General features: G+C 37.4%; 2 protein-coding genes across 2 annotated transcripts in view; one reads left to right on the top strand and one right to left on the bottom strand.

The window, feature by feature from the left end:
* Nucleotides 1–9,506, top strand: part of LOC108571050 (probable G-protein coupled receptor CG31760) — a 136,555-nt gene extending 127,049 nt beyond the window's left edge. The window contains exons 18-19 of the mRNA XM_017933401.1: nt 1–288; nt 9,383–9,506. The exon at nt 1–288 is cut by the window's left edge and continues 1 nt beyond it. Coding sequence (XP_017788890.1) covers nt 1–267 — 267 coding nt within the window. The 3' untranslated portion in view covers nt 268–288; nt 9,383–9,506. The remainder of the gene's footprint in view (nt 289–9,382) is intronic.
* Nucleotides 9,507–26,839: 17,333 nt separating this feature from the next.
* On the bottom strand, nt 26,840–45,095 carry LOC108579424 (putative zinc finger and SCAN domain-containing protein 5D). Its single transcript, XM_017943344.1, has 5 exons — nt 44,972–45,095; nt 42,713–43,104; nt 28,435–28,704; nt 27,776–28,165; nt 26,840–27,430 (listed from the first exon to the last, which is right to left on the bottom strand). The coding sequence occupies exons 1-5, from the start codon at nt 45,093–45,095 to the stop codon at nt 27,182–27,184; spliced, it is 1,425 nt and encodes a 474-aa protein (XP_017798833.1). The 3' UTR covers nt 26,840–27,181.
* Between the last annotated feature and the right edge of the window lie 11,471 nt (nt 45,096–56,566).

Here is a 56,566-nt window from a genome sequence, read left to right on the forward strand (position 1 = left end):
CGGGAAAAGGAACGGGAGAAAGAGAGACAGAAGGAAAAGGAGAAGGAGAGTGATAAAGAAAAGGAGAGAGACAAGGAGAGGGAAAAGACGAAGGAGAAAGAAAAGGGAAGCGAAGGAGAAAAGGATAAAGAGGTAGAAAAAGAAAAGGAGAAAGAGAAGGAAAGACAGAGAGAAAAAGAAAAGGAGAAAGGAAAGGAAAAGGAAAAGGGAAAGGAAAAGCAAGAGATAAAGCAGCAAGAAAAGGTTCAAACGAGTGGAGAAGTTTGACTAGTGCTAAACAGCGAAGAGGTAAGAGTTATTCGGTTATTTATTAGCACTTCGTCGGTGTTCGGCAATACACACTGAAATTCTTACTACATACAGTAAATTCTCTACAAGTGTCAGTCAGTTTGGATTCTACAAGTGTCAGTATAGATGGTCCTACGCCTATGTTATCCTCGCTCGCTGTCAGTCAAGCGTGTGTCTACACCACTCGGTTTCTTTTACGAGATTTCACGGCTCGACAATTCATAATAGTAAAATGTAATTTCTTTAATTTTACATTTTTCATCTGAAATTTTTTTTAACATGTTGGTGAGATTTGTCTGATGAAAATGATATCAAACACGACATAATTTAAACAACATTTACTTATTCACTGTCACACCAGATAGTGAACGTGTTAATAAGTAAATTTTGTTCAAATAATGTCGTGTTTGGTGTCATTTTCATCAGAAAAATCTCATCAATATGTTAAGAAAAATTTCGGGATAAAAAAACCTAAAATTAAAAAAGTTGGTATTTAAATCGCTTGGTTGCCTCGACTCACGTTTCATGCTTATCTTTTATTCGCTGGCCTTGCCTACGTTCGGCAAACTACAAAGGCGGGCGCGAGGCTCGAAAACGTAGACCCTGACTCTACAAGTGTCAGGTTTAGGTTCCTTGCGGACTGACACTTGTGGAGAATTTACTGTATTTCGATATTCGAATATTCGAAGTAGTCACCATAACTTGGTTTCACAGTCATAATCCAAATATCCTAATACAAATAATACTAGTCTACAAAATTTTACTTTTTTTGTCACATAAGGTTTAATATGCAATTTTAATAGTATTTTTTATGCTGAATTCATATATGCAATCCGTTTGTTTCCATCACGCAGGATTTTGTGGTGACCAACTTTAATATTTAATAACTTGTATAACCCTATGTACAGTAGTGCACACATAAGCGTCCGCAGTCGAGACCGAATGCGGACGCTTAAGTGGGGAGGTGACTTCTGCGAATTTAACTAAACAAAAGAGAGGAGATGCGTCTGAGTGGGATACCGATATATCAAGTGTCAGTTGTTCACATTCAGGAGTCGATATCGAATTACTTTGTTTCACTCGAACTCCACTCCTATGTCCCATTTCCAAGAATTGCTTGGGATAGCGACGGACGCTTATATGTGCACTGCCGTATTTAGAAGTTGTAGAACACTATCTAAAGCAGAGCTGCTTAACTTCTTGCTCACGAGCAAATTTCCCCTCCCAAGGTTCCCCCACTATGCGACTGAGATGATCTCGCTCGAGTTGCGGCGCGGTGGGAGGGCGCGAGAAGGAGTCCTCCCACCACAACTCCAGCGACTGCCTTTTGTTTATGTTACACATTTTTCGTGTTCGTACCAGTCATTTCGTACCAAAAAACTATCGCTGGAGTTGTGGGTGCCCGCGCCTCAACTCAAGCGAGATCATCTCAGTCGCACAGTAGGGGAACCTTGGGAGGGGAAATTTGCTCGCGAGCAAGAAGTTAAACAGCTCTGATCTAAAATATGGTACTGGTTGATTTCCTGGAATATTTTGCTTGAGGAAAGTGTCAAAATTCAGGAAAATTACAATGTAGTACACATAATAACAGTTTATTTGCAGATATGTGGAGTTATGAAGTGGCGTATACAAAATTTACCTATAGTTTTGAAGGATAGTTATGAAATTCTTAAAAAATTAGCTACTCGTGATTTCCATGAAGTCATACTATATACCAAATCTGTGTTCTCTTTACCACTTTATAAGATATATTTAAAATTAGTACCTCGGTATCATTTAGGTTCCATACATTAAAATTTTCATAAAATGTACCATTTAGTAGTTATTCGAGGTGATCAAGTGAGTTGAAAGACTCTGTATTTGCTACTTGCTATTGATGAAATTATTTACTCTTTATTTATGGATGGAGGGTACTTTGTCCGCGCAGACACGTGTCCAGGTTTAGGAGGGATATTCCGAGGCGCGGTTTCGGTGTATAGATCGGCAAAGAAAAGTTGAGACTTCAGGCGGGACTTACGGTCACGAAGTGGGAGATGGAGGAGACACTGTGACGTTGCTGTTAATCAGCCAATAGCGGTAGCGTAAGGCTATCGCATTTACGCTCCCATAAACAACAGTAGACGACGATCGAGCCTCACTTGAGCAGTTGGAAACAGATGAGACACGTGTCAATTTTTGAGATGCTTTTAGAAGCGATTTTAGAAAATCTACACCTGTCCCCCGATTTACACGGATCCTCAGAATACCGTGTAAATCGAAATCATGGCTTTTTGTATGAAAAACCGTGTAAATCGGGGAAAAAACAAAATGCGTATAATTTAGTCAGTGATTTAATTAAATTCATTATTTTAAATGTAAAATAAAAATAAAATAAAAATGAAAAACAAAAAATATTCAGGGTCAGCGAAAATAGCTAGTCGCCAATGAAAGATTACAATATGAATGCTTTTTGTGTGCAAAAAAGGGGGAAATTCCGTTCTTTTTTTGGCTTAATGCCAGTGTTAACAAACGAACGGTACTAAAAAATGACTGTATAAATATGTGCGCAGTATAAATTTTTATTTTTAACAGTTTATATTTGTGAAAAGCCGTTATTTTGAAAACCGTGTAAAAGTGAAATCGTGTAAATAAAGTATCGTGTAAATCGAGGAATAGGTGTATTAATTAACTTCAAATTGGTTTTATAAGCAATTTTTTAGAACGCAGAAAATTATTTTTCATATTCAGAGATTACAAAATAATTTTCTGTTTTCACCTTTTTAAATCTTAAAAAATATTAATACATTTCCTGAGGTTTCCTTTACAATAAATGTATGTGGGTTACTTGGAAATTGATGTCGTTGGTGCCATTAAATGTTTGTCTTGCGCGCCGACATAGGTAAGAAAGTAAAGCGACCAGACAGTTTCTAAACTTTTCTGTTTTTTATCAGCACGCTACATTGTCGACGACTTATTGAAAACCGTTTGCCTACCTACACCGCAACTTCCCCTTAAGCGAAAACAGCGTAGGACGGTAGAGTAACGGGGATGGGATGTCTTCTTACAGCCTGCTAAACCAATGGTCTAAACCATTTACATATAAAGTAGACTTCCTATAGAGTTCCTATAACGCGCCAAAGATATCGCGACTACTGTTTTCATATAACGCGATTCCTCCTACAACGTGCTAAATAATAAAATGCAGGAATTCCCCGCATTTAAAAATTACATCTACTTTAGTTGAGCATTGCACTGTTTTCTTTATCGTTACCGACTTCTTCTATTTTATAACTGTTTCTGGTTTTTGCTGATTGTTTGTCTATTACATACATTAGTAATATGTTCTTTAACAGCGAATATATGTCACTTATTTAAAAAAAAAGCTATCCTATTTGATAGAACATAGAAAATAAAAGTTGGCATGGCAATAATCATTCCAAATATGTTACTCTAGATTATTCGCGTAATACGAGAAAAATTCTCGTGCAACACGATTTCTCATACAACGCATAACGTATTAACCGCGTTATGTATACGGGAGTCTACTGTGCAACAAATTCCACTCAACCGGCGACAGTGTAGAACCGATAGGTAGTAGGGATGGTCTGACCACCTATTTTCCGCTTATTTGGTCAGGCGATGACGGCAGAAGCCTCAACTTTACTTTGTTGATCAGTACCTACACCGCAACTTCCCCACAAGCGACGGCAGTGTAGAACCGAAGGGTAGTAAGAATGGCCTGACCGTCTATTTCCCGTTCATTTGGTCAAGCGATGACGTCGGGAGTTTAATTTTTGCTTCGCCAATCTGTATCGCCTGAGTTCAATGAATCATCTACTTTCAAAAATTTCAGTTCCTTTTATTTTCATCGTATCTTCATGTAAATAGCACCAATGGAATTTATAAGATTCTCCTGATGAAAATGAAACGAAACACGGAATCAATCGGATCAGTTGTACCAGTAATCAGTTGAAATATCTGAGATTGAGGAAAAGAAATTTAACTCTTTTTTTACTAACGGTTACTACAGACTAGAGTCACCCATCGTCGAGCGCTCGCTATATCTTATCGGTGACTATAGTCACCCATAAAAATTTCGAGTATAGTATAGCTTGATAACTTCAGATTAACCGATTTACTTTTATCGAGTAGTTTCATTGTATTGTCTTAACACTTTGCCGGCCGCTGTCACGCTGGCGTGACTTTTTCTCGCCAACGGTTATCGGCCGCTGTCACGTACTCGTGACTTCGGTTCAGCGCGGCTACGATGTTTCCACTATGCTTCTGTTTTAACTGTCCCGATTGCCTTTTCTTGACATTCTTTTTGTTCTGTTAGTCTCAGATAGTCTTTCGCAGCCTTCGCATCTTGAAAGCTTAGATTCACTGTTATAAAATACCCTTCAAAATGTCACGCAACGAAGAAATATATGCCGATGAGTTGTCAGACGTGTACGATGATACTGATAGCAAAAGTGATAGCGATTCGGATAGTGCGAGCGATATCGTTGTGAGAAGATTTATAAATAACGGAAGACCAATAATCAGTGACTCCGATAGTGACGAAGAGACTTCTTTACCAAATGATTGGTCAGAAATTGATTTTGAACCTGACCTCCATAGGTGTCTGGAAGAGTCTGGATTGCAAACACCGTGCCCACAAGACATAATGTCAAGTGTGGAATTGTTTCTTGATGACGATTTATTTATTTTAGTGCCTTTTTTAAGGTACGAGCAGTAGAACCCGCGCGAAACTCGCCGGCGGCAACGTAAATTCCATGCGACAAATCAGCGGCCGGCAAAGTGTTAAGAACTGTGAAAATAACGAAAAGAATAATGTTAAGCTCTGACGCTAAAGTGTGGAGTAGGTTCAAATCGGCCAGCAAGGCCATCCTGCTGGGACCAAGTAAGGATGCTCGCAGCTCCGCCTCCCCGTGGCTCCCGCTGGTAACGACGCTCCGGGCTGCACGCAGCCTGGAGGGTCGGCTAAGTGAGCTGCGTCCCGAAAGGGTAGGTCCAACTTGCTCGGTGATCCGAACGGTGAGAGCAGGGTTTTTCCAAGTCGCGCGCACTCCACCGAAGCGCGCGTTCCCCTGGCAATGGATCCCAGAAAGTAGAGATACCAACATCTTCTCGCGAAAGCCGGTATAGAGCAGAAGCTCGAGGTACGGCGCCGGTCGATCGTCTGATCGAGCCTAACTATCCGCAAACAATACTTGTCGCTAAAGTGTACGCTCGCGTTTTGACTGTCCCGTATCAGCGGCAGCGTACACGCGGCCAACACTGCAGTAGCGAAAGGGTTAAAGCTGATTAATGTTACGTTGAGTTCTATTTACGCCGTGGCTGAACTCATTTTCATCGGAAGAACCACGCTAATTCGCTGGTATCTCTATATCCATTACGACAGGATGCAAATTAAGGAAATTAAAATTTTTGTCATTGGTTGATTCGTTGTAACGCGCACAGTATTTTTTCCACGTGCGTGGGTGTGTGTATGTGCAACAGAATGGCAAGAGTTATTTAAGGGCGGAAGTGAAAGATTCTATAGAACGGCAGAGTTGGGCAAACTTTATTTCGAATAACGAATAAAAGATGATGAATAAAGTCCCAGGATTTATTCATGAATAACGTTAGTCGAAATTTTATTCGAATAAGATTTCATTCTGTTACGACCAACGAATTCCAATGGTTTTAAAAAATATTAGAAGGGTGAAAACCCTTCCTCTTCTTTTTTTTTATTTATTAAATTTACACAGAAGAAGAAGTTACAATATTTACTTCACGTCAATTATTGTTACTGGGATTACCACTCAGCGATCTGTCTATATGTACAGGGTGTTACGTTCAAACGAGAACGGTGGAACATCTCACGAGGGATGGAAGCTATCAGACAAATGTTCCTACGAAAGTTGTTTCGTATAAAGAGGCACATTCTGTGGTAGAAATAATTTTTCTGTAGGTACAGTAAAGGAGGAGATATCAAAATCGTTAATTTTTTTAAATGGAACCCTGTACTTTTTTATTCATTATACGATAGCGTTTATTGAGACGAATTCAACAAAGTGCCAAATTAAGTAATTTATTGCTTACTCTTTTATTTATTGTCTAAACATCGCCTAAACATCCTCTACTCTACCAGGAATAAGAAAGTACGGCAAGCAATTTAAAAAAATTGAGACGACCTTGAAACTTCAGAAAATCCTCCACCTACAGAAAAATTATTACTGTCATATTATACCGTACGACTTTCGTAAACAAAGTTTCTCCATATCTCTAAAAAGAACGGAGACATTCAAGGTGATCCACGTTATTGCTCCACCCAGTATATAGCACCAAGCAAGTTTGGTCTAACACATTTTTTTCTATCACCGAGATATTCAGGTCGCCTGTTTTAGGTGCCTCATTCTGCATACATGTAATATAATCTAATTTGCTGACCTGATCTCATGTTTGTTCAGCGGTTACAATTCGAATAATGCCCAACTCTGACGAACGGTAAGAGTGGAACCGAAAAGTGGCGGAGGAGAAAACTACGTGACCGGTAAATACATTTGGCCCCGATAATACAGAGTTCAGAACAAAACAAGTTTGATTTTTTTCGCAAATTATCGTTTTATCATAAATAAAAAATAGTTGTATTAATAATGACTTGGGATGTGATACTTTTTAAAACGTTCTGGAATAGGGAGCATGTATAATGCATATTGCTTTATTTATCTTTTTGTACTTTTATGAAGTTTTCCACAAAAATATATCATTGCCTTCATTCTGGATACTTTACCAGTTTGAAAATTATTATTTTCACTTTCATGAAAATGTAAGTCATTATAATCAACTTTAAATCGTTTTCCTTTACACTGTATTATTTAATTCTTCCACATACATGTTTTTCAAAATTATAAATTATTAAAATTGCGTTAGTACATGATTCCCTTATGGGAACATATATAATAATTCAGCTACATAAACACAAATGTTTGATACTTACTCCTGCCCACTATTATACGAAAAGCTGATTTATTTAAGTCAGTAAACAATTAAAAATAAAAAAATTCTTTACTCATAAAAATCAGTTCATACAGCAAATAACATAAGATTCGGTTTCAAGAAAATTGTAATTGTACTTTCTTCAGAAATTGCAGCAGTTAAGCAAAAAATGAATTCGTGAAAGAATATACAGTGTGCTCAGCAACCGTAGGTAGAAAATTTAAGGAGTGATTCTGCAAACTAAACTGACAGTAAGATAAAAAATCAAGAATAACAAAATTGCGTTTGAGGGTTCCTGTTTTAGTTATTAACGTTTTAAAATACCCCTATAGTTGAGCATTCCTCCTTACGCCAACGAATGTAGGGACCGTCGAGACACGTGGGGTACAGTGGTCCTCAAAAGCAAGGACATATGAACGACACCTTATTTAATTGAAGTCATCGAGAGAAAGACAGTGCCTGTAAACGACATTACCGATTTTCAACGACACAGATGTATTCTGGAAAGTTTTTTAAACGTGTATTCCACTGTATCCTGTAATATAATGTAAACAATGTACACGATACACACGATACACACAAATTACTGGAAAACAATCATTGTACAAGGTGTAAAAAAATTAATAGTCATGACACTTGTAAAAAAGACTTGCCGGAAAATTAATTATAACAATACATCAACGTATTCTGCTCGATAAGAAAAAGTTTGAAAGGAGATATATGCCGCAAAAAAGCAGTTTTCACGATAAACGTTGATAAATTTTGGCAACGATTTGATTTGGTAGAATCATATGTATAGATTAAGACCTACTACCATCTTGTCATTTGTTAAGATCTAGCCGTGTGGCAGGCCTGCCGGCCATGTGTCGTTGGTTTTGAGGATCACTATACCCCCCGTGTCTTGATGTGCCCTACATTCGTTAGTGTAAAGAGGTTTGCTTGGCCACAGGGATATTTTTAACTTTTTAGAACGGAAGAGTTAAAAAATAAGATAGTGATTGTCTTTTTAAGTTTGTATTTTTATTTTTACAAGTAGTTAGTTTATCGCGGTTCGCGTATGACAATAATATCAGCGGTTATTATCTTTTCCTTTCTTCGGACTATCTTACATAGTCAACTTATTTTGCATTGGCGAGTTTGAACGCTTCACCTTGTCGTCGAATCACTTTAGACGGTGGATTTTACGAATTATCTTTATTTGTTGATAGTTTTTTCTTTACACTGTGGTTTTGCGAATATAAAGTGTACGGTCTAAACTGCCTTGTTATTCAATGCTGACTGCCTTTGTTCTTTTTCGAGGCTGCCTTTATATTGGGGTTTTTGGAAGTTTCGGCTGGGGGAATTTAGGAATGCGTCCGTTAGGTAAGGACCAGGAATGTGCAAGGATAATGATCAGGACTCGTTAGGATTGAGGGTTCGATGGTACAGGAGAAGAATTGCAGGGACAATGGTTAGGTAATGAACTTAAGGATTCGATACAAGAGAAATGGGTAGAGTGCATCAGTTTGAGGATCTGCCGGAGATAGGACAGGAATTCGGTGGGAAAGTGGAAGACGCGCAGGTAGTTGTCAAGACGGTACCTGGGATAAGGATCTGTATGCATGGGAGTCAAGGGACAAAGGGATGAGGATTCGACAACCTCAACATCTCTTCTGGCAAGGAAGTGGAAATATCGTGGTTTTTCCAGAAACCGCACGTGTGACGCAGCGCGTTCTGTTTTCGCTTCGCGATTCTCGTAGCGAGCCACCGATTATGGTAGCGATGTGTGTTCGAGGGGCGTTCATGTGACCGTGAGCCCCTCGCGCGTCATAATATATTTTTAGCAATTAAGATTTTCAACTTGCAACGATCGTGAACATATTTTAGGACTAAATCCTCGACAATTTTGTTATTATTAATTTATGCCTTATTTCGGCTTGTAGAATCACCCTTTAAATTTTCTACGAACTGTTTCCGAACACCCTGCATATTTTCTTTCTCATTCTTGTGACTTTCCTCATATCGTGACTCGCCTCGAATAATTAATAATAAATAAAACATACATAAATAAATTCTAAAGTAAAAGTTCAATTTTAATTTACTCTTTGTACTTACATGCAATAAGAATTTTAATATCTACTTGTCATCACAGATATGGTTATGATAAATACAAAGCACGAGGAACAACAGGAATCTGAGGGGAAGACGCGGCCGTGGAAATAAAAGAACAGAAGAAAATAAAAGGGTTTCAAATGATACTCCTTAGTTAATATAAGGCGCCAAGTGTTCGTATAAACCAAAGGACTGTATAACCAGTAACTAGTAAATATTAAGCCTGTGTAACGTCTAACATAACGTGTCATTTGGTTGCGGTGGCAATGTCTCTTCCCCAGCTTTATTGTAACTTATTTATATTACCATCAAATGACACTTCGTTTTACAAAGAATATTATGTATAATTACGATAAAACGTATTATTAAGAATACGGTTATACATATTACTAATAATATTCTGTATATTTTTTGTTATTAATTTTATCACTGCTTGACGAACGGAATGAAACTTTTGTTACTTCAATGATTATAAATGATCACGATTGTAGCAATGGTAGTCCTAGATAAGGATTATTCTGAGAAACCTATGAAGTAGAAAGACGAGAATTGTACTTCTTGTTAGTAAAACAATCACCTTTGTGATTCATGTTGACAAAATCGAAGACTATAAATTTATCCGAATGGTTCACAAACTATTCACAATTAATTCTTTTAAGCAAATAATCTTTCTGCGTTTAAAGTGATATATATATGATTTCTCGAACGAAAAAGGACATAATAAAATAGCACAAAGGAAGGAATTTGTTGTCATGTTTAATGTGTCAAAATATACATTGTACCAGTAAGTATTATTTCTGTAGTTACGAACGATGGAAGATATGCAAATAATTTTCTTAGGTGTGCATTTTTTCGGAAGAATGGAAACGTATTTGAATGTTTTCATTTTTTTTCTTTAAATGTTCTTTTCGTAATTTACAAATATTACGTATCTTGTTCTGACAATGTTACTTGCGTATACGCGAATCACATACAAACTTGTGTCAACACATGCAATCATATCACAATACGTACCGAATAAATATTGAAATGATAAATTGTTCGCTTTAACCAGTAGTTAGCTAAACATTTAACTTAATATAAATTTCTAAGGTGCAACAGCTATTGCAAGATATAGTAAGAATAAGAAAATGTAAAGGAACGTGAAATAATATTTACACACTTTGGTACAACTCATGATAAATGTTGACACGTTTACTTTTTCACACCTACACACGTTGTCTCAAGTAACATGAAACACACCCAACGTTTACTTTGTATACTACAAACTAAAATTAAGAAAATTTTCATAACGCACCGAAGTTGTAAAATTTTTGAAAACAAATCTGAAAGTATGAGTTCTGATTAATGAATTGTAAACGTTTACTGTAAAATCCATGTTGTTTGAAAGCAATATTATCAATTAAATAGTTAAATATACTTGGGATTGGGATTTTTAACATATGAGAACATTGTCAGTGAATTTGTCGATACATCGACAATATACATATACTCGCGCGTGTGTATTTCTCTGTGTGTGTGTGTGCGCGTGTGCGTGTGCGTGAGTGCGTGAATGAAGAATGTGAAGAATTGCTTTGAGAACAGCAAATTTTGCGTATTGGCACACTTTTTCAGATTGATAAATTTGACTTTTATATAAAAAGAAAAAGAAAAAAGATAGTTTTGAACTGAATTCAAAATTATGATAATCGCAACTATTCGTATTGATTACGATTTCGCAATTCTTTCTATGTTTCGTTTCAATTATGATACGGGATATGATTCGTCCGCAACATAAACAGACTGTGCGAATAATAGACAAATTGCCTCGTAAGAATATCCTATTAGACATAGAAATTGAGAGACATGAAAGAAGCATAAAATAGTTGAAAGTAAATGCAGAATAAAAAAAAGAAAAAAAATCATTGTATCGCACAAAGTATCGATAAGTATCGAGCACATAAACCATTTTATTATATGAGTGGGATGTAAAATTCACTTGAAGATGTATCAAATGATATACGTATTTTATACGACAATAAGATAAAATTTAAGGTACGTTCTTATTATTAGTGACACACCAAGTAGCTTGCAATTTATAATCACTGGAAACATTTACGTTACATACATATGATATCCGATTTCGATCGTCGATCGTCGACGACATCTATTACAGAAGGTTTCGTAGGTATCTCCGCACGTGGCAATTTTGTACCTTGCGGCTGTGTACGTGATACGGAATATACTCCGAATGCAAGACAATGATACTTCATTTACGTTGTAACGTATAGTTTAGATTTTGTGCAGTCGAATTATTCCAGACGATCCACGTACATCATTTGAAATGTTCCATTCAGTATTCCTTTGGAAAATAACGAAGAGACTGTGTTGTAAGGTACAAGAAAAATCGTAAAGTTATCGTATAACCATTCGACAAAATTGCTACACAAAAGAGTTGCACAATTGTTCAATATCGATTTTGCATGCTTTTACAGCATATGCCAAAGTGTCGCAACGTTCGACTGTAACATTACTCACACGAGCCTGCCAAGCTTCCAAAAATGAAGAGAACGATGGAAGGAAAGGTCGTCGACATCATCTTAAAAACGTTTCGTTCTCGTGTTAGATATTGTTACGTTTTCTAGTTGATCCGTTTACAGCTAATAAATATCGCTGTTTGTGTCTAAAATATGTATCGTACGTATCACCGCTGTTCAACCTGTATGTTGCGTCCCTAAACGGCGCGCGTAAACGTGTACTTGTAATTACAACATTTGTGTTGAAACCATGCTATTAATATATATGTACATATTGGACAAATTGCTTTTCCACTTTCCTTCGACGAACGTTTTAGACAAATTAGTGTTACCATTATTATTATTTTCAATTGTCACGCAGCACATATATAAATACTTGACTGTCTGATGATATTAAAAATTCGGTACGTTGAATGGGTTCGCCGAAGGAAAGTAGCTATAAAAAGAGTAGCGTCGATGCAAGGAAATTTTAAAAATCGAGTGACTTCGATGATAATATTGTATATAAGAGGAATGTAAAGAAACGAAAATCAATGTTAGGGATCGTCCAGATCGAATTTGTCTCGAGATGTAGAAATAACTTGTCGTATACATTTGTATAGGCAAATAGACTCGAAATAGTTTGATTGTAGAAAGGTGTTACTTGAAAATAGCTGCTTAAGAAATTTAGAATGCTATTAAGGATAAAGTGTCGAGTTGGTTAAATTTATGAAAAATTACGAGCAAAGAACAAGTAATCACTTCGAATTTCACCGTAATGTAATTAACCCTTTAGCTACGATATGTACCAAGGATAAAACGATTCACTGTGCATGGCACGGTGTTGGAAGATTAATCACCGTGACATATTGAAAATATTAAATTTCCTACCGAATTTGATATTCTACGGGAACAACACCTTCCTTTGTGCAAATCTTTTCTGAATTATTATAATTGCGTAACATTCGACAATATTTCCAAGATTGTATCTGTTCGATAAGAAATATGGATTTAAATTAACTGAATATATATATGCGCTTTTTGTAAATGTACAGTAATTTCTTAAGAGCGTGTACATGCGTACACGCGTATAGGTATGTATACGTAGCGAAAGGGTTAAATATGGACTCATAAAATTGCACGTTTAAGTATAGAAAACTTATACAGTTATAAAAGTAACGCGTTCCAAAAAAACGTCTTTTTAAAGAGAATATAAATTTTCACGTATGAAATTACATTAAAAAATATGAAAATTAGGGATAAACTATTATCAATGAAATTCGTTGATATTTCCATGAGAAGTATACAGGGTGGTCCACGCAATTGATTCAGGTCGTAACTCCGTTATTAATGCATTTACGAAAAAATGCCAAAGGAGAAAGATAAATAGCTCGAAGAGCACTACATTTGTAGGCCTTTAGATTTTTTTTTAAGTGCAACAGTGCATGTGCAAATGGAAATGCCAATTTTTTGTTGCACAGATCGATTCCTTTGTTCATTCTACGTAAAAATTTATTAGGGTACCATGGCAAAAACATTATTAGTTCTCGAGATATTTATAATACATTTTCTTTTATTCAGTGAAATACAATTACAATTTTTCAAATTCTTAGTTTTTGTACTCCTGTCACGATACGTAAATTGCTACTGAACGATGAAATGCTTACTCGTACAAATCAGTTTCTGTTATGACAATAATGTCGAAACGGTGCTTACGTTTACTACATAGTCATGAAGCGTTTAAGCATCTTCTTCAGTAAAGACATTTTTTGAAAATATCTCGAGAACTATAAATTTTTTTGCAATGGTATCCTAATAATTTTTTACGTAGAATGAACAGAGGAATCGATCTGTGTAACAAAAAGTATGCATTTTCATTTAAAGAAATGATGCAATTGTTAATTGCACATGCACTGTTGCACTTAAAAAAAATCTAAGGGTCTACATATGTAGTGCTCTTCGAGCCATTTATCTTTCTCCTTTGGCATTTTATCGTAAATGCATTAATAACTATGTAGTGCTCTTCGAGCCACTTATCTTTCTCCTTTGGCATTTTATCGTAAATGCATTAATAACGGAGTTATGAGCTAAAACAATTGCGTGGACCACCCTGTAGAGACAGACAGGTAATTCATTGTAATCAATTTGTTGAAAGCAAACAGAAACGTTTTCTAAAGTCTTCGCGTATCTCTTCTTTAATACAGCCACGTACATTAGTATTACAATCAAAGAGAGTATAATTGAAAGTGAACCTACGTTAGAGAAGTGCTGATTCAGTAAGGTTACGTTTACCAACTCAATATTGTAGTTGCCATATCTCTCGAGGCTGATCTCGAACTCAGACGATTCTTCGATCGTAATTTTTTATTAATGGTATCAGATGTATCAGGACTAGTATATATTTTGCTGTTGCGTAACCAGCGTAAGTCATGATGAAGAGAGAATGATATGACTATACTAAACGGCAAAATACATCCGTAACACTCCCACTTGATCCCTGAAAAAGTCTGTGTACAAGCGAAGAAAACATATTTGTAAAAATATATTGTATGTCGATGAATATAACGATAATTGCGATTAACGAAAAGAAAGAGCAGTGCCGTTCCTTACTGTTAGCTTTTACCTAGTTTTCAATGATTTTACCTATTAATTCTGCATTCATATTTAAAGGACAATGGTAGAAACTGGCCAATTTTGGACCTGGCTGGCAACGAAAATTTCTTACAGGACATGATTCTACAGGTTTAAAGGAATCCGAAATGCGTAATCATTTACCCCGGAGATGATGGGGAAGTTATAAAACATCCGCGTAAACTTCAGAATGTCGTCGTTAGTAAAACTCGCCTGATTAATCATCATTATCTTCTTGGCATGATAATCCGTTAACAAAATAATCGTTTAGGAAATCCGCTGGAAAATTCATCGTAGATTGGTGTCGAACATAGCCAAACCATCACAAAATTTTTGTAACGTGGGAACAACAACCCATAACCCTTTCACCAACTTTAGATCCACATGTGTGTCCAATAACAGAGTTTAGTCCATTTTTAGTTTCATCCAGCAGCACGTATACAATGTATTTTATAGTATTTGAATGGCGTGAATGTATTTGTGTTTTTAATTAATATAACATTATTATGGTCAACGTCTATTTGATAATCGCGATAATTATGTGGTCTGTGTAGTAACCAGGAGCCTGTTTCAGTTGATACGCTCCATATGTATATGAATACATATAATTCACGGATAGATAATTGAGGGAAAGGTTACAGTTCGATGGTTTCAAGTTTTCATTCCGTACCAATTCGGTTAATCGGTTGGTTTCGATGGATAGCTGAAGCATTCTTTCACTGTAACTCGATAAAGTTCTGATGTGATTCAAGCTTTGCCGATTTTTGCACGTGTGTGCCGACTAATGTTCTAAGGCTTCGAAGGACCAGTTTCTTGATTGAAACACTAAATTTTTATTTTACGTTCTATTTTCTACAACTAATTCAAGATATAAATTCTACTGCGAAGTGAGAGGTGTTTCTCTTGCGAGTGGCCAAGTGTTTCTCGCGAGAGGCCAAGTGTTTCTCCTGGAATCTCTGCGATTTCCCTCGACGAAGACTCCTATTTTCCTAAAAACACTCTGATTGCTGATTTTTCCTTTTCTAAATCACCAATCAGTTTACTCCGGTGCATCGCAACCTCCCCTCGACGAAGATTCCTATTTTCCTAAAAACACCCTGATTGGTGATTTTTCCTTTTCTAAATCACCAATCAGTTTACTCCGGTGCATCGCAACCTCCCTCCATTTCGCCCTTAGCGCGTTATCTTAGGGTAGGGTGAACAATGACCGGAGAAAGTGTTCGGTGGACGGATGCGTGGGAATCCTGTGGAATCTCCGCTTTTCTAGGCTTTGTTAAAGTCAAGTGGCCCATCGACGTTGGCAAAAGTCGTGGGCCACTTTTCTATTTTCCGTTCGGAGACTCTAGGATTTATGGCAGGGTCTGGTTGTTAGGTTTTCTGTAGAAACGGTTTATGGCACGATTGACCGGGAACGGTTAGTTTTGAGTTCAGGATTTTCGTTTATTACTTGCACGGGTCTCATTACCTCCTGCGAGGGTCACTAGAATTGCTTTGCTAGATTTTTAGTAATTTGTGTCCCTCGCGCTCAATAGCCTACGAACATACCATAAACCACGAATTTCCGAACGGCACATCTGTATGTAACGGTCCGCTTGCCGATTAGTCACCCGGAGGAAATTCCAGATTTTTGGGACCTTCGGCCCACCCCTCGCGACCGTCTTTCGCCCTTCCAAGGGGACAGCGCTCTAAGGGCGCACTGGAAGGGCGGTAAAGACGATATTAGACACGCTGATTGGCAAATGCAATCGTTAACCATTAACCAATCAGCATGTCCCAACTAAAATCCCTCTCACGGACGTCCGAGACGCGACGTCGGAGAGTAAGTCGTCGAGTAGTCGTTCAACCACCACGAACAAGAAGAACTAAGGAGCAACCAACTCACATCACGCGATAGGAATAGATCAGTTTTTACAAGTCCCAATTATTTGGGTGGTCCTTCGAACCAGTATCTAAAGAACTAAGGAGCAACCAACTCACATCACACGATAGGAATAGATCAGTTTTTACAAGTCCCAATTATTTGGGTGGTCCTTCGAACCAGTATCTAGACGTCACAACATCGTGCAAACATCCACAAAGCTCGAAAGTTCATTGCCACAACCACGGGCATTAACACTGGTCCTAGGGACTAAGTGTCGCAGGCAACGCAATAAACACTTGTGGTGTTTTGAGAAAGCGATATTTGCCTGCGACGGCGACCACTTGACACGCTGCCATAAATCCGGCTACAGGATACGCCTTAACAGTGATTGTTGGTTCAAATGTGGCATTTAGTAATGAACATGCGATTTTTAAATCTTAAAATAATGTAGGCAAGACGATATTATTTATTGTCCGGTCGAAGTATTTGAATCATGTTTCTTTTAACTTTATTATTTATTTTCTGCTAAACATATATTTCATTCCAACATTGCCTGCTGTCGCGAGTATGAAAATGGTGAACAATTTGCCAGTTACCGCTCGTATGCTACAACAATTTTACACTTTTTTTGATATGCTAGACGGATTATCATGCGAAGAAGATAATCATGATTAATCTGATGAGTTTTACTAACGACGTCATTTCAAAATTTATGCTTACTTTTTATAATTTGTAGAATCATGACCTGTAAGAAATTTTCGTTGCGAGCTAGGTCTAAAATTGGCCAATTTCTACCATTGCCCTTTCGTATCTTTTCTCGCCAATCTGCAGTTGTGCCGTTAAAATTCTAATTTTCTCTTATGACGTCACAAAAAAAAGTGTAATTAGGCGAACCGGAAAAATTTCCTAAGCAAGTAATTCAAATTTTAATTTTATACTTAAAAACTGATAACATTTGATGTTACTTTAATAATTACGTCCTGGGAAATATGAATATTTCAACTTAAATAATTGTTGTGTTGTAATAATAAAAATGCTGCGGTATAGAACATAGTCTTTATAGCAAATGGCTTTTCAAGCAAATATGGTATTTTCTATATTCGGCAACTGTTGACAGAAAATTTAAGGGGTGATTCTAGAAGCGATGTAAGACGAAAATCAAGAATTAAAAAATTGCGTTTGAGGCTTCATTTTTCAGTTATTAACGTTTAAGTATACCACTGTAACCGAACAAACTTTCCTACATCCACGAATATAGGGCACTTCAAGGCATGGAAGGTATAGTGATCCCCAAAACCAACGACACATGCCCGGTACCTTACTTACAGTTACTCTTATTAATATTCAGACACCCTCTAGAACAGTTTAACTCCTTCAAAACTGAAGAAAACGACATGAGCTTTTTTGAGAGGTTAGAAGGATTAGTGTACTAGATGACGCGTATACAGATTTTTGAGAAAATTACAATTGGTCGGAATTGCCAAGATAATAGTAAAAGTCACTTTTTACAACTTTTTTATCTGAGCCTGTAATGACAATTTAAAACATACGTTTTGTAGATTTATGTCAATTATATAAATGCTGAAAATTTCATTACAGTCGATTAACATTGCTATGAGCTACGAAACAGTGAAAATCGCAGTTTTTCACGACTTTCGGCCTGTAACTGTAATAAATCTAATGATTCTTTCATCTTTCGGTACCTCTTGCTTGTTTCTGCATCGACCGATTTCGATGAAATTCTCAGCATGTATAATATAAATCAATAAAACATATGTTTCGAACTTTCATTACGAGCTCAGATAAAAAAGTTACAAAAAGAGACCTCTATAATTTACTACACGATTCCCACAGATTGCAATTTTGTCAAAATTTTTTGCACGTCATTTAGTAAACTAATCCTTCTAGCTTCTCAAAAAAGCGCATGTCGTTTTCTCCAATTTAAAAAAGTTATACTGTTCTAAAGGGTATCCGAATATTAATATGGGTAGGTGACTATATTTGTTTGCAGTACACAATGGAATACACATATGAAAAACTTTCCGATATACACCTGCATCGTGATGAATCAAACGGCGGTGTCCTAGAAGACACTAATGTTGTTTACGGTGTCGAATATCACTACCTTCTTCTTTACGATTTATACGACGAAGTAAGATGTTGGCCAGGTGTCCTTGGTTTCGAGGACCACTGTACCCCCCGTGTCTTGACGTGCCCTATATTCAGTGGTGTAAGGAGATTTGCTCGGTCACAGGGATAATTTTAAACGTTAATAATTAAACATCGAAGCTTCAAACGCAATTTTTGTTGTTCTTGATCTTCATCTTATATGGGTTTCTAGAATCACCCCTTAAATTTTCTACCAACCGTTGCCGAATATCCTGTACATGTATGTATACACTACCGCTCAAAGGTATTTGATCATGTATCATATGTATGTTTAACGAAACAGAAAATAGTATAAAACACAGAACAGTTGATTGTTTCTTATCCTTATCAAATTGAACCCTTTTTCTCATTATACATACATATATGCCATTTCGATGCATCCATATGATTATTATTGTTGATTTATTATTTTTGAAAGTTATTTAATAGTATTATAAAATTAGTAGTACTACATTTTTTGATTGACCACATCATCGATAATTGTTTCATCACCAAGGAAACGTTTCAAACAAGAAAGTAAGTGTTCGTATTTTTGAAAGACAAGAACTGCTGCTATGGAGTGTAAATCATTCAATAATCGACTCAAATATGGTGAAAAGGCAAGAATTGTCAATAGAAATTAAAGGTTCTATCGTAACTTTACGTCAAGAAAGCATGCCATTAGGAACTACAGTAAATTCTCCACAAGTGTCAGTTCGCAAGGAACCTAAACCTGACACTTGTAGAATCAGGGACTACGTTTTCGAGCCTCGCGCCCGCCTTTGTAGTTTGCCGAACGTAGACAAGGACAGCGAATAAAAGATAAGGATGAAACGTGAGTCGAGGCAACCAAGCGATTTAAATACCAACTTTTTTAATTTTATCAAATTATATCGTGTTTGATATCATTTTCATCAGAAAAATCTCACCAACATGTTAAAAAAAATTTCAGATGAAAAAAAGTAAAATTAAAGAAATTATATTTTTCTATTACGAATTGTCGAGCCGTGAAATCTCGTAAAAGAAACCGAGTGGTGTAGCGTTACACGCCTGACTGACAGCGAGCGAGAATAACAGGCGTAGGACCATCTATACTGACACTTGTAGAATCCAAACTGACTGACACTTGTAGAGAATTTACTGTATTTGGAATAAAATTACCGTGGAACGATACGATTTAGATTTTATTAATATACAGGGTGGGGTAAAAATTTTGTCTACCTGGAATGTTTCCGTTATTTGTAATAATATGGATAAATGTTACATACAAAACTTACATGATATGGGGGCTTGCGTGGGCAGGGACGTAATACGATGTAAATATGATACTTTTTACGTAAGCGGAGGCGTTAAGAAGATTTCAAGGTCATCTCTATTGTTTTTTTAAATGGAATGCTACATTTATTTATCGCTGATAGCTGTTGTGGTGATTCCAGCATGTTATCATTAAATATCATTCAAGGTCACTGACGATCGTAAAATATTTATTATTACTTTCGAAATGCGGAACCGCGAATACGTGCTATTATCACTGGATTTATTATAGCAAATGCTGTAATTCATTGACTCATACCTTTACGTAAACAGATAGTCTTGCCGCAGTGCTTACGTTCTAATAATACATTACGTACACCTACTAACGTAAACATTGTGTTGAATTTGTCTTAATGCCCGCTAACTCATAGCCAAAAGAGACTGTAGAGTTATGCATAACAAAACTGGTGACCTAAATGTGACCATATCTTAAAAAAAAAAATGGGCTAATAAAAAATGCACTGTAATCATCTTAAAGGCCTCTTTGGACCATGTTATATGACACACAAAAAAATTTCGATCGGTCCACTAACAACAAAATAATCTATGGTAGGTAAGAATTATGCCTCGGCATAAAACTTGAAGTCCTTTGAAAACCCCACTTTCTGGGCACTCACTTTAAGGTTACTTTTCATTATAATTAAATAAGACCATTTATACTTTTCCGACGTTGGATGCTGACATACAGCTCCATCCGCTTCCGAGTTCGATTGTCGGTCAGACATTTTTAATGTTCATTGCGATATTCTGTGTTCTCCACACGATTATTTTTCCATCTAACCCAAAAATATTAAATTTGGATTCGTCAGTGAGAATTGCGTTTCTCTAGAAATTAACTTCTTCCTTTCCATATTTTTTAGTAAATTCACGCCTCTTCCTTCTATTCTGCACATTTACACATACATAGTTTTCCTCGAGAAATTCTACCAGGATAATTATTTTTTCTTAGCATTCATGTAATGGTTGAATAACTTACTTTTTTATTTGAACATTTTTCAACGATCGACGCTAAACAAACTGCACTAATCTTCAGATCACCCATAATTATTTTAAAAATTCATCATTCATCCCTCAAATTCTGTTTGTTATCTGACCTTTCTCCCACTGTATTTGATAAGCAATCCTCTTCTTTATATCGTAATAATATGTACTGGACTGTATTTTAACTTGGATTAATAATTTGATTAATTTCATTATGGGAGATTCCACGCCAAATCGATCACTTTTTAACGTCGACATTAGCGATTTTGTTCTAAATGAAATATAACGTAGTACACGTGATATTAGGGGGGTTTAAGTCATAATGTAGCTGGTTTCGAATTTGTTTAAAAAATACGGGCCTTCGAATTTGGCAATTTTTGCCCATTTTTAGAAGAGGGGCTGTGCTTATCAATTTTTATCTTTGAAACTATTGGTCGAATTGAGCTCATTTTTTTTTTTTTGTTTCAATCTAGAAGGATTGCCCTACTTTAATAATATTTCTGTTATTTGTGTGGATGTTTTTCCAAACATCTCCGAGTTTCTTCGTCCTCGAGGACAAGAGTATTACCTCGGCAATGTAGGCCCGCTACGTTAGCAGGCCTTTGAATATTATAACATATAAATGTAATAGCATCGGTTATAAATAAACTAGTAGAGTTTCAATTCTTTACAAGTTTTTAATTCTTTAAAAATATGTATTTGAAAATAATTGAAACTTTTAAAACTGGAGACATTGTTCTCTCAAATTTCCGAGTGCAAAGTGTATTTTTGAGGAAATTAACAAATAACATTTCAGTTAACTTCATTAGTACGTCACCGCGTACAGATACTAATCTTCCTACTAAATTTTAATCATCGATCTTTAGTTCTGTGTCATTTTTTATTGAATGGTCACTTGGGCAACTGAAGAAAAACTAAGTTCATAAGGCCCAGGAAAAAAAAACAGTAAAAATCCTCTTTGATATTTCGTTAACATTTGAAGTCTTCTTTGGGTTAATTAAAGAACACATCTTCGTTACGATACAGGAAATACTACAGTGAAAATAGAAACATTGGACTACGTAAGAAAGACCTTGAAATTCCGGAAGTCCATCAACAATGTAGATAGGCAAACTGTTAGGTATTGGGTTTATGACATGGACGCCTGTTTACGCTATTTTTGAATGCGTCCCCTTTTTTCTTCGCGTTAATTAATTTTTCTTTCAAATTGGCCACGAAGCCCAGGAAGCGTTTTATGGCTGCAGAAACATATATTTTCTGCGGGCCACATATCTTCTCGGTGCTCACTCGTAAACATTCAATAGACATTGACATGTCATAAAACCTTTCGCGTCACTCTGATCCCGCCCAAAGTCCCGTTACGCGCGGGCTACCCTTGGGCCTCACTCCCCCGCCATCGCGACATACCACCACCCTGCCAACTTGGAAATTCCAGGGTGGGCGGCATGCTCGCGGGCCAGGGAGGACCGCCCAAGGGGGTAGACCCGTTCCCATTCGCGGAGACCGTCCCCTTATACCCCTAAACCTTTTTATAAATAAGCGCACCAACGCGGCGCACAATCCTGCGCCACCACTCTCGAACATACCGCTTGTTCGAAGCGCGCGACGCAACAATATTTTAAAGCAATATTTCTCAATATTACTTACTGCTGACGATAAATGAATGAATTCTAAAATAATTTTTCAAAATTTTCTAGAAATTATTTGTATATTCGTGCAACTGCATTAATAGAAACTATTCCTAAACATATAAATACCTCATACAAGGTGAACCACTTAACGTGACTGCCTCAATCATTTTCATTATTAGTGGACCGATCAAAATTTCTTTTATCACAGATGATAGGATTTCGAAGGACCTTCAAGGTGATGACCATAGATATTTTCTGTCTCTTTTTAAAATAAGTATTGTTAAGTCATTAGGATTAGTACGTTTCCAAACGTGGGTCTGGAAATTCCTCGGTCTTTCATAAACTTGGAAGGCCATCGAGCATTTTACTTCCATTTTGAATTTCGATGTTTTTTTTTTATGGCCATTCTGCACATCTGCTTGCCATACTTTAGCTTTCTATTCCTTTGATTTCTATTTGACCATGCTTCATTAGTGTTGCGTCGCGATCTTTTGCGATGTCCAAAAAGAAGCTCGCGGTCGCGATTGTTACCCGCCAAATTAATCTTAGGTAACTAGTTCAAATTTGTTTTGCTGATACGTAGCAAAACGTAGAGTGCATCACGAAACGATTGACGACTTGTTTGAAAACTCCAGTATTCGATCGCGACTCGAAGTGTACTGGTGTCTCCTCGAACGGCTGGAGATCTAACGGTGTTCGCACGATGGAACCTTTTCTGAATCTCTCGCTCGATTCCCGAATTTTTCTGGAGTCCGCAGTGACTGCCCCGCCAAGTGCAAGAAGGCACGCTGATTGGTTTTTCACGTACGCACAAATTACCAATCAACGTGCCCCTTGAGTGTCACCCACCCTTCCATTGCGCCCTTAGCGCGCTTTTCCTTGGAAGGAGTGGGGCCCTACCTGCGGGTGCGTGGAATCTTCGCTGTCCTTCGGTGACGCGTCGGAAATTCCCGCCAGGTCAACCCAAATTACTTATTTTTTCGCGGAGCTACGAAGCGTCTTTGTTCTCAAAAATAACCTCCTCGTGCGAGCGTGCCATAAACCCGGTCAACGAAGACCCCATGCGTTCCGTACCTGCGCGACGGAACAATTAGCATCGAAGCGCTACCCAGATTTGTTACCTGCTGCGGCAGGCAGGCATCCCCTTAGTAAGTTTTCGTTACCTTATGATTGCCAATCCTGTTAGATTCAACCACCTCCCTTGTCGAGTTCGAAAATGTAGTTGACCAACCCGCGTGTCTCACCCCCGCTAAAGGCTCGTATTCGAGGTGCCTTGGAAAGTGTCCGAGCTCTCGATAGATAGAATTCATTTGACCACGCTACGAGTAGTTCCTCAGAAATTAGTCAATATTAATAGTTATTTGTCCTCCTAAAACGGAGGTGGTCCTTCGAGCCTTGGAAAGTGTCCGAGCCCTCGATAGATAGAATTCATTTGACCACGCTACGAGTACTTCCTCAGAAATTAGTCAATATTAATAGTTATTTGTCCTCCTAAAACGGAGGTGGTCCTTCGAGAAACGAACTTAGTAAATTTAGTCGGCACACCACGTGCAAAATCGACAAAGGTCGACAGTTATTTGCAACTACTACAAGCAAGATTCAAGACCAAATTCAATTCCTTTGTGTAGAATCCTGTACAATTACTGTGGCTTTTTCCCTATTAGCTAGCAGACATTGAGACGAATTCAACGACCACAATATAATACATTTTCTTATATGTAAAATTTATACATAAAAACATTAAGCGTGACCTACTCAAGGTTAACTTACTTAAAAAAAGAGATATAGACAAAATGTAAGGTCAATACATTGGAGGTCCTTTGAAACAGTATCCTCTATGACCAAAGTTTGGAGCGGTCTGCTAATAATGAAAGTAATTAAGGTGGTCACGTTAGCTGAACCACCCTGTACATAATGACGAGTCTAACTGATCAGAGTTAAAGGCCCAGATTTAATATCTTCTACAAGTTCATCTTCAAGTTAGAGATTACTGAAGGATGTGGAAAAATGTCGAAGGAAAGGTACGAATTAGAAAAGATATTGACTTTAAAATTTATTTACACATGCTACACAATATACAGTATAAGATATGAAGACTCGCGTGCGACCTTTTGGACGCTCTAAAGGATTGCACCAAGTTCACTCATAATTTGCCGCTATGTGACACCACATAGTCGTATCGCTGAAAAAATTGCACATCGCCGTGGTAAAAGTTATAATGCGGGAAGTGTAACACTGACAGGTCGAGTAACAAGAATTTAACAAAACAAAATGCAATTCGTACAACAACAACAACAGATGTTACAAGAAAAACACAATTCGGATGGCACCAACGCGTACTACACAGCAAAAATATAATTAACCTATAGTATTCTATATCAGAACACAAATATAACTAGCTTGTGAAATTCATGAATACAAATAATTCGATTCAATTTTCGTATCTAGCTTATTCCCCCCCCTCCACTTACTTTAACCTTACAATATGGAATCAATGAATTTTTCGCTTAATATCAGTTTGCAAGAAGAGAATAAAAAGTTTAACAAAGTGCTACACAGTCAAGTACTTTTTTACGTGTACTCGTGTACGCGTATCGATACGCTTGTCGTTCCATATTCTAAGTTATCGAATTATTCCCTTTAATTGAAATCGCCGAGTGTACGCGTAATTATGGCTACTTGTATAAACAAGAACACGAAGAACGTTATTTAACGAAAGAGTCGCCGAGGAAGCTACACTTTTGACGAGAAGAGGACAAAAGGAACGGATCAACAACTTTCGTTCGGCTGAACGCAAAATAATCGCACCGGCCAATTATTGTACGTTATACACATACTGCTGTTTCTCTCCTGTTTTGTATAGTACGGCAGGCACGCACACTTATGCACACGTATACTATAATATTTGGACATTTGTACTTGATGTATTTATAATCGCGTGTATAACAAAATATTCGAAGCTACTTCTTCTTTTTCCGCTCCAAGAATCGTCGAACCTCATCTAAATAGGTGTAGTTTGCACTGTCGTACATTTCACTGCGATACTTTTTATAATAGTAAATTCAGAGCAATATAGTTTGAAGTTATAACCTTAGTTTCATAATAGTGTTATACATCTGCACGAAAATTTACGAAGAGATGTTGATTTACGCCTTACTTCGTAATATGTTGAACATTTGAAATTCCTCTTAACCGTTTAAATAATTCGAATGTCTGTTAGGCCTACATCTGAAAAAGTACATGTATATTTCTTGAAAATACACACGGCTTGTTGGTAATAATAATCATCGGGATAATGCAAATTGGATAAAACTTTTTTAAAACCATTTCAGACGTAACAAAATTATTTAAGTAAGCATAGACGTAGGAAGAAATACATAACACAATACATCCACATTTACACTATAATTCCTCTTAAATCAATGGTTACCCACATAAGAGAAAGACGTGGACGAACACAATAACTTAAACTTTAATCAGTCAAACAGTTTCACAATGCAAACCATACCACAGTCTTCGAGCTTAAGTAATTTGGTCGAGTTTCCAACAGAAATTTCTTCTCCTAATCTTATCGTATGATATAAATATCATTTGTACGACAGCGAATCGTCTCAGAATTCGATTTACGAATAGCTAAACAATCATCTCGGGAAATGAGAGATAAGGATTGTTCGTTATTTTTCTACATAGCCTGTATTCACCCTTAGTTAATCTCAGGTATAACACGGGTGTCTCAGGTACTCTTTCAAATGAATTTTCGTTGAATCTATAACAAAAGATACCTCGAATCTTAATAAATAAATAAATACAAAAATCTCAATAATATTATTTGGTAAAATTTTGTATAAAATTACTTCGCTTCTGTGACAAGATGGAAGAGAGACACGCATGATGTAAAAAAACAAGGATCTCGGATGAAAAGCGACAAAATTGTGATGTGACTGTTTATGAGAAGAAGAAAAAACAGAGAAATAATTGAATTTTACTAAATATAATAATTTTGTGTCCCTTGAAAAAATTTCCTTTCAATGTGGAGTCAAATGTGTGAAAATTTATTTCGTATCATTTATTTACCGCTTACTTCTATAAATCACTTTTGTTTGTTTTTATCCCAAGTCCCGTGAAAATTCTGAAGAATATGTCAGACGTACAATAATTTTACTGTTTTGTACGTTGGATCGTTGATCCAAATAAATGTTTCACAGTTTTCGTTCGTACAAAATCTTATTGTGTTAGTTACTTTCACAATGATGCGATAGTAAGGAATATGCAAAACTCAAACTGAAACAACCTTGTATTCTTAAACGCTAATTTTCAATTAGCGTTGTATATACATAGTAAAACTCTTTCTAGTACATATCGTTGCGTATTCATCTTACGTATGTAAATACGAAATGTAACGTTTAATCAATTTACAATCTTACTAATTTGCCTTGCTAGTTCAACTAATACAAAGAAATTCAATTCTTTAGAAATGAAAGAGTATCAAGAATTAATACTTATTGCACTTAAATCTTTGGTAACTAGTTGGTCTCCCAATATGCGCCAATGAATTTCTAATTGCAACAATGCGTTTACGTAAAAAAGGTAGATTTCAAACGACATATTTGCCCTTCTTTGTTGAACACCATTTGCTAGATAAAAAGTCGAAAAAAGTACCTGATTCGCGTCGTTAATTGAAGAAATTCGAAAATCTTCATCACTCTCTAACTACGTGATTTCTTGCCCTTAGAAAAATACTTTTTGTGAGAGTACAAGAGAAAATAAACGAAAATTTATTAAATGATATCCTGACCATTCTCAACTTGACAACCATAATTGTCCTTATCTTTGTTCGAATCGTTATTTTTATCTTCGTTCCCTTGTTCTACGGTATCCTCCTCTTGTTCTTTATCTTTTCCGTCGTTCTCAGCGGAAGCAAAATCTTCGCTTTTATCTGCCGAGTTCGCAGAATGAGATTTGTTCAGGAGAGAACTGAACTCACCGAATTTCAAAATCTCTTCCATGGCTGACTGTTCCAAGTTTACCTGTCACAGATATTTCAACCGTTATTTCTCGGATTCGTACAAACTTTTGTATCAAATTCTACGAAATAATTTTCAGAAAAAACGAAGACGAATGTTCAATTTCATTTGCTGTAGTTTGCGTTTGCTTACCATTGTGAACGAAAAACTTTTGAAACATTCAGAATGAAACTGAAAATAACCAAGTTCGTTCTTACTCCTTGGCGTTCAAGTAAAAAGGGGAGAAAAAAGAAAGAAAAAGCCGATGTTATTTATGAAAATGTTAGCAACTGAAACGAAAAGTTTGTACATGTTTTTACGCAAAGCGTTGAAACGCCGGAAAAGCGGTATTACGTAAAAATATCTAACCTTTCGTGGTCTGCCCCTTTTCCCTTTACCAGGTACGGAAGGTGCCGAATGACAACTCGAACTCGATAAACTATTCTTCCTCTTCGGCCACTGCAAGTGTGAGTCTAAATGCTGCTTCAGTTTGTCCTGCCTGGCAAACATTCGGGGACAGATGCTACAAGCAAACGGTCGTTCACCGGTGTGAACTCTTCTGTGTCTAGCCAAATGAGACGCTCTCGTGAAGGCTAAAGTGCATAAGTCGCATGAAAACGGTTTGTATTGCGCTTTCTCAGATTTCGGCAGTATCGGCCTGCTATCTTTTCCTTCGTTTAATCCTGCCCGTTTCGTGAGAATATCGCTCTTTTTCTTGACAGTTAACCTTGGATTGTCGTCCGACCTCTTCGAAGAGTCCTGAAAACAAGGTGACGATATAATAGAAATTAATGCTAGAAACGGTAATGAATCTGAACTTACAAGAACACTCGTAATGATCAATTTTGCGTTCGACAAAGCAACATGTATTTTGCTTATTCGTAGAATCAAAGAATTAACTCCGATAAATTAGCATTGACTGTTATAACTATCGACGAAGCTCAATACGCGTAATTTCAATGGAAAATAGTCAAATATCGACGATCTCGAATGTACAACCAATTTTAATCGTGATCATCTCTTCGTACCAGACTTGTATCTCGTTCTTGTAAGTCGTCGTTCATTTGTGTGTCCGATACCGTAGGCTCCACTGATCCATTGTTGAAATTCGGCTCAGATTTAACCGCATTCGGCGAATCCTCGTAACTTTCATCCCTGGTAGAATCGTCCCTCGAAATTATGCGTTCCTTTGCTCTGAAATCCAGTGGATCGCTGTTCCTCGTAGAACGTCCCACAGAGACTCTTTTCTGACCTTTGAATCTGGTTTCTCGTTTATACATTGGCGGTGGCATACGTCTCTAAGTGAGTTAAGAAAACTACATTATCCATAAACAAAATTCTACTCTTATAAACGTATTAACGTATTACCTGCCAATATGATTCATTTCTGAAGAACTCTTTGTTAATGAAAAATGACGGTTTGTTTAACCCTCGGAAGGCGAATGGTTTTACAGACGAATGCAGGGTCATTTTAACTCGTAGCAAAGTGTCTATTCTACACGGGTTTTAAGAAGGAATTGGGTATAAATGTGTATACTTTATACTGAGCCGCCTGACTTTATCGCTGTTGAGTCAAAATGACCCTGCATTCGTCGTACGAGGGTTAAACAATGTAAAGAAGAACGATTTAAAAGCAACGTTACGTTAGCAGGCCTTTGAATATTATAACATCTAAATGTAATAGCATCGGGAATAAATAAACTAGTAGAGTTTTTATTCTTTAAAAATATGTATTTGAAAATAATTGAAACTTTTATAACTGGAGACATTGTTCTCTCAAATCTCCGAGTGCAAAGTGTATTTTTGAGGAAATTAACAAATAACATTTCAGTTAACTTCATTAGTACGTCACCGCGTACAGATACTAATCTTCCTACTAAATTTTAATCATCGATCTTTAGTTCTGTGTCATTTTTTATTGAATGGTCACTTGGGCAACTGAAGAAAAACTAAGTTCATAAGGCCCAGGAAAAAAAAACAGTAAAAATCCTCTTTGATATTTCGTTAACATTTGAAGTCTTCTTTGGGTTAATTAAAGAACACATCTTCGTTACGATATAGGAAATACTACAGTGAAAATAGAAACATTGGACTACGTAAGAAAGACCTTGAAATTCCGGAAGTCCATCAACAATGTAGATAGGCAAACTGTTAGGTATTGGGTTTATGACATGGACGCCTGTTTACGCTATTCCGGTGCTCACTCGTAAACATTCAATAGACATTGACATGTCATAAAACCTTTCGCGTCACTCTGATCGCCCAAAATCCCGTTGTGAGCGGGCTACCCTTGGGCCTCACTCCCCCGCCATCGCGACATACCACCACCCTGCCAACTTGGAAATTCCAGGGTGGGTGGCATGCTCGCGGGCCAGGGAGGACCGTCCAAGGGGGTAGACCCGTCCTCATTGGCGGAAACCACCACCTTGTACCCGTACACCCATTTATAAATAAGCGCACCAATGCGGCAAAAAGACGTAACGAAAACACACCACCTAAAATTGTCACTCTTCAACATAAAGCCTTCGTCTTCCAACATATTAAAGTACGTGAACACACACCACCTAAAATTGTCACTCTTCAACATAAAGCCTTCGTCTTCCAACATATTAAAGTACGTGCAAACTCTAAGTCACCACGACTTCACACCAACAACCAACCCACACCAAAAACCACCGACAATCCTGCGCCACCAATCTCGAGCATACCGCTTGCTCGAAGCGCACGACGCAACACAAACAAAAGCTTAATAAAGAAGACAAAAGTACCGTGGAATATACAAAAGTCAATCCTCCCTAAATATACACAGCGATACAGAGCTAAAGTGGGCAAATAAATATCTTATTGTAGAATTCCAACACGCAACCTACCCAAGTAAATGGGTACACCTAAATATTTCCATTGTTTGTAGATATATTATATGAAAGAACTGTTTAAAGGAATGAACAAAATGATAAAAAGAGAAATCTCTTTCATGGTCATCGGTATTTTTCTGTTATTTTTTTTATATCTTTACAGAGAATAAAAAGACAAATTCTACAACCTTCACAACGTATCATTCCGATCATTTAATCTCGAAATATTTTCATACGAAGGTAATAGGTAAATATTTTTTGTAATTATTGAATACATATCAACTCCTCAAATGTAAAATACACCTTATGTTTATTACTTTGATTAATGTTATTAAGTGTAGAACGGAAGAAACTATACAGTTAGATCAAATGATTATTTATGGTTTCTTCAGAATTAACGAGCGATAGATTTACAGTGCATACCCAAAAGATAGCACACGTTATATTTTTGCATATTTCATAGAATTTTATGGAATTTTATGAAACCTAAGTCATTGTGTATGTGCTCTACATTCCTTTTAAGAAAAGATATACAAACCATTAATTGAGTAGAACATGTTTCGATAGACTACTACAAGCTTTGTGGTGAAGTGTGATGGTAGGTGTACAATTCGCCCGGAAAATACAATTTCTCACTCACCTCGGTGTCATAAATTACACTATTATCCATACCGTATTGTAAACGAGAAAGTTTGGCTATTTTGCGATTACGATGGAGCAACGATTTATTTTTTATAATATCATCGAAAACAGTAAAAGCGACTGTGCAGTAAAGTGAATTCACCGACCCGGCCGTAACATCAGCTGCTGAGGGTTGCCTTGAAAGGTCAGGATCGGCACAATGATCCACTTCCGTCGAAGCAGGTTAATTCGTGGACGAATGGGTAAGTTTTTCACAAGTAATACAACACTTTATTTTTTTCGGATAACGAATAAAAGTGTCGAAAACAGTTATTAACACTGTAGCGACCAGCTACAGCGGAAAACATTTGGCGAGCAGACTACCAGCACGGTTTATGACGTGCGCGCTTGAAAGGCTATTTTTGAGGAAACCGTTTTTAGCTTATTTAATTTCTAAAAATTCGACAATGCATGTCCGCGTAGAAACTTTCTCCGACGGCCTCAATAGCAAATTGCCGCATCATAAACCAAGGGTTTCCGAAAGGTCAGCCGTACGAGGCCCAGAGGCCCGAACCGGCAGGTCACGAGTACTTGACCTGGAGGAAACTCAGCTGCCCGCCAAGTGACGTCAGGGGAAAAACCTCCCCCGCCAAGTCGCACTGCGGTCCCCGAAAAAGCGTGCCAAGGGCGCAAGGGACACGCAGCGACTTGGGGAGAGAAATTACCTGATTGGTTAACACCGATGCGACGACCTAACCTAACCAATCAGGTACGATTAACAGAGAGCTAAAAGTTAATAAGAAAAAGCGAGGCGTGAGGAGGCAGTCAGGCACGGACCTCCAACGCCGACAGTCCATTTAAATAAAGATCGTACTAATACCGTGAGGGTACTTAGCGAAACCCTACACACGTTTCGTTATTTATAATAATAACCATATTCCTTCAACACGTTGAATGCCGTGGGGGTAATAGGTGACCGGCGGTCTCAAAATTAGTAAAAGCATTTCATTTGAACAAATGGTGGTATTTGTAAAATTTTCACCTAATGCATCACACAGCATATTTAAATAGTTTTATTTCTAACTATTGACATATTATTTATGCATATTGCAATGTGTTGTATTAGATGTGTGTTGTATTCTTTTCGGCACCGTGGACAAGTTACGTAGAATTGGTCCGGCATTCAACGTGTTAAATGACTTATTAGTTTATTTGTTATTCATGAATAACGAATAATTCCAGATTATTTTTAATTTAAGACGATGTAACATTTGCCGCACTCATCCCTCGATACCCACGCTGTGCCAGTGCGTTTGTTCACGATCGCGCGCGGATGAATCTCTGCGCTCCCATGTCTGGGCGCGGGCTCTACGCGCGCTCTGATTGGCCAATGTTTTTCGTTAATAATTCAAAAACGAAGCTTCAACCAACATTTTGGCAAAGGAAAAAGTTATTCAGAGTCACCCCAGCAACCCCCCATTTCCGGGTGTTACACTCTTTACGAAACACCCTGTATATCGTAGCAGTTGTAAACCTAATGACGATCTTGAAATTGAAAAAAAAACACCTTGAAGAGATTTTTCTTTTTGTCATTTTGTTCATCTCTTCAAACAGTTTAACTTCGCTCTAAACAAGTTTTTCATATATCTATAAGCAGCGGAGATATTTAGTTGTACCCATTTACATGCGTTATGCTGTATACAGGGTGTTGCATTTAAACGAGAACGGTGGAATATCTCACGAGGAATTGAATCTGCGAAAATAATGTTCCTACAAAAGTTGTTTGGTATAAAGGAACACATTATGTGGTATTAATTATTTCTCTGTAAATGTAATAGCGAGGAAGATATCATAGTCAAGTTAATTTTTTTTTTAATGGAACCCTGTATTTTTTTATTCACAACACGGTAGCGTTTGTTGAGACGAATTCAACGATGTACCACACGAAGTCATTTTCTTTTATGAAAAATCGTAAACTTAGTGAAGAATCGGGGAGTCAGGTCAAATGCTACTAATACAAATACTCCACGATTTTACAACTTTCCATAAAACCAAATAACCCAATGTGGCACTTCGTTGAATTCGTCTCAGCAAACGGTATAATATTAAAAATAGAAGAAGATAACGTTCCATTTAAAAAGATTAACTTGACTTTGATATCTCACCCACTACTACACCTACAGAAAAGTTATTTAGACCACCTAATCATCCCCTATATACCGAACAACTTTTGTAAGAACATTTTTTTTACTATACTTCAATCCTTCGTGAGATATTCCACCGTTTCCAGTTAAGCGGAACACCCTGTATGTATAACCTAACTAGGTAAACCACTTACAGACGAAACCTGAGTACTGTGCAGAGATGAGAAATTCCCTGACATAACGAACGCAGGTCTGATTGGTTACAGTGTAATAGGCCCACCTTCTCTTACAGCAGCGCTGTTCAAAGTTGTCTCTCGGAAGACAAACGCCGCCCCCCATCGTCCGCCGTTATCATAGTACAAAGTCGCTGCAGACAATAAGCTTCTTTGACTACGAAAACGTTAGGCTTTTATGGTCGCTTCCTTAGCATCGCGCGATTTCCTTGACGACGAAGACACGCTGCGCTAAAAGAACGCTCTGGCGGGGAAGCAGGCGCGCGAGGGGCCCCTACGCTGGACAACAACAAACTACGCACTCTCTTACACCATCGTAAAGACAAGGTACGTGTATTTTTGTTATTGGCCAAAACGGTCACATCTACTAATCGGGTCATGTAACGTCGCGTGACGAAGAGAACAAACGGGACACGCCGAAATTGAATGAGATAGAGCGATGAACTTCAAAACATTGGCGTAAACGTAGATTCAGAGCGTGTCTCTCGTCTTGAAATGTATCCCCTGTACGTATGGAAATCTTACTACTATGTCAGTGTAGGCCGCCAAAAACCTTAAGGTGGCGGCTTCGAGAGCGTTCAAAGTGGAAACAGACTGTGCTGTCTCGCTAGCCATTTCCTCATCTCTGCATAGTATACATTATACAGGGTGAGGCACCTAACTTGATCCCCTCGAATAACTTCTAAATTATGAAAAAGATTATTTCTACAAAGGTTACATGGTATCAAGGGGGACATCGCGTGGTGTACACGACTTCTTTATAAGTGGAGGCGTTTAGGAGATTTGAAGGTCAACTTTGTTTTTTTAAATGGAATGCCCTATTTTTTTTTACGGCAGTTCGAAAGCACATTAATTTCCAAGTAAAAAAGTATTAAACATTGTTTGTCCTAAAGCTAATAATTAACAAACGTGTCCAGTTTTTTCCTTGCGGGGTTAGCACACCCTGACATCCTGATAGGAATCTTTGTAAATTTTTTCAGTAAATATAAGGAAATATGTATACGGGAAATCAGTTATAAAGCGATTCCAGTACCACTATTTTGCATTAAAAAAAACATTTTTGTATACACTACGGAGCATAACTACAGCAGCGCTACAATTTTCCAGAGTTCTGACGTTCTAAGTAATGATCTCTAAATATTAATAATATCATTAATAATATCAACATTTATTTAAAATGAAATATAATTATAAACGAAATATTTCACTGGTGCATATTTATAGCACCAATTTATTTACAACATATAACTATATTAAATCACAATGAAATGTTAACATTTAAGCGATTAAGTAGGACCTCCTTTTTTATGTATTAGTTCAAAGATGCGATTGTGCATACTTTTAATTAGATTTTTCGAAATTTCGTCACTAATTTGATTCCACGCTTCAATAACAGCAGTTTTTAGCTCCGAAATGTTTGAAAATTGCTGATTGCTCCCATAAATACGCCGTAACATAATACCCCATAGATTTTCGATTGGATTCTGGGGAGCATACAGGCCACTTCAATAAATTAATATTAAATCTTTCAAACCATGCTGTGGTTTCTCAGCTTTTAAGTATCGGAGCATTTTCTTGCTGATAGATCCATGAAATTTGATTGTTTGCATAAATAAAGGATAGTAAATGATTATTTATTAGGCTGTCCGGAATTAAATTGCGGTTTTTTGTTATGTCATATTTAGGGCTTTTCTATACTATATATTTTAAATTTACGTTTATTAAGTAATATACCATTTGAACGCGTAGACGTCGCTCTATCATATAAGCGATACACTTTTGTTTTTCACCGTAATTTGTTCTGTGTATAACTTAAAACCGTAACAGTGGACAAGAAGCAAATTCGTACCATATTTTTATATGAATTTAAATTAGGACGTAAAGCCGCGGAAACTGGCCGCAATATCAATCATGTATTCGGTGAAAGCACAACTAGTGATTATAATGCATAAAAAGTTATTTGTTAAACAAGCAAGTTTGGTAAATCGTAAGGGACCAATACTCCTACACGATAACGCCCGCGCGCACGTATCACAATTCACGATTCGGAAGATACACGAATAAGGTTATGAAACATTAAAACACCCTCCTTATTCCCCCGACTTATCCCCTACAGATTACCATTCTTTTAAACATTTGGATAACTTTTTGCGAGAAAAAATCTTCCGCAATAAAGAGGATGCTGTAAACACCTTCGTGGAATTTATTAATTCATTAGATTCTATATGGAAATTATTTCGATTAAATAAATTCATTCTAAGCAAATTATTTCCGGACAACCTAATAGTATCTCAATATACTCCATACTATTCATTCATGAAGTAGGAAAAGCTAATTGAAGCTTGCCACTGGAACAGATTGCATCCGCTGAAATTACGCTTAGAAAAGTATCTTTCTTCTTTACGAAGGTCCCTTCAATAGGGAACTAGTCCATCTGAACCGTCTAAATTGAATTTTCCCTCCTTGGAAAAAATAACCTAAATTAAATTCTACGAATATTGAACATAAAGCTACCTCTCGGTTTATAAAAATTAATAAAAAGTAAAATTAACTACATTATTCCAATTTCTACTCACGTTTTCACGCGCGTATTCAAGCCTGGCCATTTCGTGGCGTTTTAGAAGTGTGGGCGCAGATATCATTTTTTGTCTTATAATGTTTGGATCACGTTTAAGGACACGTTGGACGGTCCAATGAGAAACGCCAAGTTCACATTCCGTCACAATTTTTTTACAACTTTTCGTCCTCCTTTTCTATTTCTCCCATAATTAGTAGGATCGCGTAAAAAATTCGATACAACATTATGAGATCACCCGAGCTTACGTGTGATTTCATGAATTCCCATTTCCTGCTCTCTGTATGCTAAAATTGCACTTTGCTCTTTTTCATTATGGTCGTTACCGCGTGGCATTGTATAAATTAACTAAAAAACTTTGTGCTCACGAAGAATGAGCTAAACACTTGGAATGAGATAAAAATGAAGGTGGTATTATTGTTTTGCACCTATCCTAAAGCAATTATCGATTGCATCTCAATATATACATAGACAATTTCAATGATTTTTATCTACAGTCCATTATTTACAATGCTCTCATCATACAATTGGTTCCTTCGAATTATCTTCTTAAAGTTCGAAAATGGTAAAAATGTTAGTGGTGTTATACTTATGCTCCGCAGTGTATATCCAAATATACAAAAATATTTTTTTTTATGCGCATAAAATGGCGGTGCTGGAGCACCATTCAGGCTGCCTCTTTCAACGATGGCGTCGATTTCAGCCGTTTGATTTAAGTTAGAACAAAAAGCTAAAATATTTTATTTTCTAGATGACATTTGCTTGCGAACTACTTAGGATTTTTTTTAAATATTTATTTTTGTATACATGGCAAGCATTAGAAGTAAAAAATCGATTTTAGCCAAAAAAATTTGTACAAAAGCGTCTGTAAAAGGATGAGTTTTAAAGATATCGAAGAAATCCTACGTACTTCGCCATATAATCTAGTAAACAAGATTCTGCTGAATCAGTTAAAAATTGAAGAAGTTATCGACGCCATCATCTTCAAAAGCACCATCTTGAGAAAAATACGTTTAAAATTTTACTTTATGATTTTACATAAATAAAACGAGAAAACGTTAAATCTATCTTCACTCTGCGATGCCTACGCTGTACAATTGTCCTTCTACATCAATTTCTGCCTCCTCTGCCTCATTTCTGACCGATCTCGACACTTTTCTCGCATTTTTAGCGGCATCGGTCATCGATCGCTCTACGACCTTACGCGGCGAGAGTCCACTTCGACGCAACAATTATAGCATTGAACGCCTATGGTCATGCCCGAAACTTGCATAATTTACACGATACTTAACACTAGGTTTACGGGATGCGTCATTTTCACACATTTCGAAGTTCACTAGGAAAATCACAGAAACCGTTTGCATTTCTCTCCTACCACTTGTGCTTATTGTAAATTTTATATAAATCTGTTGTTCATATTATCATTCATTTGTAAGTTAATAGTGAATAATATGTTGTTTTTGAATGAAGTAAATTGCTTTTTAAAGAAAATACGCGGTTTCATTCGCGCGTCAATTTGACACGTGTCCGTAGAGATAGGTATATAAGAAATGTCCGCAAACCTAGTGTTAACAATTCATCGTTAAAATTACAAACTGCAGTAACCGTAGCAAAGTCAAACACAGTTTTGCCAAGTCTTGACACAACGATTCTTCGCATACCTTGGATAATTGTTGACCTTTTGATAATTACATTGTAAAAACCGTAATAACAATTCGAAAGATTAATGATACCATCTATAATCGATATCAATGTCTATTACTCATTAGATAAAAGTGTTTTTTATACGTGACGAGTTCAGCCACTTGGAGTCGCTCGACGGCAATCCGGCGAGCTCCGACGCGCTTCACGAAATCGCTGTTAAACTAATAAAATAAGTTGAATTTCTCACTACCACCAATTGGATATTATTATTAGAACTATGAACTATCGATTAAGCTAAGGAACGATTGCGACTCTTTTAATTCATCAGGGTGGACTAACACCTTAACTTTAACAGTTCAGATTTTTCTATCTACTATTTCCTCTCCTCTCTTTTTACGTCCCTACGTTCAAGAGTTTTTCCTTTATCTTCACGCAGCCTTGGAAGCACACATATGGCGTCCAGACTTGTGCGAGTTCGAATGGATTGTTTTCGTAATGATTACTCTATGGTCATACGATCATTTCATAACAGACTACATGTACACGGTGCCTGAGAGGTGAAGATGGATCTTTCGAACATGTCTTGTAAACAAAGTGTGTAAATCAACGGTAAACTTGAATTTGTTTGTTTCAACAGTTACTCCTTTTTTGTAAGTGTAGATTACTACACGGTCACTTCAAAGTAGTACGTTCAATTTGCCTTTTTCTGCTCTTTCATAATACCTAAACAAAAATATAGCGTTCCATTTTTAAAAGTGATCTTGAAATGACGCTGAAAAGTGAAAGAGAAAGATTTTCTTCTCAGATATAATATTGTATGTAAAAGGATAGAGAGAACCTTTTTACATTTTTCTTGTATCCCTTAGCGTTTAATAGTTATTTCAAATGATGTACAGTGGATTCCGGTTAATTGGGACACATTGGGACCGGACTAATTTGTCCCAATTAAACGGCTGTTCCAAAAAAGCGAATTTCAACAGGCAAAATCTGAAGAACGTAAAAAATGAAGCCAAAAATGATTTATTGAAAAACGTATGTAATATTCGGTCTTGAATACAAATGTGTGTTTAAGCATGCAAACAAAGCTAACAATAAGTAATAAAATAACATTAATACGTAATCAAAAATAAGTAAATAAACACGTATTTATATTCCGTTCTTCAGTATCTGTCCCAAATAAACGGCGGTCCCAGGGGTCTTCTAGTGTGACGGTTTCAAAAAATCGATTTTTATTTGTTTGCATATATCGAAAATACAACTCTTTAAGAATGTACTCCTGAAGTTTTATAGTTGTATTCAATAAAATAACAAAGTTATAGCTCGTTTAGTGTGACACATCAAAGGCCGGCGATAGGGAGAATGTAAATTGCACTGAAAACTTGAAACGCGTTTCTCTTGGAACCATGTTTTCTGAAATGGTTGCCACTATCTGGCAAGAACTACTGAACCAATCGAACTCAAATTTTGCACATATCTTCAGAACATGTGTGGCTACGGTCGGTAGTAGAATTATACCAAAATATATATTTTTCTGATTTTTAGAGCCTCTGAAAGACGAAAAAACGTCGAAAAAATCGATACTTCGTATTCAAAGTGCCGCCATTTTTTTAAATTTCAATATTTTTCTTTTATTCTACTACCGACCACAGCGACATGCATACTAAATAAGAATCAATTGGATTTTTTTATTTCTAATAAGCAGAACAGCTCAAATCATAGCAACCATGGACCTACTTCTTTTTTCATGCTCCTGTTTGACGTGTTCCACAGCAGCCATATTTAATTATTTTTCAACAACAAAAATTTGTAACGATTCTTCAAGGACACGTAAATACGTAGGAATAAAGCTCATGTTAATAACTTTTACCGTACTTCTGTAATAAATTAGCAAAGAAGGCCTAAAAAAACGGCCGTCACACTAGAAGACCCCCTTAGACTAGAGACACCCTGTATTTACAGGAAGGAAACGAATTCGAGTAAAAATTGAACTGTGCACAAACTGTCTTCACATGATTCCATAAAAATAAAATGGAAAAATGCAATCGAAATACAAAATCATTTGGCCAATCCTTGCAACGTATCAGAAGATTAGTGAAATTTTCACCCTACGTAAGAATCCACAGCACAACACAATTTTCATTGAAATTCCTTAACATTTTATGCTTTTACGGATAACTATACCTAGAGGAAATTGGTGAAGTATAAACACCAGAATAAAAGAACGTAAACTGCAGTCAGGTGTAATCGTTGGTCACGATAAAATTAGGGAATTATCTTCAATAACCCCAAAGTATTATGTAAATCAAAAGAATCCTTTCCCAAAAGATACAAAGAAACCAGAGAAATCTTATAATTTCAAGTATCCCAGTAACATTAACTGGGATACAGAGTACCATTTTTTTTTTAATCTAATACACGCCTATTTCTCTTTTCAAGTGTTTAGTTGACCAATTGATAAGAGGAACATTCACGATTGGTAATCAACAATCTATGATATAAATATGGTGCTTCGAAACATCTAGTGCAAGATACGCATTAGTATGAACATTTCGAAAGCCTCGAGGAGCAAAATCAATAATGTTGAAAATGTATACAACTTAAATTAGAAAGATACAAAAGTTAGTATATGAACTTAATTAGTCTGCCGATGATACGAATGTATCGAACAAACTTCTTTTAATTTAACTCAACCTCTTGACGATACGAACTTGGAGACTGTTTCTACCTTAATCATAATGAATTATTAAGATATCGATGAACGTAAGAAAGAAGTATCTCGATTAATGTACTTCTCTTATTTGTTTTCAAAAAGTTTTGTACCATCTGTTACGTCCGAAACCTCCAAGCCTAGCGAACCTCTCTTGTCTTCGGGGAAACCATAGAAATCCTACAACGGTCACACACTCTGCATTCACCAAAATTCCTTCGGGCAGTTACAGCGAAAAGACACACAAGGGTAGTGCAATAAATCAGGTAAGAACCGGGCGCGTCACTCGAGACTATGCGAGGCACCGAGAGCCCGACGCTCGAGGGCCGGAGTGCCACGCGTCCTGTTCATGTCTCCGACATCCTTCGATGCCCCAAAAAGGAGGCAATTGTCTAAACTTGGGTAGGCTCGCTGTACTGTCCGGAAAATTCCCAAACTATCTATCCTTGGTTCATGTCTCCGACATCCTTCGATGCCCCAAAAAGGGGGCAATTGTCTAAACTTGGGTAGGCTCGCTGTATGTCCGGAAAATTCCCAAACTATCTATCCTTGTTTCAATCTTTCCTCCTCCAACCCATTCCCACCACCCCGAGGACAAGAGAGGGATGCAGCTTAAAAAACCAACGCGCTTCCGGCGCGGACTCTCAGTTGTATATCCCTGCATCAAGGAACGCCTCTGTACAGAAACCGATAGTCAGTAAACTTGTGTGAATTAATCCTGCGGTAGTCACTGTCGCCGCCCCTATCCCAGGTAAACTCCTTGAATGGACTGACCGAAACCGGGGACCCTGAGGCACGAAAGGTACGTAACACATCTTACGAGATTTTGTATTTTCTTTGAGTAACAAAGGAAATAATATTATCGCAGAATATCTTATATTACCATTCATAAATATTTACAGCGATTCAGCTAGGTGTGCCATCTAAACTGTTGGTTGCATGGAAAAATGTTTCAGACAAAAGTTATATGGTATCAAGGGGAGCACACGATGTAACAATTAATTTATATTGCTATTTCACTTTCTTACCGGGATACCAAGATCACATTGAATTTTGTAACGGTAATGGGTAAAATTTGACTCTACAGTTGGAAAGAGTATTGAACCCTGAGTAAAAAATTATTAAGGTGTGTGGGTTCGAGGACTAATAATTACTGAGATATTCTTCAGGGAATGCTGACAAACTTTCATGGCCGGATTTGACGCCACTTGACTACTTTCTTTGGGAGCATCTAAAAATGAACTTAACTGCGAGCCAACGACACCTGAAGATATGAAAAATCGTATAATAACAGCACGTAATGCTATAACATGCGTAATTTTCATTTATTAATCGACTACGCACATTATTTTGAGCATCACTTGCATTACAAATCGTTCAAAGAATAATACCATGGTAATTATTAGTTTTTAAGCGTTCGATACTCTTTCCAACCGCAGAGTAAAATTTTACCCATCACCATTAAAAAACTCAAGGTGGCCTTCATATCTCGATAAAAAAGCGAAATAGCAATATACACTAATTATAACATCGTGTGCTCCCCTCGATATTATACAACTTTTGTTTGAACCATTTTTTTCATATAACCAACAATTTACAAGTAATTCAAGTGGCACACTTAGCTGAATCACCCTGTATACTAATCTAACATTATTTGTGTTCACAGCCACAATATAATCTAATGTTCCTTTTAATAATAGCAGTTTACAATCTAAGCAGTAAAGTTCAGCTTCATTTTGTGACTAGAACATTAGAGGCGCGCGAGAACCCGAAAATATCGGGTCGGGTCGGGAATTTTTTCCGGGATTGGATGACACTATCGGGAATTTCAAGATTTTCGGGATTCCCGGATGAGACGGGATTCTCGAAAGTGTCGGGATTCTCGAAAGTGTCGGGATTCCTGAAAGTGTCGGGATTCATATTATTAGAACAATGTTTCTGCACTTTTTGTTAGGATTTATGGAATATACAATGTCTGTGTGTCAGTAACACGGATACTAGGATTGGTGCGATTTGACGTAAACAAGCCGACTGCGTAAACATTGTGTACGCTGTAGTGCAGTGTGCTTGAATAGTTTGAGAAGCCGCGGTCGTGTTCGTTAAAGCAAGTCTGGAAACGGCAAATGGGTTCTCAACATTTTCGAGAATCCCGGTACTTTTGGGAATTCCGACTCGTTCGGGAATCCCTGACGTTCTCGAGAATCCCGACACTTTTGGGATCCCCGAAATTATTGAGAAAGTCCCGAGCATCGGGTTCTCGCACACCTCTATAGAACATAAATCAATTTTCAAGCTAAATCTACCAACGATAAGAATCCAGGGACAGAATGTTGCTATATCTGAAATAGCTACATTCGTTGCTAAATACGAATTAGTTCTATTCTGAACACTAATAAAGAATACTTGAATTAAACGAGTTTAATTTATTCCATTTAAAAAAAAAAAAAAAACAATCATAAGGGGAATTTGTATTCAATCTGATTCGATTTCTATACTTATTTGCTTTACGGTATTCTTATTAACTTACGATTTGCGTTTCTGAAGATCGCAAAGGTTCGTCGAAACTATCCTCGTGTCCATCGATCACCATCGGATCGTCCTCCACTTCGATTTCCTCCACCTTGATGTGATCCTCCAACGATTCTACGGAAGACTGTTTCGGTAAGAATGGAATCACGGATGGTTCCTTTATGTACTCAGTTGTGTGAACTCTTGTTTCTATATGGCATCTTTGCATTCGTGCTTCGACCCTTGTGTAAGGACTGCGATTGTTTTCTTGGTTCCTCTGGTCACCAGAAAGACCGCGAATCTCTAGATCCGTCGCTGTTTTAATTAAAGAGGGTAGATGTTCCTCTGCAACGTCGATCGAACCACGATACATAAAGTCTAGGAGACACTCCATTTCTTCGACTGCAACGCCTAGTGGTTGAAACACACTGTGTAAGTAGAAGTAGTTTATAATCTACCTTTCAAAATTATTAAACATCCAAACGAGTATCATAAATACACATGTATAACAATTGCATAAGCAACAGGTGGTGGGAAATAATGAAAGAGATACCTTTTGTCTAATATATGTACGTTACATCTCCTATTTCGCCCGTTTTCTATAATAAAGCTTACAATGTGTTTACGATTTTAATCGTCTGATGCCAGCCAACAAACCACATTATCACATTATCACCCAAATAGCACACGACGTCTTAGACGTCATTCTTGGTCCGAACGTCTCACGACTTGATCTGGACGTCCCGAAGACGTACGAATCGGTGCGTTCTAACAACACATAAAAACTCCGTCTTTAAGACGTTTTCAAAATGTTTCTGAAGCCAGCGTATAGTGCTTCGCAGCGCCACGTTTCAAAAACAATCTTGATTTGTAACACTGGACGTCGCGTCGTTCAGACGTCTTTTGGACATATTAGGTTGGTCTATAAGTTCGTGCGGTTTTCATTTCGTGTTCGATTGTCCTTGTCCGGTCGCGCAGCCCACCGGCCAGTAATGAGCCATAAACTAATAAACAGTCCTTTCCAGCCGTCTTCCTAGCCCCTAACAAATTCCTTCCCTACCATAAAGCAGTTCACGTCGCATCCTGGTCATGTTTCCTATCCCTTTCCCCTTTCCGGGTTTTTCCCATATTATTTAAACTTTTGCCCACCACCTTCACCCTCACGTTCTCCTTCCACTAGTTTCCTAATATCCAATCACACCTCCGCATTTTTCGAGACCTTCTTTTCCACCACCTTCAACGTCCAACCAATCAGAACATACACCGACCCAATATATACCCACGCACCACCACAAAATAACAGTTCAAAATACACCCTTCATGAGAACAAGTAAAAACCAAAAGACACATCGAAAGTATCATTCCTTACCTCCGGAAACGTTCGTAAGGAAAAAACACTGTACGATACGCGGTGTCGAAACATCGGAGTGAAGAGTTACGATCTTCATGAACGCGCCGTATTTAGTAAAATAGATCGCGTTGCATCGCGAACTCGTGCAAAAACATTTCGTATTGAATGAAATTCATAACATTTGCCTATCGGCTTTTGTTCTCTTCTTGTATGGTATCGTGAATTTTTTGGTTTTGTGCAAACAATAAACAGTTTTTTGTTCAAAAACAAACTTGGTCAGATCAACAAAAATGAGCATCTCCGGCATATTTTACTTTATGAGTTTAATCGTGGTTATGAAGCTGCCCATAACATTTACATCGTCTACGGAGAAAATTATGTTACTAACAGAGCAGCACAAAAATAGACAAGTTTGCCATAAATGATGAATCGACCATTTTAGTTCGATGAGGAAAGTTTGGAAGCTCTGCTTTGTAATGACACTTATTAGTCGAGAAGATGCACTGTTCTCATTAAACAGTGCTTCGTCATTTAAAGACAATGGGAAAAGTGCAAAAACTTGGTTTATGGATTTCACATAATCTGAGCGAAGAGAACAAAAACCAGGAAATACCGCACGGACTTATGGACCAACCCAATATTTAGACTTTTACTTGACGTCTTTAAGACGTTCGCAAAACATCCGCGCAGCTATTTTCATAAAATTTTGAATATCAGCTTATATTAATTTGAAGTATACAGGGTGTTCGGCAATAGTTGATAAAAAATTTGAGAGGTGCTACTACAGCCAAAATAAGACGAAAATCAAGAGTAACAAAATTGGACACTTCGTTTGTTAGTTATTATCATTTAAAAATATCCCTGTGTTCTAGCAAACGTTCCTACACCAATGAATGTAGAGCATATCAAAACACAAGAGGTACATACGGCGATCCTTCAAGTATGGTCGACAATTTAGCTCGTATAAGTTGTAGAGAAGACAGTGACATTCAACGCCGTAAACCACGTTACCAACTCCTGCGACACTACCGTTCGCCTCATCATAACACATGTGTATGTCGAAAGTTCTTCAAACGTGTATTCCATTATACCGTCATATAATAAACGCAACGTGTACTATGCATACAATGCACACAATCCACGCAGGTCATTGAAAAACAATCACTGTACAATATTCAAATACACGAGCACACTGACTTATTATTTTATAACTATAAAATAATGAATAACTAAAAGAAAGAGATTAAAATGAGTGCTATGTTCACTTATCCGCATACAGTAACTCTTCAAAATTTTCACTTTCGTTGTCGAAATGATTCTGTTCTTCCAAAGCTTCCACCGTTTTATGGACACATCTGGTCTACTTTCTCCATTGTTATACCCTTGCTTAAAAGTATGCTCCCACATACTCAGACCGTTCCTTATCAATTTTAAGTTAGACATAGGAAGCAAAAACATTAGCAAAGGGAGACGGATGTTGTAAATTTTGCTTTCTGAATAAACTTTTGACCACTACCACGTCGTGTTTTAGCCAATTGGAGGATATCCCCCTCCTGAAGGAACCAATCACGTCTATTTTGATTTTTATAGAAGGCTGAAACAGCTTTGAAAGGAGAAAATCATTTCGATAACGAAAGTGAAACTTTTGAAGAGCTACTCGGCATAATAAGCGAACTTATTTTAATTTTTTCTCTTAATGTTAATAATTACTAAAAGTTATACATTACTCTACAGTTTTAAAATAATAAGTTAATTCGTTTGAATTTGGTATAATCAGTTAAATTTGATTTATTACACATAGGTGTAGTTTTAATATACATACACTACCATTGTTCCGTCCATCCGACGGAATATACATGCTATTATATTTTTCTGCTTCATCAGATTGCCAAAGTATTCCTTTTCTCCTAATGAGAACATTGTTCGACATTCAAGCATTGTCACAATTGAGAGGATTAACGCTCAGTGACACAATAAGGTTGTTCACGACATGGATTAGAGCATCCTAGTTTCGTGCTCGTTAACACCTTGCCATAAAGCCTTTCTTTATGGTTTTCGACACCGCGGGACATCACGAATCCTAGTGGTAGCCTACCTGCCTCGAATCCCGTGAAAAGGTCCCGTGACCTTTGGGCTCTTTCTCCCACTAGCGCACTACCGCGCTTTCCCTTTCCTTCGAAATTTGGGAAAAGTTGTAGCTGCACCCGCACCAATCGGAACGATTTGGAGTTTCGTCTCCCACCAAAATCAATCCACCAATTACCGCTTTGCTTTGGCATTCTGAGAAGTATAAATATTAAGAACACCAGTACAACCAGACCAGTACACAGAGTACCAGTAAAAGAATCAGTGTGAATCTTAGACCAGTATCCGACCGTATATCGTACATATACGCGAATCCAACATCAAAAAAGTCCATCACATAGAGTCAGTGATCGGAATCAAGGTAACACCAGGTGACAGTGAGTCAAGGTGTTGCCTCAGTTAGTGAGACAATAAAGTGAAGGCACACGTGGCTCTTCGTGCAAGAGAAAAGTTTCTATTTAGTTTAAACCGCGTTTCAATTAGGTTTTCAAACGAAAATATCGAAACAACCACGGAAATCTTCGCTTAGAGTCTACTAACAATAATAATCTGCTGCACAACATTAATTTGTCGTGCAGCGTAGCGAGAAGCACCGACCAACGAAAATCGTTTCGGTGCAGCACCTACAACCATTCATAAGTATTTGCGCACCCATTTATTCACAATGTTCTCTGTTTCAATAAGAAACACCATTTAATCTGTTTCCAAGTAAGAAACTAAGAATTGAACTTCTTTGGTAACCCTTATTTAAAAAAGTAATATTGAATAATTTAACACGTCTTTGAATGAAGAAAAAATAATAGATGGACAATGCTTATGAGCGGTAATATAAGTTTATCTTATTTTTCCTTAATTTCTTAATCTTATTTGTCTTTTTTAGTTTTCATTTCGTGCATACGCGTGTGTGTGTGTGAGCATACGGTTATTATTTTTCAGTCATTTATGTGGACTGTGTTTGTTGTGTGCATAGTGTAGTGTTTGTTATGTTACAATATGTAATGGAATACACATTTGAAGAATGTTCCAACTTGCATCTGTGTTTTGGTGAAGCAAATGGTAATATTGCAGAAATTGGTAATGTTGTTTACACCACAGAATGTCACTGTCTTCTTCTTTACGACTTGTATAAGCCAAGCTGTCGCTCATATGTCGTTGGTTTTGAGTATCGCTGTATAGATCGACCAACAAAAGTTGAAAGTTCAAGGCGGAGTTGGGGTCAGGAAGTGGGAGATGGAGGAGAACTTGTAACGTTGTCGCTGTTAATCAGCCAATAGCAATAGAGTAAGTCTATCGCACTTACTATTCCACGAACTACCATAGGCGACAGATGAGCCTCGTACCGATTTTTGAGGCACGGAAACGATGGCTGTCGAACTGTGGTGCTTTTCTTCATTTCGTTAAAAAAATTTTGGGTTTCGTAAACAATTTTTTAAAGATCAAAAAACTATCTTGTTATTGAAGAATAACAAAAAACTGTTTAATTTACACTTTTCTAAATCTTAAAAAATATTACCAGATTTACTGAGGTTTTACAATAACAGTTTATAACATGTGAGTCATTTGGAAATCGACGTCTTAGGTGCTGTTAAATGTTTATCTTGTGCGCCGACACACGTAGGAAGACAAGGTGGGCACGCGATCTTGTCATTTTCCCGTTCTTCTATCAGGCGGTTCGTTGAAAACAACTTATCTACAGATCGGCAAAGCAAAGAGGAGGATTCTGACGTCATCGTCTGACCAAATGAGCGAAAAATGAGCGGTCAAGCCAGCCCCACTACTCTTCAGTCCTACACTGCCGCCGTTTGGGGGGAATTTGTGATGTATGTAAATGGTTTAGACAAATGATTTTCAATCAGCTGTCGACAATGAAAGAAAAGAAAACTTTAACGATTTCATCGATTATTGTTTGAAAAATGTTGCGTTGCAATCACAGAACGTGAGGAAAACTCGACAGTTGACACGCTCGCTGCCACAGACGCAGCATATGCGCTTCAGAATGTACCTATTAATCAGCGTGCTACCGACTTTCTGATGTCAACGAGCATGTTGAAACAATCGAGGGCTATGACCGCCATACGTCAAACAGCGACGATTAAAAAATTTCAATGTTTCCAAGTTTCATCTTATCTGTATGAAAATAGCACCGATGAATTGGTGAGATGCTCCTGATGAAAATGAATCCAAACAGGACATAAATCAGAGTAATTCTGCCAGTCATCAATTTAAATATCCCAGATTTTCTACGATACTTGAAGAGCGATTTCTGTTATGGCTATTCCGAAGTACGTCGTGTTTGAACTCATTTTAACTGGGACAACCTCGTCAATCCATTAGTACTATTTTCATAAAGATAGGATAAAAATGATAAAAATGACCACTGGTGGATTACTCATCGAGCGTCAAAAATGATCACTCGGGTCTATCGACTCCTTATCGATTACAGACTGCTCGTGAGAGTCTCAATCGTCGTCTGTCGTTCATAGAAGAGTAAGTGCAACACCTTTATCTTATCATGATTAGCTGATTATCAGCGAAAACGTAAGAGTAAACGCCACAGCCTTACTCTAATTAACAGCACGAGACTCGAAGTTGGAGCCAATCTCGAAGTTGCTCTACGTGAAATGGGCAGACAAACTCGAACTCGGAGCGTATTCGAGCAGTAGCCACGCAGACTTGACCAACGATCCTATGAATGTAGTAGTGATTGCCAGAAAAAAACAGGTGTTATCGTACGCGCTGAAAAAGGTAACCGATGGTATACTTGATGGAAGAGCTGTAATGAGGTCGTAAAATCAGACAGGGGTGAAAGAACATGAAATCCGATCGTTAAAACATCAATTGGGCGAGATAAGGAGTTCGAGCCTCGTTCAGCGTCGCACAAAGTCAACTCGGCACTTCCACTGCAGTATATTTAAAAAAGTGATAAAAACAGAAAAAAGGTAGATACAGGTCTACACTGACCCAATGATGGCCGTCGCTGGGCCTCTAGAAGCATCGACTATTCGAGGGTTCACGCCTTTCGCTCGTGACTTCAGATTTTGGAGATTTCTATAAAACGTGCACGGCCCTGCTTGCGGCTAGATCAATCGATGTTTTGGCTCAATGTTGTGATTTACGACCTCACTATAGCTCTTCCACTAAGAATATGAAACACCTCTCCAAACGAGCCTACACTCCCATCACCACCGTTGTTTCCCACTCCATTCACGATTGTCGACGTTACCTGCTCTTATTGTTAGCTATGCTCGTAAAACGTCTGCCTAAGCGGCCCTGATCTACAGTAAAACTTCCCCTCAAGCGGAAACAGTATTGGGTCGTAGAGTAGAGGGGATGGCGCGTCCGCCTGTTTTCCCCTCATTTGCTTGGACATGCGCGTTAATACCTTCAGGTTTGCATGGTCGACCTATATCCCTCGTATCTTGTCATCCCCCACATACGTTGGTGTAGGGAGGTTTGCTCTACCACAGGAACATTTTAAAATGTTAATATCTAAAAAAACGGAGTTTCAAACGCAATTTTATTATGTTTGGTTTTCAGTTCTATTACCGCTGTAACATAAGCGGTGAAGTGTGAGTGTTATGAACTATACGTAAACAAATTACGCTCGACCTGGCAAAACCGAGCAATTGCCGCCTCTTTAAATTTTAATATTACAATTCTAATACTCTAACAAATGGATAACCATGAATCACCACAAGTTCTCCACAAGCACTCAACAGAGAAAAACCCAAGCTGCATGGATATAGATACGAAGAAAGAGTGAAATCTGCCTAAAAAAATCAAAAGAATAATTTTAAAACAAATAACACCGAACGACAGTAACAATATAGGCAAAAAAACAAAAATGGTTAGTGGAGCAGACCGAAACCCTAATATCAAACAGATACGAAGTATCAAATCACGTTACAAAACCATTGACAACAGTGATCAAACCTCCTCCAATATTTATCAAGGCTCACGTTATGAATCCGCTAATGGAGTTATCAAATCAGCTACTAGATCAAAAATCATATACGATAAAAAATTTTAAAAACAACTATCCCCGAAGATTACAAAAAACGCAAAAAGATGCAAATTACTACACATTTCAAGGTAAAAACGATAAAAGATACAAAGTGGTCATAAAAGGACTCCATCCCAAACTCTATATTGAAAAAATAAGGTATGACTTAGAAAAAAGGGCCATCAAGCTCTTAAGCATAATGAATCTAACACAAAACGGAACCTCGATTCCCTTGCCGATGTTTCTAGTAGAATTAGCACCTACAGCCAGTAACAAAGAAATTTATAACAGCAACCTAATTTGCAACATGATAGTCTCAATATTCCACAATGCATGAGATGCCAGTCATTCGGACACACTAAAAACTACTGTAACAGAAAACCGGCCTGTGTAAAATGTGCCGAAGAACACTTAACATCACAATGCCCCCAGCAAGGTCGAACAGAAGACGTGAAATGCGTAAATTGTCACGGGTAACATCCAGCTAATTACAAAGGGTGTGTCATCAGAAAACAGATTCAAGCTAAAACCTATCCTCCAATTAGAAACCGCCTCACTACCAACTACTTAACAAATACAGCAACGCAGCCAATAGCAATGACAACTCAACCCAAAAACAATGGAAACACGGTCAGTACAGTAATGGAAAAAACAAACACATATAAAACATATGCGCACGCAGTCAGCAATTCACATATCGGTAACGAAGCGAACCATAACATAACGGATAATAATAATTATAATAATAACAACAACAACAATCTTGAACGTTTAATACAACAACTAGCATTTCAAACATCTGAAACAAACCGAACAATACAGAACCTAACTACTCAAATGACTCCCATCCTAAATCTTTGAACAGAAATTGTAACATTTCAACAAGCAAACAAACAATGATCCAAATCATAGAATGGAACTGCAATGGGCTGCAACGAAGAATGCCCGAGCTAAAAGAATATGCATCAAGAAAAAGCACCGACATATTTCTTCTCGCCGAAACACATCAACCAGATAAGTCACACTTCGAACTTCCTTTCTATACATATTACGGTACTCCACACCCTAGCGGTAAAGCACGTGGCGGAACCGGCATCTTCGTTAGAAACAATATTGATCACATTCAACTTCCACCAATCTAAACAGAGAAGATACAAACTACGATAATGAACATAATACAACGATAAGTAACGGTAGCGATAGTTTACTGCCCCCCCAAACACTCGTTAACTACAGCAGAAATCAAAGAATTATTTGAAGTATTTGAAAACGACTTCTTAATAGCAGGTGACTTTAATACTGAGCACAACTTCTAGGGATCCAGATTAACAAACACTAAAGGAGCAAATCTGATGAAACAAATTGACCACAGGCAACTAACGGTTCTATCTACCGGTAGACCTACTTACTGGCCGACAGATCCCAATAAAATGCCAGATACGCTAGACTTTGGCATCACCAATATCAAAAATAACTAAATCCTGGTTACCGAACTCCTAGAATTTACCTCAGACCATGCGCCAGTGTTATTTACCATTAATTCGAAAGCCACCAGGGCCCTCAAACAACCGAAATTAACATACAAAACTACCAACTGGAACAACTACAGGAACATCATAGACGACTAACTAACATGCGATATACGATTAAAAACCAAAAACGACATAGAAATAGCAACAGAAAAGCTAACAATCCTTCAAACAACAGATACTAAATCCACGCAGCGCCAAACAAGAGAAAATGAAATACGATATCCATCGTTTATTCAGGAATTAATCAAACAAAGAAGAAAAGTAAGAAGGAAATGGCAACACAGACGACTTCCACAGTTGAAGGCAGAGTTAAATAGTCTAACCAGAACCGTAAGATTAGAAATCAGCAACTATAATAACAACGAATTTAATAGATACGTTTCGAACCTTGGTGCCACTGAAATAACAAATTACTCCTTGTGGAAAGCAGCTAAAAAAATTAGAAGACCAGTACTGTCAATATCTCCGATTAAAACCCCAGCTGAGCAGTGGACTAAATCGCTTAAAGAACAAGCAAATACTATGGCAGACCACTTCCAAGAAGTTTTCACAAATGGACCTCCCTCCTACACAAATAACAGTAACTCTGAGAATAATTTTATTCAAAACCGTCCAATTAAAAAAGAAGAACTCCAAATGATAATTCGCAAGCTCAAAAACCACAAAACACCAGGAAACGACTTAATCACAGCCAAAGTGCTTAAAGAACTTCCGGCAAAAGGATTACGATATGTCGCTATACTAACTAATGCAATTCTTCGTGTCGGATACTTCCCTCAAATATGGAAATGTGCAGAAGTTATAACGTTGCTAAAACCTGGAAAAAACCCCAATTTCCCTCAGTCATACAGACCCATTTCATTACTACCGATATTGCCAAAAGTAGTTGAAAAGGTTATACATAAAAGGGTCGTTACTGTTGTTAACGACAAAGGCTTAATACCAAACCACCAATTCGGGTACCGGAGAAAACACCATTGAGCAAAGTCACCGTATGGTACAACAAATTCTCCAGTCACTAGAAGAAAAGAAATATTGCTCAGCATTCTTTCTCGATATTGAAAAAGCATTCGACAGAATCTGGCATCAAGCTCTGCTCAACAAATTACAACCTTTGCTACCCACCTCACTACATACACTAATTACATCCTACATAGAAAACAGAAATTTCTACGTGAAAATTAAAAACACCACCTCTGATATCCGCCCTATTCAAGCCGGGGTGCCTCGAGGAAGTGTACTTGCTCCTCTACTGTATACCATCTTCACTGCTGATATCCCAACCAATCGAAACACCCAAATTTTCACTTTTGCAAACGATACCACGATAATCTCTATACACAACGACATGAAAATAGCCATCTCCTATTTGCAGAATCATATCACACAATTAGAAAACTGGTTCGAGTCCAATGGAATTACAGTGAACACCACCAAATGTGCACACATAATCTTTACCCTACGGAAAACTGAACAAACAATCAATTTGAAACTAAACGACAGCACCATACCACCAGTCTCATCGGTAAATTATTTAGGTCTTCATCTAGATAATAAACTTACATGGAACAAACATATAACACAAAAGATACAATACGTCAAATTATTTAACAAATCTATGAACTGGTTAATGTCTCGAAAGAGTAAACTCAATAAGAGTAACAAAATGCTCATATACAAACGTGCAATAAAACCAATATGGACCTATGGAATCCAACTTTGGGGAATGGCAGCCAAATCGCATATTCACAAAATGGAAACCTTGCAAGCAAAAATTCTTCGCGCAATAGTAGATGAACCCTGGTACGTCAGGAATGACGACATTCGTAGATCACTGAACGTCTCCTCCGTACAAGAAGAAATTGCACGACTCACTACCAAACACAAAGCCAGAATGGACTCTCAACCAATCCGGTAGTAATAAACGCTTATGCTGACATAGTCAGAAGATTAAAACGTAAATACCCAATAGACTTACTAAAAACATAGTGCTTTATGTCTTTGTTATTCAGGCTATTTGTAGTACTTGCCGTTTAATGAAACGGAAGTCAAATGCTAGTAAATATTGTACAACTATTTGTAAATATTTTGTAAATAGGTACAAATAACAAAGGGAAATTATTAAAAAAAAATTTTGGTTTTCATCTTATTTTAGCTTGTAGAATCACCCCTTAAATTTTCTACCAACTGTTGCCGAACAACCCGTATACAAGGTGAGTCACGAGAAACCTAAATATCTCTGTTAGGAATAAAGATAGGAGACAATGTCAAAAAGGAAAGTTGTACCGTTTAAGCGGACAAATATGATAATATAAACAGATCTTCTGATTGACGTTATCTTCAAGGTTTTTTAAAAGTTGTTAATGGTTTCTTTTAAATAGCATCATATATTTTATTACTTCATAGGGTAGTAGCTGATGTCAGTGCAAGTTTATCGATATAGTATACTATGATCTTGGACTCAGAAATCTATGTTTAACCAACGGAAACATTCACCTGTGAAATTTCGTTTCTTAAGCCATTGGATTTTATTCATCGCAGTGGAGGTGAACTCTAAATGTACACAAACATGATGATCAACAAATTACAAGTACATACGTACAATTTGTTATTACCATTGAATTATTAGGATAGTGTACCAGTTTATCGATATACGTTTAACCATGCGTTACTGAAGAAAAGAGAAGATCGGTCTGATTTCCACATACAGTAATCCCCCGTATAACGCGGCACTTCTATAACACGGTTCGAGGATTGGGGAAAACCCTCGTGCAACACGGCATCCTAGAACACGGTTTCACTCTAACACGGTTTGAGAATTAGGGAAATATCCGAACAATATGTGTTAGAGTTTAGCTTGCCGAGGTTTATGACATGGAGCAGGCAGGCAGTTATCTTTGAGACCTTTGTTGAATGCGCGTACCATCCGTGCACCAGCATTAGGATGGTACGTGACAAAATTAGTTTTTCCCTTTTTCACCTTTTTAATTATGTTTCGCTAGTTCATAGAATTAGGACTCGGTAACACAGGCCATGTCATAAACCCCGAAGACCCAAGCGGTGACCTGGCGAAAGACAACGTCACCAAGTCCGGGGTTTCTTTCCTAACGGTTAGTCACCCCCATCTCTCCCACTTTCTCTCGGGAAGAACCCAGTTCTCCTTCCAGAAAGGACACACGCCAAGGGCGCAATGGAAGGGAGGACACGAGGAAAGGGAAACGGGAGTGCTGGGACCGGACAGGGTTTTGACAAGAGTATCTGAAGAGAGATTATAGAGACAAGACAGTCAGAAGCGTCACTCATTACTACGGTCCCAAAGCCGTTATCAATCTTTGGGTGGTCCTCAAGAAAACTATAGACGGCACGTAGTGCAATATTCAGGGCTCGAGTACACCCTAATAATATGGAACATAATAAGAGCTTTTAAAAGCCAAAGATACTTCATTTGAAAGTAGTATTATTCAACCTTTTTTAAAGAAATGGTAATTATGTTTTCCATTTTCGTGAATTAATTTGCAGCCCTGAACTCTGTCTAGCGGAAATAAAAACGTACATATTATGTTTATTTAATACGTATTAATATGTTATACTTTTGGTGAAAATTGCTTTAATAAAGATATTTCTCTTAATTCTAAAGGTAGTATGTTTTTTTAATATTTGGAACCTAACCCCCTTTTTTGTACTAGTTACAACAACTACCGTGTTGTACGGGGGATTACTGGAGCTTAGAGAAGCTGTCTGACTGTACAAAGATCGATTTTCTGATCGCAGTTGTCCATTCCGATCTGTTTATTCTAATTTAATTAACAAGTTCCATGAAACTCTTAGTGTAGCGAATAAGAAACCTATGAAATTAAGAAGTGCAACGTATGAAGCAAATGCGGTTAGTGTTCTTGCTGAAGTAAATGTACACTACCGGCCAAAAGTTTGGAATCACTTGCAGTTTTCTATCAAAATCGAATATACCGGTAAATTTTGGAATGATCCATCGTTAATATATCAGATGTTAACAAGTTGAATTATACTTTAAGAGATTTCAGCATTTTCTTATGTCCATAATACTATTATATAATTCATACACTCAGTTTAAGGCAACGCTCGGAATGAACTTTCCATTAAAATTTAAAGTTGGAATGAAACCATGCAGGAGCTTGAGAATCATGCAGGAAAAGTTGCAAAAAACCTGCGAAACAAAGAATAGGCTGAGGTACGGGACAAATGAAGGGGAAGGGGTTAGGAATCCATTACAATCTGGAGGCACTGAAAATCACAGTAAGGCCAGCGCCCAAACCTGAAAGTTTCTACTGCCGGGAAAGATACTCTGTTTTCGCCTTATATAGGAATTCGCGATTCTTTTGTTTACCAATAAGCGTCGAATGTTACAATATTAGATTCCAATTGGCTGGGCCGGGGGGCCCGAAAAAGTATAAATTGGACATTTGTTATACATTGCCACCATTCTCGTGAACGAAGGCGTTGAAACGTGATCAGCAGCTAAAATTTTACATTAATACTTTAAAATGGCAAAAAGAATAGAAATTAGTATTGAAACTCGAAGTGCAATTATCACACTCAGTTATTCTTTGCGGAATATTTCAAGGAAATTGAAAGTATCATACAAGGGCGTACAGGGTACAGTAAAACGTTTTGCGGATACCGATAGTTTGAAAGACAAACCACGGTCAGGAAGACCCAAAATCACGTCGAGAGCTGAAGATGTAAAGGCGTGCAGGGTACAGTAAAACGTTTTGCGGATACTAGTAATTTGAAAGACAAACCACGGTCAAGAAGACCCGAAATCACGTCGAGAGCTGAAGATGTAAGAATAAATATTATTTTCAAACGAAACAAACGACTAACGGCCTCGGAAATTCGTGTAGGACTTAATGATAGTAGACCGAA

The sequence above is a fragment of the Habropoda laboriosa genome, unplaced genomic scaffold (genome assembly GCF_001263275.1).
Source record: "Habropoda laboriosa isolate 0110345459 unplaced genomic scaffold, ASM126327v1 scaffold17, whole genome shotgun sequence".
Taxonomy (NCBI): Eukaryota; Metazoa; Arthropoda; class Insecta; order Hymenoptera; family Apidae; genus Habropoda; species Habropoda laboriosa.

Coding starts and splice junctions, on each gene's coding strand:
- LOC108579424 (XM_017943344.1), bottom strand. CDS start 45,095: ATGTGTTATGATGAGGCGAACGGTAGTGTCGCAGGAGTTGGTAACGTG. Junction 43,105..44,971: donor ACCATACTTGAAGGATCGCC/GTATGTACCTCT, acceptor TTCAACCACTAG/GCGTTGCAGTCGAAGAAATG. Junction 28,166..28,434: donor AAGAACGAGATACAAGTCTG/GTACGAAGAGAT, acceptor CCTTGTTTTCAG/GACTCTTCGAAGAGGTCGGA.